Below are 72,089 nucleotides of genomic sequence, written 5' to 3' on the forward strand. Positions count from 1 at the left end.
CATTCTAAGACCACTAAATATCCATCTTATAGTCTTAAGAACTTCCTATTATCCTTAAGCTCGCATTGGTTCATTCACTACACGATGACATGAAATTTCCAAGGTGTAACACTCTTCCCCGCTTTTTGGAACATTCGTCCTTGAATGTTAAGCACTCGGTAATTCTATAAAAATTTCGCCAGAGTTTCCCCTGTAATATGGAATTACCATCATGTCACAATAGCCCACAATAATATGGCCTCACAGGGCCACGACACAGTAGCAATATAAGTTGGCCACACACGACCCCTATGCATAAAATAAAACATGTATACCTTATAATCTTGGTGTTTCATCTTGGATCTCTTCTGGGGGTTGGAATAAGTGTGGGTACCTGACTTCATACTCTCTTCTGCTTCCCAAGTCATTTCCTCTCGGTTGTCATTCCGCCATAAAACTTTAACTGGGGCTAATTCCTTATTTCGAAGTCTTCATACTTGCCTGTCTAATATGGCAATGGGCACTTCTTCATGGACTAGCTTTTCTGTCACTTGAGCATCATCTATTGGGACAATCCTCGTAGGGTCTCCAACACACTTGCGGAGCATTGAGACATGAAAAACTGAATAGACTGATTCAAGTTCTGGAGGCAAGTCCAATTCATAAGCTACTTGACCCGCCTTGCGGATAATCTTATAGGGTCAAATATATCGAGGACTTAACTTTCCTTTCTTGCCAAATCTCATCACACCTTTCATTGGTGATACCTTTAAGCATACACAATCATCAACTTGAAATTCTATGTCTCGTCGACGGTTGTCCGCATAAGAATTTTGGCGACTTTGGGCTGTCAATAATCGATCTCGGATCATCTTGAATTTTTTTACTGCTTGCTGAATCAACTCAGGGCCTATTAGTAGTACTTCTCCTATTTCAAACCATCCAATTGGGGATATGCACTTCCTTCCATATAGAGCTTCGTACGGAACCATTTGGATACTGGAATGGTTGCTATTGTTGTATGCAAACTCAATAAGAGGTAAGTGGTCATCCCAACTACCACCGAAATCTATTACACATGCTCTTAGCATATCTTCCAAGGTCTGAATGGCACGTTCAGCTTGCCCATCAGTCTGTGGATGAAATGTCGTGCTAAGCTTTACTTTAGTACCTAGACCTTCTCGGAAAGATTTCTAGAACTTGGCTATAAATTGGTTCTTCTATCTGTGATAATAGATATCGGAATACCATGGAGTCACACAATATCCTTGAGATACAACCTCGCATAATCTTCTGTTGAGTATGTGGTTCTAACAGGAAGAAGAGGAGCTGCTTTCGTGAGTCTGTCCACGATTACCCATATGGAATCATACTTACCTCGGGAACGAGGTAACCCAACAATAAAATCCATGTTGATCACTTCCCATTTCCATGTAGGGATTTCCATTGCTTGCAATAATCCACCTGGCGTTTGATGTTAGATTTTCACTTGCTAGCAATGTCACGACCCTACTAGGGGGCCGCGACGAGCACCCGGTGCTATTCCACCCGGGCGCCCCTCAACATACTTTCACATAACATCTAGGTGAGCCTCCTAGTAAAACATACATTTCCATCCATCAATCATACTAGTCCCTTTGGACAACAACCTCTTTATATCATCATAGGTATCTAGGCCACATCAATGTACATGGGCCGACGAGGCCAACAAAATGGTATACAAAATATAGGATGACAAGGCCAAACATATCTAACCACATACACATGTCTACGAGCCTCTAAGAAGTGTATAACATATCACATAAGCGGGAAAGGACCCCGCTATGCCCATAATTATGTACACAAAAGGATAAATACCCAAAAGCTATGGCTCCGAATGAAATGGAGCTCTGCTATGTAATCTCTGAGAAAGCAGCAATGGATGAAGCCTGTCTCCCTGAGCACCTGCGGGCATGACGCAGCGTCCACCAACAAAAGGACGTCAGTACGAAGAATGTACTGAGTATGTAAAGCATGATCAATATCGATGTAGAAGCATAATGAACAATCACGAGAAATAGCACAAGATGGGAAACAGTAATATCATCGTCATAGGCACTTACTTACCTTACATAGTAACTTTCCATTTCTAGTGCATATCGGTATACATACATCAATATCCGTATTCATTTCCATAGTCTTATCCTTATTCATATTCATATCATTTACATCCCATGTACATAGCATATTCGTACTCTTAATGATGTCATATACGTAGCACACACATATATATATATATATATAGATAACATGCCCGACGATGAAGTTTCGGTGTTTCATACATACTTGGCTAGCCAAGGCTCAAGGTCATACATACCTGGCCCTACCAAGGCATCAGGGTTATCCGTACAATCTGCAGAGGTGTGCGTGTGTTACATAATCATATACATAATCTATACATATTCATATACATATATTCTACCCGGCATCATAAGCTCGGGGTCTTATTATAGCCCTTAATAGGCACACATACATATAATAGCTCATAGTCATCTTTAGCATCATATTATTCTGATCATCATTACTATCATTATCACTGTCATCGTCATTATCATTACATCTACCTTATAGGCCTACTCGTCATATGAGGAACTTAGTACTATCGTAGCACATCAAGCATCGTGAGCTTACTAGCTCGGAAGATCAACCATTTGAAAAATCATGGACTCATAGAAGATTTAGACGTTAGGCAAAAGATCCATGCCTTATGAAAGAAGTGTTAGCCTTACATACCTTTCCGATCAACTATTCTATACTTGCACGCCTTCCTCCGAAGCTCACGTTTCTACCTTCATTAAAGTCATACTATCGTTAGAATCGACAACTAGCATATATGACTAAAGCTAGAGAAAATCGGACAGCATTTCCTTTATTTATACAACATCCCTCCATATCGCAATTCAGCTCCCGAACGTCAACAATACATTCACAACATCGTAACAATAGCCATTAATCACTCACATTACCCACATTATCTAGATTTCTCAATTCGCTCCCAATTCACCCATATTCATGGTCATATCACCCGACTTTTTCCATTCATATAAAATGCCCATTTTCATGATCTTAACATCATTTATAACACATTCATATCACAACATAACAAGAGTCACAATTCACTTCAAACTATTCCTCAAAACGTCACTATTCATCATTCATGACCCATTTTTCTATACTCATCTAATGTCCAAGCATTTTAACTCTCAAATACCTTAAACAACATATATATACCATAAATCTTACCTTAGATGTTGTAGGAACGAGCCTTGGTCGAAATACTCCACTTGAGCAAAAACCCTAGTTTTCCTTCAATAAGATTTTCTTGACTTGAATGATCTTAATGGGTTTACTTACACTTGATTCACTTGATTTGTGTTGTTGATGACTAATAATCCTTGAAATATTGTGGAATAAATGTAGAGAGATGTTTTAGAGAGAAGGGATGAAATGTGGAAATGAAATAATAAACTTGGCCCCTTATTTAATAACCCAAAATCTGATCTTAAGTGAACGACACAGTGGTCGTAAACTTGGTTTACTGTCCCTGTTCCAGTTTACGGACCATCCTTCGTGGTCGTATTTAATCATAACAGAACCAGAAACTTAGACTGAGACATGGTGATTTACGATCACGGTTTACGGGCCGTAAACCACTTTATGGTCCGTATTTCAGGTCGTATTTAACCATTTGATCATTTGGCAGAAAGTTAAAGTTTTGGAAGCCAAAATACGACATGGCAGTTTACGGGCCGTATACCACTTTACGGTCCGTATTTCATTTTACGTGCAACTGGCCAAAATGCAGATCTGCAACTTTCCACATTTTTAGAACCTATAATTATCCATTCTGGAGCATAACCTATCTCTTATTGCAATTGCCTTCGGAATCTTACTTAGGGTCGTCAAATGTTATTTCTTACCCATGAAAATATCAGATACTCGTACTCCTCACTAGTTCATTCACTTGCGTACCAACGGAAAATTTTCCGAGGTGTAACAAGCAATTTGGACATTGAGCTAAAAATTCGGCTAGGTCTCTCTTCATGCCATCCCACCAATATATCAACTTGAGATCATGCTACATCTTCGTTGCACCTGGGTGAATAGAATACCAAGAATAATGAGCTTCTTCTAGAGTTTGACGGCGCAATTCTGTAACATTCGGAACACATAGCCTGCCTTGGTATCTAAGAATTCCATCCGTAGAAGTTTCAAATGGAGACTTCTCTTTTTCATGAAGTGTGTCTCTATATAGGCTCAACTGAGGATCTTCATATTGACGCTCTTTTACTTCCATATTCAGGGATGAAACTGTGGGATTATTATTACCAATTCCTGCACTATCTGAATCAATTAGACGTACTCCAAGATTAGCTAGTTGGTGGAGCTCATGAATTAATTCTTTCTTCTCCGGAGGAACTTCACATAGGCTGCCCATCGATTGGTGGCTAAGCGCATCAGCTACTACATTTGCCTTTCCGAGGTGGTATAAAATACTCACATCATAATCTTTCAATAATTCTAACCACCGCCTCTGTCGCAGATTCAACTCCTTCTGTTTGAAAATGTATTGAAGACTCTAGTGATCTGTATAGATGTCAACATGCACACCATACAAGTAATGTCTCCACATCTTTAATGCCTAAATAGCTGCAGCCAATTCGAGATCATGAGTTGGGTAGTTCTTTTCATGTCTCCGCAGCTGCCTCGAAGCATAAGCAATGACTTTACCATGCTGCATTAACACACATCCTAGCCCAACACCGGAAGCATCACAATATACAACATAACCATCTAGCCCTTCTGGGAGTGTCAAGACTAGGGCTGAGGTCAATCTATCCTTCAAACCTTGGAAACTGCGTTCACAAGCATCATTCCACTGAAACTTAGCTGACTTTTGGGTTAGCTTCGTCAATGGGGCTGAAATAGAGGAAAATCCTTCTACGAACTTTCTATAGTACCCAGCCAATCCCAGAAAACTACGGATTTCTGTAGGTGTCGTAGGCCTTGGCCAAGTCTTCACGGCTTCAATTTTCTGAGTATCAACTTGAATGCCATCATTTGAAATAACATGACCTAAGAATGTCACAGAATTTAGCCAAAACTCGCACTTTGAAAATTTTGCATACAATTCTGGGGTTCGAAAAATTCCAAGAACAATACTTAAATGATCTGCATGTTCTGATTCTGTGCGAGAGTATACCAGAATATCGTCAATGAATACTATTACGAATAAATCCAAGATAGGCCTGAATACGTTATTCATCAAATTCATGAACACTGCCGGAGCATTGGTTAACCCAAACGACATCACCCAGAATTCATAATGGTCATATCTCGTTCTGAAAGCTGTTTTAGGAATATCTTTTTCCCTAACTGTCACTTGATGATAACCTGACCTCAAGTCTGTTTTGGAAAACCATTTGGCACCCTGTAATTGATCAAATAAATCATCAATCCTCGAAAGAGGATATTTGTTCTTTATCGTCACCTTATTCAACTGCCTATAATCGATGCACATTCGTAGGGAACCATCTTTCTTTCTTAAAAATAGGACTGGTGCTCCCCACGATGATGAACTGGGTCTAATAAACCCCTTTTCAAGCAAATCTTTAAACTGTGCCTTTAATTCTTTCAATTCTGCCGGAGCCATTTGGTAAGTAGGAATAGAAATAGGCTTGGTGTTAGGCAACATATCAATAGCAAAATCAGTCTCTCTTTCCGGGGGAAGGCCTGGAAGTTCATCTAGAAATACATTCGGAAATTCATTCACTACCAGAACGGATTGGAGAGTTGGCGACTTTGCTTCGGTGTCATGAACTCGGACTAAGTGATAAATGTAGCCCTTAGCTATCATCTTTCTTGCCTTAAGGTAGGAAATAAACCTACCTGTTGGAGATGTTATATTGCCCTTCCATTCAAGCATGGGCTCTCCCAAAAATTGAAATCGAACTACTTTCATTTGGCAATCAACATTAGCATAACATGAGGCCAACCAATCCATACCCATAATCATATCAAAATCTAACATTTCCAGCTCAACTAAATTAGCTTTAGTCTGGCGGTCGCATATCACAATTACACAATTTTTATACACTTGTCTAACTATCACGGGATCACCAACCGGAGTAGATACCTCAAAAGGTTTAATTGGATCAGGTTTCACCCCAATACGACCAGCAACATACAGAGTAATATAAGATAGGGTAGAACCCGGATCTATCAATGCATACATATCATGGGAAAATACGGATAATGTACCTGTAACCACATCTGGGGAGGACTTAAGATCCTGTCGTCCGGCTAAAGCATACATACGGGGCTGAGTGGCACCTGAAGTAGAAGCTCCCCCTCTGCCTCTACCTCGACCTGCTGGAATTTGGGGAGTCTGTCCTACCGGGCACACTGAAGAAGAACCAGCCGCTGATCCTGTGGGCTAAACCCCTACCTTTACCGCTCATTGACGGGCAATCTCGCATCATGTGCCCAACCTGGCCACAGGCATAACAAGCATCTGAGCCTTGGCGACACTGTCCGGAATGTAGTCTACCGCACTAGCTGCATCGCGGTACTGGGGGTCTCCTCTGGCTATAATCTTCCCCAAACTGAGGATCTGAGGCCCTCGAACTCAGACCCTGTCTTGAACGAAAGGAGCGATCAAATCTCCTACTTGCAAATCTTGGAGGCGCACTAGTCGCCGACTGGCCTGAATATCTAGGATATGTCTGCCTTGATCCCCCTCTATAATCACTTCCTGCCCCCATAGATCTGGCCCTCTTACTTTGCCCTCTATCAATATCACGGTCACCTCTTTTCGGATGTTATTGTCTTTCTAAATTCTGGGCATGAGCTTGAATGCGGGAATTATCCATCCCATCTTGTAACGAAGCCGTCAAACAATCCTTAAATAAATGTGGCCCTAAGCCACTCACAAACCTGTGCACTCTATCTCCTATATCGGCCACCATAGTCAGGGCATATCTAGCCAATGAATTAAACAAAAGGCTATACTCCTGGGCACTCATATTTACTTGTTTCAAATTTAAAAATCTATCCGCTCTAGCTCGGCGGACCTCGGGTGGAAAATAGCGGCGGATGAAGGCATCTACAAATTCTTGCCAAACAGGAGGAGGCGCATTCTCTTTTCTTGATGATAGCCAGTTATTGTACCATAATACCGCCACATCTCAGAGTATATAAGATACCAACTCCACAGATTCAGTTTCGGAGGCATGAATAATCTTCAACGTCCTCAACATTTCATCAATAAAACTTTGCGGGTCTTCATCCAGCTTTGACCCAAAAAACTCCGGAGGATTCAAACTCATAAAATCGCGGACCCTGGTACTAGTTGCCCGATCACTTGGACTCACATTCTGCCGGTGTGCCTGGGCGGCAACTAACTGCGTCAATAGATGAATAGCCTCGGTCACTTGTTGACCCGAAGCAACCAGTGGAGGAAGTGGAGGCATAGGAGCTGGAGCTGATGCCCCTTTCTATTCTCCTATAATAGGCGGAGCGGAGGAAGTATTAGATTGAGCCTCATTATGTGATTCGCCCTCTTCTATATTCATTGGCGGCTCTCTTTCTACTCGCATTTTCATCGTAGTCTTGCCCTTTTGGGCGGCAGTAGCTTTTCCCTTTGGCGGCATTTCTAAAAGCATAGCACACTATTAAGGAGGAGATACTCTTATAACACAGCTCTATCGAACGATCTCTTAAGATGGAAGATGGTCATTTTTCCTAAATGCCCTGTAGCCTCCTGTTTATTAGCGTGGCGCGCAACACACCATAAACAAGACTACTAGACACGACTCGTAGACACTTCCTAGGACTGAGCTGCTCTGATACCACTTTTGTCACGACCCTACTAGGGGGCCATGACGGGTACTCGGAGCTGACTACCGAGCACCACTCAAGCTGCTAGTTATCATACTTATTCTGCAATTTATCTATTGCTCCACACTTCTAGTCATAAGGAAAACCATTTACAATTTGAAACACATACGCATTTATGTACATAAGCCCTTCGGCTATCAAAAATATATATACATAAATACAATAAGGGCATCGTGAGACCATACTACCCACACATACGTACATATGAGCCTCTACTAGAGTGCTAGACATAGGGACGGGAAAGGACCCCGCCGTGCCCAAATATGTACACAAAAATAAATAACCAAATAGCACCTCCGGAATAATGGAGTGCTCCTATAAATTTGCTGGTAGCTCCTATGGATCTGCACCGTCTCCCTGTCTACCTGTGGGCATGAACACAATGTCCAAAGAAAACGGACGTCAGTATGAACATTGTATTTAGTATGTAAGGCATCAACAATAACAATACGCCAATGACATAAGGAAGCATCAAATGAGGAGCAACCTGTAACTGACTAGCAATTATAAAAGAAGTAATACATGCTGGCTTACTCTATAATCATCGTCATATCATGTATGCGTATATGTATAAGCTTCCCGACCATATAGGTACGGTGTGACAATCATTAGCCCGCGTCCAGGCCTCCCGCGTCTGGGGTACCATCTCATGCTGTCCACTAGTGGTGTCTGCCCATGCCATCTGGACATGGTGTATACGTTGCCCGCCTTTGCGGTGTCTGCCCATCCATGTAGGCACAGTGTAATATCATCATCACATATTTATCATGAATCATGCATAAGACCCAAGACAAACTGTATAGCTATCGAGGTGACATAAGGTCGTGAACCCTCGATTCCGTTATGGAGCATGCATAAGTATTCTGCCTCTCCTTGAAGGAATTTGCATATAAGGTGAGTGTATACAATGGACAACATCAATGGATGATGATAAGATTCATTAGCTTGGTAGAAACATAATATCATGGGCTATAGACTCTTTAGACTAAGACTCATCATCATCCTTATCATGCTCGTGACATATCTCTTATCTTATCTCATATGAAGCTCTTTACTAAGATTGACTCATAATTTTCGGGATGTAGGAAAGTCATGAAGAGATAGGGAATATTATGTCATAAGAATCATGCCTTATAAATAAGGGACTAGCCTTACATACCTTTTCGTTTAACTACTATATCGCTTGAACGTTCCTCTCCAATATTCACGTTTCTACCTTCAAGAGAGTTCATACTCATATTAGATAATCAATAACATAAGCGTGTTTGAACTAAAGCTATAGAAAATTTGGCCGCATCTCCTTTGTTTCTACTACTTTCTCCATATCACGTATCAACTTCCAAACGTCAATAATAACATTCATAATATCATCATCAATAACTTTTGTCAAATTCATCATTATCCAATCCCTACAATTTCCTCTTAAGGTCATCCATATTCATGATAATAATACAACATTACATTCATTCTCATCTAATGTTTCTTTCATGCTCTTAACATCATTCATAACGTAATTACAATCACAACATATCAAGAATCATGATTCATATTAATCTACTACTCACAATTTCCACTGATCTCATATTTTGTAACCCATTTTCCATCTTCTTCCATAATCCAAGTGTTTCAACTTTTCAATACCTTAAACAACATGGAATAATCATAAAACTCATGAACGGGTTTTGGTTAGGGTTGCTTCACTTGGAGAAAACCCTTGCTTCAATTCCAAAGGAAATTTCTAACTTCCATAACCCTAGCAAGCTTCCATATGTTTGATTTCCCTTGAATATTGGTGTTTGATCTTTGGTTTCCCTTGATTTTATGTTGAAGATGTGTATGGAATAGTCTATAAGTTTGGAGAGAAGTGGAGAAGTGGAAAGAATGAGAAAATAAAATGGGAACATGTATTTATACTTGCAACTTAATCAGTCCGTCGAGCATTATACGGACCATTTATACGGTCCGTATAACATTGTACGGTCCGTATACGTGTCCGTGGTTCACCACCATCAAAGACATTCTTCCTGTTGGGTTATACGGACCCTTATATGGTCCCTGTAAAGTTCCACGGTCTGTGTAAGGTGGTCGTGTAACTCACAGTTTTTCCGAAGTTGTCCTCGTTATTTCGTTTGATCTCTAATCCTTATACAACCTTCTTAACACTTGTTTAATACCTCATTAATGATCTAACCATCCCTATAACTCATCCTCAAGGCCTTACCAAACGATCCTTAATGCAATAATTTACAAAACCTTTCCTAAGCCCCACTTATACTCCACTTGTCCTTATCAATCCTTATTTCGTCTATTCATATAACTTCAAAATCTTAATGTATGCATTCTAAGACCACTAAATATCCGTATTATAGTCTTAAGAACTTCCTGTTATCCTTAAGCTGGCATTGGTTCATTCACTACACGATGACATGAAATTTCCAAGGTGTAACGTTACGACGCTTTTATTAGTTTCTTGAAATGGTTGTCCTCCTTTAGTTCCTGATCTCCATGCCCTTATACTATGGGCTCATTAGTCTTCTTTCCTATCCTCCCAATTCTCTATCGAACTCATTCATTAGTTCCATATCCTCATGTTCTTATGTATGTACTCAGTCATCAACTGATATCTAGTTACTGTCCTGGGACCTGTTGCCATTAAGATGGTCTTAACTCATGATTGCTACGGCTCCCTGCCAGTCTATGAGCACTCTTAATTGTTGTACTCTTTTGCCTTGCTCCTTATTTCTCTACTAGTAAAAAAATTCCCTTGTTCAGATATGGCACTCTTCCTTGCTTGCTTCTTGGTGCTATTTTAGATTATCCCTTTTTGTACTCATCGACCTTATATACATACCACATCATCTCCTTTTTAATTCCTTGGTCGAACTTTTTAATTCCTTATAATATCATCCTATTCATACCTGAACTTTTCCTACAATTTCCTCTCCTCAGTTTTAGCATAATTGCAATATAAACTCATAAACATGGAACTAACATAAAATCCTACTTAATCATAACTTCCTTTTGATATAAGTATGCTTTCTTCTTAATTCCTTGATTCTCTTGTACCGGTGATCATTTGAGACTTAAATTAGCCGATGTTCTTCTTTAACTCTCTATCGTTGTCCTTGCACCATTTTTGTTGGCCATTGCATCATGACGATTGTCTATATGGTTCTATAACATATACTCTTACATTTGATATGACCGGCGACTTGTGACTCCGCGAATTGCGAGGTACTTTCCAATCTTAGGTAGCACTGCTGTTTTACTATTCATAGGCACACCATCTCCCTTTCCTTTGGAGATCATTGAACTCCCTATACTTATTTCTCTTGCTAAAACTTTCATATCTTCTAGTGCTAAGATTTCCCTTTCTTGAGCTTCGAAATATTGTAGCTCATCTTAGAGCTGAATTTGTTCTTCCCCCCTTTTAAAGGATGTTTTCATATAGTGTTAACCGTCTTTGATAGTCATCTGGCCGACCTTAGCGATCCTTCAACTCCTCTATTCCATATAATGCCGGAGTTCTTTTCATCGCATGGTTTAACTTGTTTTCCTTTTTGCTAGTTGAGTTCTTATATCAAATCAAAATGCTTATACATATCGGATACAATCCAAACGCCTTCTTTATTGTCTTTTCACTTCTACCTCTCATGACTAGTAGTCCCCTAGGTTAATGAATTAATGGGGACATCGGAATTCATTAAGCCCCTTATGGAGTGTCCGACTATACCACGCTCTTTTAGCCCTAGTGTTACACCTTGGAAATTTCATGTCGTCGTGTAGTGAATGAACCAATGCAAGCTTAAGGGTAACAGGAAGTTCTTAAGACTATAAGATGAATATTTAGTGGTCCTAGGATGCATATGTTAAGATTTTGAAGTTATATAAATTGATGAAGTAAGGAATGATAAGGACAAGTGGAGTATGAGTGGTGTTTAGGAAGGTTTTGTAAATCATTGCGTTAAGAATTGTTTGGTAAGGCCTTGAGGGAGAGTTATAGGGATGTTTAGATCATTGATGAAGTACTAAACAAGTGTTAAGAAGGTTGTATAAGGATTGGAGGTCAAACGAAATGACAAGCACAACTTCGGAAAAACTGTGAGTTACACGACCACCTTATACGGACCGTGAAACTTTATACGGACTGTATAAGGGTCCGTATAACCCAACAGCAATAATGTTTTCCATGGCGGTGAACCACGGTCACTTATACGGACCGTATAAGTGGTCCGTATAATGCCCGACGGACTGATTAAGTTGCAACTATAAATACATGTTCCCGCTTTATTTTCTCATTCTTTCCACTTCTCTCCAAGCTTCTAGAATATTCCATACATCTCATTTTCAAGAATACAAGGGGAAATCAAAGGTTCATACCATAAATTCAAGTGAATAGAGTGCAAGGAAGCTCATTGGGGTTGCTAGAGTCAAGAAATTCCTTGGAAGTTAAAGCTAGGGTTTTTCTTCAAGTGGAGTATTACTGTCACGACCCGACTAGGGGCCATGAGGGGTACTCGGGGCTAACCACCGAGCACCACTCATTCTATTACTCGTCATACTCATTATACACTTGTTTAATATTCATGTGCTCATAATCATAGGAAAACCATTTTTCATTTGGAAACATAATTACTTTTATATACATAAGCCCTTCGGCTATCAAAATAATAATATAGATACAATAGTAACATCGTGAGACCATACTACCTACACATGCGTATCTATGAGCCTCTACTAGAGTACTAGACATCTGGACGGGACAAGACCCCGTTGTTCCCAAAATACATACATACATTTATATATATATATATATACATACATTTATATATATATATATATATATATATACATACACACACACACACACAAAAAAAAAGAATAAACCAAATAGCACCTCCGGAGTAATGGAGTGCTCATGTAAATCTGCTGAAAACTTCTACGAGTCTGGATCACCTCCCTGTCTACCTGTGGGCATGAACACAGCGTCCAAAGAAAACGGACGTCAGTACGAATATTGTACTGAGTATGTAAAGCATGAATGAAATGAACATAATAGAGAAATCATAAGTCATAAGGTGAAGATACAACCTGCGTAACTTTTAAGGGTGGATACATTTCATACATATATTGTCACACCCTAATAATGGTAGGGCATGACGGGCACCCAACTCTCATCAGATTCAAGCAAACCCTTAGACATTAGATCTATCAAAAACTGTCATTTCAAAAACTTTTAAAAACATGAAACTTTTCCAAATAGAAATCATTATCTTTACAACGATTATGAAAACTTTCAATCAAATAAGTACTTTAAACCAATTGAAATCATCTAAAATACATACTATTTTAAAATCCAAAAATGACTCAACTGACATCACTTTGTCGACATCTCGACAAACATACCACAGGACACTGTTTGCAGAAGTCTCTAAGAAGTGAACTGAACATTATGAGTCAGGACAGGGCCCTGACATACCCATAATCATACATATCGATACATTACTCAGCACAACTCCAGAATGAGGTGTAACTTACCAATCCCAGCTGACGTCCAAGCATCCTAGCTATACACTTAACCTGCCAAACAATCTGGGGCTGCGGGCATGAACGTAGCGTCCCCAGGCAAAAGGACGTCAGTACGGACAATGTAATGAGTATGTAAGGTGGTAACAAATCATAATCATAATTTGATTTAGGAGAGAAGAAAACACAATCTAACTCAATACTTGCAGCCTTCGCAGGAAGAAACATAAATGTGCACACAAAGTCTCAAAACAATCTTTAAGTAAATAATGCAATCCAACACACATGCCGCTTCCGACATGTTAACCGAATGGTCCCTTCGGACAGCCGCTTCCGGCTAGTATCACAATAGTCCCTTCGGACGGCCGTTTCCAGCATAATAATAATGGCCCCTTCGGGCAGCCGCTTCCGGCTTAATAATGATGGCCCCTTCGGGCAGCCGCTTCTGACTTAATAATGATGGCCCCTTCGAGCAGCTGCTTCCGGCTTAATAATGATGGCCCCTTCCGGCAGCCGCTTTCGGCTTAATAATGATGGCCCCTTCGGGCAGCCGCTTCCGGCTTAATAATGATGGCCCCTTCGGGCAGCCGCTTCCGTCTTAATATCACCATCACATCAACACAAACTCAATCCAAAAATATCAATTTCAATTCATATCATAAGTCGCTACTCAATTCATCACAATCCAGTTATTAGCCATAGTCTTTATAACAAGGTATCAAATTTGTATTTCACTAGACTTAGGAGGATATACTTCTAGGTTTGAGGGTAGAATTTTTATGAAATTCTTACTACTTATATTCTACTCAATTTCATCTTATTGCCTTACCCAAAGAATAAATGATCATATCAATACAAAGGGATGATACTATGGAATGTAGACATAAATCGTAAATGAAATAAAGTAGTAAAATCCCGCACCCCCTTCGGAGTGGTTTTGAAAATCAAACTTTATGTTTCCTTTAGTATAAAACTAATTTCCTCGAAATCATTAGTAAAACCATATACATAACTCAACTTGGCACCTCATGGGTGTTCCCTTGGGAACAGAATAGGAGTACAATATCAATAAGCCATCGCAAGAAACATTTAGACCTTACTCGTCTAAGAATGGAATTATATGGAGTACATATAGAATGAATAGCACCAAGAATCATGCCAAAGGAAGAAAGGTTTTCCTTACATACCTTTGCCGCTTTCCAACTAACCACAGCCCATCTTCGGGCATGCAAATATATCAACAATACCAATTTACCAACAATCAATCCAATATATATCCTTATAATCAATCCCTTAAACTTATCTTTATTTCTAACGAAATTTCGACAGCATTTCCTTTATAAACTCGACAACCCCAAGAATCCAATTCGGCTAAATTAACTACAACAAGAACCATCTCATATAAGCCTTTTTAAACTCAAAGTATCAACTCCCAAGGATATTGTTATACCCCGTATTTTTTGTACGTCGAATTTTTCGTAAGCTAATCGCCATAAGCTAAGGACAGAATTATTTTTTTTGGGATATGAAATAAGGACTTTTAACCCTCGATTTTAATTAGTGCACTATTTGTTATAATTCCAATTAGTATAGAAATATTAATGAAGATTAGGGATTAATTAACTATGATTAGATTATTAAGTGGAGATTAGTGATTAATTAAGATGAATTAAGTAGCTAATTACATAATTAAAGTGGGCCCCACCCGATTCTTTAATTAAAAAAAATATAAATCAAAACAATTAATTTGGTGAGTCATTATAGGGGGAGCACGTGTCATAGGGTTAGGCAACATATATATGTTCACAATTCATGACTAATGTTAGCTAGATTTTCATTTGCAATTCTAGTGAAGTTGAAAGAGGAAAAGTACATAGCCATGGCTGCCAAGCTCACGGCCATGGCAGCCACCTTTTAAAAAAAAAAAATCCAAGTTAGTTTGCACGTCCAAGGAGGTGATAGCAACATTTGGTATTGAATTGAGAAAGAGGAAATAAGTGCAATTGGTGCAAGCGAGTGTAGAATCGGCTCCAATTAAATTAAGGTAAGATCTTCTCATTTTATGGTATAATTGGATTAATGGTGTCGTTGATGGTGTGTTAAAAGTGAAGGAATTATGATAATTAAAGAGGTAGTTGTTATATGGAATTGTTGAGTTGAAAGATTAAAAGTGTGGTTTTATGTTCATGTGTTGTTGTCGTGTTGTTGGTGATGTAGCTTCTAAATTTGGAAGAAAGAAGTGTATAACGTATCGTATACAAAACGTATGTTGGTCTGTTTGGTGTATAATCTTAAATGTTAATGATTTGGATTGGAAAAGGATTAAGAAAGGTTATTGGGTTGTTTGGGTTGCTTATGGGCTGGATTGTAAGGATTTGATATGAATATTTCTATTATTGTTATTGTTGGTATTGCTATGATAACAGGAGATTAATTAGAAGTTCGGGTTAGGCGAGTTATATAGGGGAAATGCTGCCCGATTTCCGTTAAGTTCTTAACTAACCAAAACCCTAATCAAGGAAGTAGGAACTAAAGAATGATTCCTATAAGTGATTGGTTGTAGATTTATAAGCTAGAAAGTATAGTTTACTAATGATAGCGCTACTTTCATATTAAATAGGCTAAAGGGGAGACGAAGCGAACTTGATTACGATTAACTCATAACAGGTATGTAAAGCTAACCCTTCCTTCTTTTTGGCATGATCTTTATGAAACAAACAGACGACGTATATATGACTCCAAAGAAGCTCCTATTCTTAGAGCCACTAGGATGGCTAATGTTCTTGATTCCCCGAACTTTCTTCATTATGTCTTGATACGTGATTATGATTCCTGAAGTTCTATTTTGATATAATCCATTTTGACATTCGAATGATACTTGATATGACTATTGTCTTGATTTTTAAATGATGGTTCATTTTGATTATTCTATTGAGTCTTAGATACGATTTAGTTTGCATATGGTTGCTCACTACTCTGCTCGTGCATGCCTAAATATAATGATATGATGATGTAATGATATGATGATGTGATTATGGCGCCAAGGATGGCATATGATGACTTTATTCACCGAGTCCCATAATGGGACGGGTATGATATATGATAATGGCATGCATGATTTACATTTCATAAGGCAAGTGTAATGGTATCTTTGATTGACATACTTGTCTCCTGTAATCTTTAGTTTAGTGATGATCCTCTTTATTGTATTTCATGCTTTATATACTCAGTACATATCTCGTACTGACCTCCTTTCTTGGGGGGGGGGGGCTGCGTTTCATGCCCGCAGGTACAGATAGTCGGTTTGGCGACCCTCCAGCTTAGGACTTCTACTCAGCTGTCATGGAGAGCTCCACTGTACGGAGCCTAGACTTTTGGTACAGATCTTATGATGTATATATATATGTTTATCCAGGGGTACGGCGGGGCCCTGTCCCGTCATATTTCACTGGTGATACTCTTAGAGGTTTGTAGACATATGTGTGGGTTGTGTATAAGTTTGTTCAGCTATGTAACACCTCGTAGCTTCGGGCGAAAGTTTGACTCATAAGATGATAATATAATGGAACCAATATGAGGGGTATAGGAAGTGTTTTGAAAACCAATTAAGTCATAAAAAATGTCTTTGGGCAAAGAAAAGTGGGGAAGCCACTCTACGGGGCATGTTTGCATGTGAGTTTATAGAAGGTCTTACTTCCAACGACCATAACCCCTTTAGTAATTGAGAATTTGGGAAAACTTCCTTGACGAAAGTTGTAGCCCTTTGAAATAGCTTTCCAACGGTAGATTATGGGTCTTGAACGGAGCTATGCACAAAGAGTTATGGCCATTTTACGACAGACTGTTCGGCAGAATATCACCCTCTGTCACACTTTGCGGCGCAAGATGCGGTCCGCAAACACGACATGCGGCCCCGCAGTTCCGCCGCAAAGTGTGCCAGAGAGATTTTGTCTAGAATTTTCTGGACTACTTTAAATAAGACCCAACTCGACCAAAATCATATTTTTCATCATTCTTGGTCAAGAAAGCCTCTAAAATACTCTCTAACATTCATCCACAAGAAAATTCAAGGGAAATCCATGATCAATAACACCAAATCCATGAACCCAAGTGTATGAAACCTAGCCAAAGTTCATCTAATTCAAGAAAACCCAAGGGAAGTGAAGTAGGATTTTGGTGCTAGAGGAGTAACTCCACTCAAGACTTGTTCAACCACTATCTAAGGTAAGTTTCATGACTCTATAATGATGATTAAAGTGTTGATGAGTTCTTGGGAGAATAGTAAAAGGGTTTGATAAAGAGAATTATATGAACTGTGCTAGGGTTTTTGGATTGTTGACTTGGGATTGTTGTATTCATATGGGTGATGAAGAATGATGTTAATTACATCTAATTAAGATTGTAGAATCACTTAGAAGTAATAGAATGGAATTGGGTGAAGAAATCACCATTAATGGATACTGGAGAGCTTCATGCCCACTAAGTGTTTGATAAAATGCTTAGATGACCAAAGCATGAATATTATTGCTAATATAGAATCCCTTTGACTTGTATTGATATAGATCAAAGTTGAAAGGGTTGACGAACATTGTATTACGCTCAAAGGCTGAAATTAAGGTATGTGAGGCTAACTATCTACGTTAGGGAATATTCATGATTCTCCCTACGCCTCATTCTTCATACATGTCCGCAATTTGACTCAGAATATAGTTTAGCCCTAGTTTCATGATATGATATAGAACTGTTATCTTCTAGGGTTGCAGTTACATAATTCATTCATGGTTGTCACTTTGAAAATCATGAACTCAACACGTAATCTTTATAGACTTATGCATTGTTATCACATCAGTCTCAGTCAGTGTATAACCAGTTATTTGCATAAGTCCTATTATCAGAAACAGTTATCATGCTATCAGCTATAGCCAGTCTCAGTCTTGTAAATTGTTAATGTTGAACACCTGTATCTGTATTTTTGGGCCCTAGGCCACAGTTTATGCATACGTATTGCTTGGGCCAGAGGCCACAGTTTTTGTGCACATTATTTGGGCCCCAGGCCACAGTTATATTTACAGTTTTACAGGTGATTCTTCATCCAGAACAGGGAGTACTTCAGCTTCTTGCTTTCCTGTTTAGTTCAGTTTCAGTTTCAGTTCCAGTATTTTATTGCTTCAGTTGCTTTACATACCAGTACAATTCAAGTGTACTGATGTCCCTTTTTATTGTTTGGGGGCCTGCATCTCGCGATGCAGGTAACGATACACAGGTTGACGACTCAGCTAATTAGGAGTGCACGTATGAGCTACTGGTGAGCCCCACATTCGTTCGGGGCGTTGTCAGCTATCTAGTTATTTCAGTTTATAGACAGCTCTATCATTCAGTACTCTTAGAGGCTTCATAGACACAGTTCAGACAGTCAGATATTTATTATGTTTGCCTTGCTGGCAGTTGTTCAGTTGTTTTGGTTTAAGCCATGTCGGCTACGTTCAGATATTTCAGATTGTCTAAGTATTTCCGCATTATGATTTCAGTCAGACCTTTAGTATATCAGTATGTGTTTAGTATGTTTCCACGTTCAGTTATGTTTTTGATATCACATGTTGATTCAGCCAGCCAGTTGGTTCGCTCGGTCACATGCAGTTAGGCACCGGGTGCCGTGTTACGTCCAGGCCCAGGTTCGGGGCGTGACAAAGCCTGGTATCAGAGCCCTAGGTTCAAGTGTCTTAGGGAGTCTATGAAGCCGTGTCCAGTGGGGTCTCTTTTATATGTGTGAGGGCCCCACACATATAAACAGTTGACCACCAAGACATTCAGGATTTGTTCCACTTCTTTCATACTCTAGTTCGTGCAGATAGAGTAATGCTTTTAGGAATCCTTCTAACTCGTGCGAATTACGTATTTCAGAAATGGCTCCAAAGAGGAAGTACAACAAGAAAAATATGGCTACTAGCTAGAGGGCTACCGCTGACGCAGCAACAGAAGGGGGCACTCAGGCCCAGGCAACCGCCAGACCTAATGTCGCTGCTACGCCTCCCAATACTTATGATGCAGATGTTAGAGGAGCTATTCAGCTACTCACTCAAATTTTGGCAAATCAGGCCCAGCGACAGGAAACGGACCCTAGCTCAGGTGCTAGTAGTGGGTCAAACAGTTCTAGGACTCAGGAGTTTATGCGGATGAAGCCGCCAGTGTTCACAGGGTCAAAGAAGGAGGAAGACCCCCAGAATTTCATTGATGGACTCCAGAAAATATTTCGTGTGATGCATGCTACTGATACAGAGGCAGCAGAATTCGAAGCTTTCCAGCTGCAAGATGTGGCCCATATTTGGTATGAGACATGTGAACAGTCCCAAGGGGAGGATGCACCTTCTGCTACTTGGGACGAATTTGCAGACGCTTTTATTGAACATTTCATACCAATTGAGGTTAGAGAAGCCAAGGCTATAGAGTTTGAGAATCTAAGGCAAAAGGACATGACTGTTCAGGACTATTACCTCAAGTTCATGTCATTGTCCAGACATGCCCCTCACATGGTTCCTGATATGAGAGCCGTGGTTAGAAGATTTGTACTTGGGCTTAAACCCGAGTTGCACAGGGATGCCAACACAGCTGCTCAGAATGACAAGATGACTTTTTCCAAGATACTGGCATTCGTGCAAGGTAACGAGACAAGAATGAAGGAAGAAGAAGCCTTACAGAAGCAAAAAGATAGAGAGTTTAGCAAGAGGGCTAAGTCTGCTGGTAATTGCAGTCATGGGGGATCTCAAGGTGATGGCAACCGTCAGTTTTTTAAGAATAGGTCATCAAGACCTACTCCCTCAACAGTTAGTGCTCCATTTCAGAGGTCCAAGTTTAACCAGAAAGACCGGAACTTCGGAACGGCAGGCTCACATTCACAGGCCAACATGACCAACCGCGGTTTTCAACACCCTACTTGCAACACTTGTGGTAAGAAACATTCAGGAGTATGCCGTTTGGGCATGGATGGTTGTTTTGGGTGTGGTCAGCCGGGTCATTTTCTGCGGGATTGTCCATCCGCAAGACAGAATACCGGAGGTAACAGTAATATAGCTCAGTCCACAAATTCAGCAGCTCCTCGAAATTCCCAAGCCCAGCAGGGGCGCGGGGCAGCAAAGTCTGGTAATACGGGCGGTGGTCAGAATCATCTGTATGCACTGTCAGGTCATCAGGATACAGAGGCTCGTGGAGATGTTGTCACAGGTATGCTAACAGTCTTCACCTTCAATGTATTCGCTCTTATGGACCCAGGATCCACTCTATCTTATGTAACCCCGTATATTGCTAAGAAATTTGGGATAGAACCCGAAAGGTTGCAAGAACCTTTCGAAGTATCCACACCGGTTGGGGAATCAGTTATAGCTAGGCGTATCTATAGAGGTTGTCCAGTGTTAATCTACCATCGTAGCACCATAACAGACTTAATAGAATTGGAGATGGTAGATTTTGACGTAATTATAGGTATAGATTGGTTAGAGTCCTGTTATGCCTCTGTGGGTTGTAGAACCAAAACTGTGACATTTGATTTTCCCGATGAACTTATAGAATGGAAAGGTAATTCAGTAGCACCTAGGGGTAGATTTATTTCCTACCTTAGAGCCAGAAATATGATCTCCAAGGGGTATATTTATCACTTAGTTCGAGTCAGGGATGAAGATGCCCAGACTCCAGCTCTTCAGTCAGTACCAGTTGTCAGTGACTTTCCAGAAGTCTTTCTAGATGACCTACCCGGAGTCCCTCCCGATAGGGAAATTGATTTTGGAATTGACCTACTTCCCGGCACTAAGCTGATATCTATTCCACCGTATAGGATGGCCCCAGCAGAGTTAAAGGAGTTAAAAGTTCAGTTGAAGGATCTTCTTGATAAGGGATTTATAAGGCCAAGTGTCTCACCTTGGGGCGCACCGGTCTTGTTTGTCCGAAAGAAGGATGGATCCTTGCGTATGTGTATAGACTACCGTCAGTTGAACAAGGTCACCATTAAAAATAAGTATCCTCTTCCCAGAATAGACGACCTATTTGATCAACTTCAGGGTGCTCAGTGTTATTCCAAGATTGACCTCAGATCAGGCTACCATCAGTTAAAGGTTAAGGAAGTTGACATTCCAAAGACCGCTTTCAGAACCCGTTATGGTCATTTTGAATTTCTTGTCATGTCGTTTGGGTTGACGAATGCACCAGCAGCTTTCATGGATCTTATGAATAGAGTATTCAAGCCTTATCTTGATTTATTCGTCATTGTGTTTATTGATGACATATTGGTGTATTCCCGTAGTGAGACAGATCATGCAGAGCATCTCAGAATAGTGTTGCAGACTCTCAAGGATCGTGAGCTTTAGGCAAAATTCTCAAAGTGCGAGTTTTGGCTCAAATCAGTGGCCTTCCTAGGCCATATAATTTCAGGTGAAGGTGTTAAGGTGGACCTTCAGAAAATTGATGCTGTCAAGAACTGACCCAGACCCACCTCAGCATCAGACATCAGAAGTTTCTTGGGCCTAGCAGGTTATTATAGGCGTTTTGTTGAGGGATTTTCCTGTATCTCAGCTCCGCTGACTAAGCTGACTCAGAAGAAAGTCAAATTCCAATGGTTAGATGCTTGTGAGCGAAGCTTTGAAGAGTTGAAGAAGAAATTGACTTCTGCTCCAGTTTTGACGCTGCCAGAGGGAACTGAAGGGTTCGTGGTTTATTGTGATGCTTCGGGAGTTGGTCTCGGATGTGTCTTAATGCAGCATGGTAAGGTTATAGCTTATGCATCTTGTCAGCTCAAGGTTCACGAAAAGAATTATCCGACTCATGACCTAGAGTTGGCAGCTGTAGTTTTTGCACTTAAGATATGGCGTCATTATTTGTATGGAGTGCATGTTGATATTTTCACAGATCATAAAAGCCTATAGTATATCTTCAAGCAAAGGGAGCTGAATCTTAGGCAAAGGAGATGGCTCAAATTGCTTAAGGATTATGATGTGGATATTCTTTATCATCCGGGGAAAGCGAATGTTGTAGCTGATTCTCTTAGTCGGCGTTCCATGGGAAGTCTAGCCCACGTGGACGTAGATAAGAGAGTTATGACAAAGGAAGTTCACCATTTAGCTAATCTTGGAGTTCGACTTATGGACTCCGAGGATGGTGGTGTGGTTGTTCAGAATAGGTGTCTTTCCTCTTTAGTCGTGGAAGTCAAGGAGAAACAGTTTAATGATCCCTACTTGTTGCAGCTGAAAGAGGGGATTCACAAGCATAAGACAACGGCTTTCTGTCACGACCCAACCCCGTGGGCCGTGACTGGTGCCCTACTTGGACACCCAGACAGACAACAAATCAAATTGTCATATTATAGATTTTCTCAGATTTCATATTAATCGTTTTTGAAGAGATTTGAAGTCAAACATTATCTTAAGCGGTCGCGCAAGCGGAGATATCATATCAAAGTCAAAGGGGCGGCGGAATAGACATCGCTGAATATAAGCACATATACAGATATATGGGCCACCATGGCCGTCATAACAGACAGGACCGCATTAAGACACAAATCATGAACAAAACGAGCACACATAGGACCCACGACCCACATATATGACTACAGGCCTCTACAAACCAAAACGGAAACATATGACGGGACAGGGCCCCGCCGTACCCCAAATAGTCAAATATACAGAAATATATACATGACAGAGATATGTACCAAAATATGGGCTCCGAATCGAAGGGAGCACTCTGAAATAGCAGAATGTAGGGCCTACTCTGGCGAATCACCAACACCTGTACCTGCGGGCATGAAACGTAGCCCCCCGAAGAAAGGGGGTCAGTACGAAAGATGTACTGAGTATGTAAAGCATAGAGTACAGAAATCCAAACCATAACTGAAGCAAAGGTACAGAAAGGGGATACCGAATCAGTATATCAAAATTTGTATGGAAAACATATGTACATAATGCAATTAAAACCATGCATAAGGCTCAGGAACGTGGTCGCCACTCCGACGCTGGCGCCACACACAGCATACTCCAGAAGGTTTCAAATCTCCGTACAAACCCCGAACATAACATATCATCACAACATATCATATCGTCAAACGTATCATAAGCCATATCAAAGCATAACTCCATAAACGGTACCCGGCCCTATGGCGAGGTCTCGGGAACCGTAACACATCGTACTGCCGAATATGTCATAATACACACGATCACAAAATCGGCCCGGGAACCGCCGAACGATATCATAATAATGGGCACGAGCAGAGTAGCGCGGAAACTAATGCAATTTACATATCAAAACATTTATGAAACTTGATATAATCATATGACAACCCGTTGGGTATACTAGTCTGAACAACTGATCAATACGGAGTTTATCTCACAAAAATACTTCTGAAATCCTATTTATAGTTCAAAATACAAATCAGAATATCATGGAGCAATTAAAACATTATTCTATAATAGCCAAAGTCATAAGCAAAAGTCTCTTTCCGATATCATACAAAGATAAGTCTATTAGGGCAAACGAAGGAATTTCCCCTATAAATTCAACGTCCCCGAGAATCATCTCGGCCCAAAATATCAACAACAACAACCCAACAATACCAACAACATTAACAATCATCACAAAATACATTATAATATAAATAGTCTTATTTTCTACATAGTTCAACCACTTCCATCCCAACTTCACACTATCAAACTAATATCAACATTCTCCATATCCATTAACTAATTCAAGATTATTCAAACATATTTCAATACCATTCCAAACAATATTCATGGATTTAAGTATTCCCGCCAATTCCATATTCCATCCGAAACTTCTACAATTGCGACAACACTACTAAATCGCGTTGTTTTCTTCCAAATTCAATAACAATAACAACAATTCACACTCTAGAATCTTACTTTCACAATTACATAAAAACTATATAGAAATCATATAATTTCTCATAACAACCCACAACCAATTTCAATGCCAACTCAACTCGTTAAACATTCATTTACGTCATACATACCACAACGACGCAACTAACAAGCTAAATAAAATACAATTCACCACCCCTCCCCACTATACCACACACGGCCACACACCACTTCACACACACATACGACTATGCACACACACATCATAACTCCATAATTCTCATCTAATCCCAATCCTTACAACATATATACTTATTCCATAACATAAAAGAATAGAATTCTTACCTTTTTCTTCAAACTTCAACTTGCCGCAAACGTTGTCCTCTAGCTTAACTAATTATACCGCGTTGGAGAGCGTCCTGAGCTTAACAAGAATTTAATAAGAACAAAACTTTAGGATCCAAGCTAAAGACTAGGAATTTTTTTTTTTTTTTTGTTGAAGGGTTTGGCCGAGAGTCTCCTTGTGAGCTCTCAATGGTTTATTTTTTTGTTTCTTGAATCTTCTATTAAAAGATGACAAATGATCCCCTTATATTATTTTATCACATGGATAAATTAATATTTCCATGGGCTTGGGCTAGCATAGCCGGCCACCCCCACAAGATTTGGGCCTAATTTTCTCTTTTATTATATTTTTTTTGGAGCCCAATTCATTAGAAATCTTATTTTGTAATCCCTGAAACAAATTTCCAAAATTCCAATTTTGTCCTTGGCCTTCCCCGAAGTCTCCACATCAATATTTCTCATGAATATCACACATATTAACTAAAATGAAAATATTGCCTTATGACATACAAGTCACAATTATTTCAAAATTTCCAGATATGCGAAAACACGGGATATAACATTCTCCCCCCCTTTAGAACATTTGTCCTCGAATGTTAAATTAGTCTTATAGGGTCTTATAAGCATGGCGGGGGAGTGTCTCTTCATGAATAGCACACATAATTCATTGGTCAATCAATATAATAAACTTAAAAGTTTAGATTACCTGTAGGCGTAGGAAACAAGTAGGGATACTTCTTCTTCATCTCATCCTCCGCCTCCCAGGTCATTTCTTCCCGGTTGTTGTTATGCCACAGGACTTTAGCAGAAGGCACTTCTTTGGTGTGTAATCTCCTTACCTGCCGATCCAAAATAGCTATAGGCTGTTCTTCATAAGATAGGTCCTCCGTCACCTGAATATCATTTGCTGGGAATATTCTAGAAGGATCACCAACACATTTTTGGAGCATGGATACATGAAATACCGGGTGTACTGCCTCCAAATCAGATGGTAAGTCTAGCTCATAGGCGACCTCGCCTATCTTCCGAATGATCTGGTATGGACCGATATACCGCGGACTAAGCTTACCCTTTTTACCGAATCTCATTACACCCTTCATGGGCGACACCTTCAGAAATACCCAGTCGCTGATCTGGAACTCTAACGGTCGACGTCGTTTATCGGCATATGATATCTGTCGACTCTGGCCAGCCAATAACCGTTCTCAAATAAGTGTCACCTTATCAACTGCTTCCTGGATCACATCTGGCCTAATTAATTTAGTTTCGCCCACGTCAAACCAACCAATCGGAGATCTGCATTTTCTACCATATAGGGCTTCCTACGGTGCCATCTGAATGCTGGAATGGTAGCTATTATTATAAGAAAATTCAATAAGTGGCAAATGATCATCCCAGCTACCTCTGAAATTGATAACACAGGCCCGCAACATATCTTCTAATGTCTAAATAGTGCGCTCGGCCTGTCCGTCGGACTGATGATGAAATGTTGTACTAAGACTCACTTGAGTCCCCAATCCTTCCTGGAACGACCTCCAAAATTTAGTCGTAAACTAGGCACCCCTGTCAGTTATAATAGATACAGGGACTCCGTGAAGTCTTACTATTTCTCTGATATACAATCTAGCATAATCCTCAGCCGAATAAGTAGTCCGGACCGGGAGAAAATGGTCTGATTTCGTCAATCTGTCAATAATAACCCAATTAGAATCATACTTGCGTGGAGTGCGCGGCAATCCAACAACGAAATCCATATTAATCATCTCCCATTTCCAAGCTGGAATTTCCATTTCCTATAATAATCCGTCGGGCTTCTGATGTTCGATCTTAACTTGCTGACAATTTGGACATTGGCCAACGAACTCTGCAATATCCCTTTTTATACCGTCCCACCAGTATAAACATTTAAGATCGTGGTACATTTTTGTGGAACCAGGATGAACAGAATACCGAGCATTATGTGCTTCGCCCATGATTTGTCGTCGTAGCCCTGTAACGTCCGGTACACATAATCTACCTCCATATAATAATACCCTTTCAGGCGAAATTTCGAACGGAGTCTTTTCTTTATTAAAGGCCACATTTCTGTACTGTACCAGAACAGGATCTTCGAACTGACGCTGCTTTACCTCTTCCATAATTGACGATTCGGCAACTTCTCGAACAGAAACCCCAGTATCTCCAGAATCTGCCAAACGGACTCCGAGGCTGGCTAACTGATGAATTTCACGAACCAATTCTTTCTTATCAGGCTGCACATCAGTCAAACTGCCCATGGACTTGCGGCTAAGTGCATCAGCTACCACATTGGCTTTCCCAGGATGATACAAAATATCGACGTCATAATCTTTCCATAATTCAAGCCATCTTCTCTGCCGCAAATTCAGTTCTTTTTGCTTAAAAATATACTGGAGACTCTTATGGTCCGTATAAATATCAACGTGGACCCCATATAAGTAGTGCCGCCATATCTTCAAAGCATGAATCACCGCGGCTAATTCCAGATCATGAGTGGGATAATTTCTCTCGTGCGGTCTGAGCTGCCGGGAAGCATAGGCTATGACTCGACCGTGCTGCATCAACACACAACCTATCCCAATACCGGAGGCATCACAATAAACGACATACCCGTCTGACCCTTCTGGAAGAGCTAAAACTGGGACTGACTGGAGAGTGGGTGTCTCGGCCCTAGTATCGTGCACACGGACCAAATGATAGATATAACCTTTCTGAATCATCTTCTTAGCCTTGAGGTATGACATAAACTTACCCCTCGGCGATGTTGTACTCCCTGACCACTCTATAACTGGTTCCCCTGGGAACTGGAAACGGACTACCTTTTTTTGGCAGTCAACATTAGCATAACAGGAAGCTAACTAGTCCATGCCCATAATAACATCAAATTCCAGCATATCCAATTCTACCAAATCAACTTTAGTGCAACGATCATATATAATCACAGAACAATCTTTATATACCTGGCTCGCTATAATAAAATCCTCGACCGGTGTGGCTACTTCGAATGGCTCTATAGGTTTGGGTGTTATCCCAATTTTACTAGCAAAAAGCGGAGAGATATACGATAAAGTAGAGCCAGGGTCAATCAATGCATATACAGATCGGGAGAAAACCAGTAATGTACCTGTAACAACATTTGGCGAAGCCTTCTAGTCCTGGTGGCTAGCCAATGCATATATGCGGTTCGTGGGTCCGCTAGAATCTGAATCACCACCTCGGCCTCGACCGCGGCCCGCCGGTGCCGGCAAACCTCGCCCCGCAGGGCGCATAGCTGAGGGAGTAGAAGATGAACCCGCGGCTGACCCCGTCGGCTGAACTGTACTACCAGAACCACTCGTCATCGGACAATCACGCATAACATGGCCCTGACGGCCGCAAGAACAACAGGCTCCGGTAGCTCGATAGCACTCCCCTGGGTGCGATTTCCCACAATAAGAACAACGGGGCCTGGGTGGTCTGGACTAGCTGGGACCCCTGGCCGCCTAAGAACCTGATACCCTGGAACTCTGACCGGCCCCAGATGGTCCTGCACTGTCAACTCGTCTGCCGGCGGACTATGTACCCCGGCCTGACGGAGGAAGATATCTACCTGACTGCTGCGACTGAGGCTATCCACCTCGAAAATCTCCAGAATACCCCGCGGATCTGGCCCTCTTGGGCTGCCTCCTATCTCGATCCCTACCAGAAAAATATCCCCTATGCCGGTCCTCCATGCCCTGAGCATAGGCCTGTAATCGGGCGATGTCCATATCAGTCTGCGATGCCATTGCCATGCAGCTGTCAATAAAGTAGCGGTCTAATCCTATCACGTACCGGTGCATCCGGTCAGCCATATCCGCTACTATCGCAGGTGCATATCAACCCAGAGAATCAAACTCCAAATTATACTCACGAACACTCCGACACCCCTGCCGCAGCTGCAAATATCGATCAACCCGCGCCCGCCGTAACTCCGAGGGCAAAAAGTGGCGGAGAAAAGCGGCCACAAACTCATCCCAAGTAGCTGTGTTATATCCCGTAATTTCGAACACTCAGAAAATTCAAAATAATTTGTGGCTTGGGAGAAATGAGGCTATATTTTGATTCTAGCCAATATGCATATGTTACTCAGGAAAATATTGATGTGGAGATACGAGAGAAGGCCAAGGGCAAAATAGGAATTTTGGAAATTAGTTTCGGGAATTACAAAACAAGAATTCTAACCAATTGGGCTCAAAAATAAAAAGGAAAAATGAGGCCCAATTTGAGAGAGGTGGTCGGCCAACAATGGCCCAAGCCCATGGAATTTTAATTAATTTTCCATGTGATCATTATTATATAAGCCTAGATGCTTCAAGACTTATCAAGAAAACAAAAGAAAAATTGAGAGGAAAAAGAAAGAGGCAATTCGGCCTAGAGAGAGAGAGAAAAGAAAAGGAAAGAAAAAAATTCTTGGAGCTTGATTCTTGGTTCAAAAATCGATCTCTTTTGAAATTTCTACTAAGCTCAAGGTGCTCTTCAAGTTGGTATAATTATTTTGGCAAGAAAGTAGCTTTGGTGGAAGTGAAGAACTTGAAGAAAGGTAAGAATCAATTCATTTTCTTATGTTATGAAGTTTGGTTTATGTTGTAATATGTAGAAATGAATAGAATTTGTGAAAATATGGAAGTTTGCAAAGTGGGTGTGTTTGTTGGAAAGTGGTCGTGTGTGTGTGTTGATGTATTGATGTAATGAGTTGAATTTTTATGTTGTATTCTAGTTGTAGTTATGGTGAAAATTGTATTAGAAATGAAAGTTGAATGAATTCGACGGAAATTGGAAATATGGAATGTAGCCGTGTGGTGTTGTGTTGATGGTGGAAAAATGAATTAATTTTGTTTGGTATGTTAATTGTGTTGTTATGGTTTTGTGAAGTAGATGGAAGAATAATGGGTTAAGCTAACATGAAGAAATTGTTGTTAAGTTGTTGTCGGAAAGTATGTCGTTTTAGTATGATCTTATGAAATTAAGAAAATGAAGTGGTTAAGGTGCAAATGATGATTTATGTTGATGAACTTGGAAGATGGAAATGTGTTATGAACTTGTATGTTAAAGATTAGGAGAATTGGATAAATTATGGCTTTGATGGAAAGTTTGCATGTTTGTATATCTTGTGTATATCTCGTGTATATATTGTAGAAATGTTATGATATGATTCCGAATGGTATTGTAATGACTTTGATTAGAATAAATGAGAGAATGTTGGTATTGATTTGGGAGTGTGAAGTCGAAATGAGGATTATTGCATTATGTCGTAAAGTAGACTAATTGCGTATATTATGAATTATGATAATTGTTGATGTTGTTGATGTTGTTGTTGGGTTGTTGTTGGTTGTTTGGAGCCGAGTTGAATCTCGGGGAGGCTATATGTATAGGGGAGGTGCTGCCCAAATTCTTATAGACAAGTATCGGTTAAGGTTAGAAATTTTAAGTCTCATGAATAGTAACTGGTAAATGTGACCATTTGCAGTTTTTGGGCGAAACAGGAATCGAGTTTGGACGAGCGTAGGACGCAACCAAGGTATGTAAAGCCTACCCCTTCATTCTTAGGCATGTTCTAAACGTAATAGGCTCGGCCGCGAGCCATAGATACGACTCCGTCCCTCGGAATATGAGATTGAAATCCGCCCCAATTTCTTCAGTAAGATTGAGTCCATTTCCTTAAAACGTGTCTTCAAAGTGAGCTTTAAGTATGCAACTTTCCTAAACGGAGTCGGAATACTTCCAAATGATTATGGACGACCTCATAAGGTCTACTATCTGTAATTTACGAACGTCCCCTCGGGTTGGTCCGAGGTGGGCCCACAAGGCCCGATACTCTCGGTATACTTTTAACTACTTTGTTTTTGTCCGATTTTCTCAGACCACATCTAGATTAACATTCTAATCATGATATGACTATATTTTTCTATAAATCTTACGAAATGATTTTTGACATCTGAAAGTCTTATTCTGGTAATAATCTGTCGTGCCTTCCCAAATGATATATATGCGCGTATTATGAATACTGTTCGAATACTTTGATTCGACCTGCCATTTGGTCTATTTCAGTTCCATTGAGTCTGCATAGTGATTTGTATGTATGTGGTTTCTCATTAATCTGTTCGTGGATGCCTCAACGCTTCCTTCACTGCGCTCGGGCCAGGTTCTGTTACTCGTGCACATTCCTCTGCATTATTCACCGAGTCCCTCGTACTTGCGGGCCGGGACACGTTATCTGTATATGTTTATGTTATGATGATACGGGGTCGGTGGCCAGGATGGCACATGATGATTTTCCACCGAGACCCGCAGTAGAGGGCCGGGACACGTTATGAATACATGGTACATGATTATGACACGCATGATTTCACTCACCGAGTCCCTTATCAGAGGGCCGGGACATGTTATATGCTTATATGATGATTATATGATTTGGCATGCATCACCTATACTTTGGTACTATTTCTTTTTCCTGAGGTCTCGAATAAGGTACTCACCTTTTTGTACTACGGACCCTCACTATAACTCTGTCTGTTATATTTCTGAACCTCCGGTTCCGAGTGTGACTTTGCTAGTTATACCCTTGCATCTCCGGCTTTGACTGTGGTTTTGACAGCTATGTTTTTGTACTCCTGTTCTTGATCATGCTCATATTTGTTACATTTCTGCTTTACATACTCGGTACATTTTCCATACTGACCCCCGGTTCTTCGGGGGTTGCGTTACATGCCCGCAGGTACAGACGCACCCGGTGATACGCCGCCATTCTAGGGCACAGATTCTGCTATTTTGGAGAGCTCCTTTGATCCGGAGCGTGTACTTTTGGTATATATCTTCTGACATCTGTACATTTTGTACGTTTGGTAAATTCTGGGTACGGCGAGGCCCTGTCCCGTCATATGATTCTGGATGTCTGTTAGAGGCCTGTAGATATGTATGATTCGGGTAGGTACGTACGCTTTTGTGACTCTGTCCGCTATGTTAGCATCAACGGCTTATGTGTAAGCGTCAGTATGTTTATGTATGTGTATATTTTCGCGCGCGCCGTATTTGTATTGGTTTGAATCTGTGAGCACCTATCATAAATTCTCTGTCTGGTTCGCCAACTCTGTTAGGTAGGTACGTATGGGTACCCAGTTAGGGTACCAGTCGCGGCCCACGGGGTTGGGTCGTGACAAAAGTGGTATCAGAGCGCTTAGTCCTCGGAATGTCTACAGGCCGTGTCTAGTAGAGTCTTGTTTATCAGTGTGTTGTGCACTACATCTAGAAACAGGAAGCTACAGGGCATTTAGGATGTTACCCTTTCTTTGGATCTTAGATCGTGCGTTAGAGCTGTACTATCAGGATGTTTTCTTTTCTGACGAGATGTTATGTTTTCAGCGATGCCTCCAAAGAAGGCGACGGCCGCCCAGAAGGGCAAAGCGGTGCCAGAGACAAGGGAGACTAGCCGGGCCTAGAGAGTTACTAGAGCCCGCACCCAGACCATGCCCGACGTTGTGCCCCAGTCAGAGGGTTCTACTGTACCACTACCGGAGGGGCCGGAGGCAGTTCCACCAGTAGCCCCGGAAGCCTCAGCTCCCCAACCAGAAACTGAGAACAGGACTTTGAGGGAGGCCGTGCAGCTGTTGACGACGATAGTGGCAGGGCAGGCTCGCGGACGCGGGCGGAGAGGTGAGGATGATGATGATAGGCGTGATAGCCTGCGAGTCCGTGATTTTCTGACATGCGGTCCCCCAGAGTTTTTCGGGACCAAGCCCGAGGAGGACCCCCATGACTTCATTCGGGGGATGAGGCGCTCATTGGGACTGGTTAGAGCTTCGGAGACCGAGTCCGTTGAGCTAGCCTCGCACAGACTACGGGATGTGGCGGCTAATTGGTATGAGTCCTGGGAGCTGTCCAGGGGTGAGGGTGCTCCCCCAGCTACCTGGGATGAGTTTGTGGCCGCATTTCTTCGCCATTTTCTCCCTCCAGAGCTGCGACGGGCGAGAGTTGATAGGTTTTTGCAGCTAAAGCAAAGAGGCAGGAGTATTCGGGAGTATAATTTAGAGTTTGATTCCCTAGCCCGATATGCTCCTACTATCGTAGCCGATATGGAGGACAGAATGCACCGGTATGTGATGGGGCTAGACGATTACCTGGTTGATGGTTGTATGGCGATGGCGTCGCAGACTGATATGGACATCGCCCGGTTACAGGCTTATACGCAGGGCATGGAGGACCGGCGCAGTGTGCGACAGCCAGATAGCGATCATGATAGGAGACGGCCCAAAAGGGCTAGATTCGCGGGATATTCCGGAGATTCCCGAGGCGGATGGCCTCAGCAGCAGCAGTCCGGTAGATCCCTCCCTCCGTCAGGCCGGGGTACACAGTCTGCCGGCAGGCGTTTTGATAGCGCAGGTCCGTCTGGAGCAGGCCAGAGTTCTAGGGCCTTGGATTCGCAACAAAGTGGGGGGTTCAGTCATACGAGGCTATCTATGCCTAAGTGTCCTCAGTGCGGCAAGCACCACTCGGGAGAATGTCGTCGCGCCACCGGAGCCTATTTTTCGTGCGGCCGTCAGGGGCACGTTACGAGGGAGTGCCCGTACAAGGGTGGTTCAGGTTCCGCCCACCCTACTGGTGTTATGTCCCGTGTTTTCGTATAATTAGAAATCGAGAAATAATTAAGATTTGTGCCTTATGAGGAAATATTTTGATTTTAGTGGATATGACTATGTTGGTTATGAAATTATTGGTGCTAAGACATTGGGGAAGGCCGAGGGTAAATTTGGAATTTCGAAAATTAGTTTCGGGAATTACAAAACGGGATTTCTAATGAATTGGGCCAAGAAAAAATTGAACAAAAATTGAGGCCCAAAGATATAGGGTGGCCGGCCATAAGGCATGGTCCAAGCCCATTTTTGCAAGTCATGTGTTATGCATGTGGCTCTTAAATGTGGATATATATCAATGCTGCCTTAGGAATTATCAAGAAAAAAATCACAATTCAACTTTGAGCTAAAAATAGCTCTCGGCCGAACCCAGGAAAAGGAAAAAAAAATTCCCAAGCCTTTGATTCTAATCCAAAAATCTTGATTTTCACATATTTGTAGAGTACTCAAGACCCTCTTCAACGGGGTACAATTAGTTTGGCGAAAGGTGCACGTTTGCGACAAGTCGGAAATTCAAGAAAAGGTAAGAATTTTGCTATTCTTTTGTTATGGAATTTGTATGAATGTGATAAGGATTGAGAATAGATGAGAATCCCGTAGTTTTGATGTGTGTAGAAAATCGTGGGTGTGTGTATATAGGATGTTATGGCTGTGTGCCTTAAGAAGGAGAAAGAAATGTGAATTGATCTTGTTTAGTTTGTTTAGTGCGTCGTTGTGACATGTATGACGTGAATGATCGTTTAATGAATTGAATTGGTGTTGGAAAATGATTTCGGAACATTATGGGAAAGTGTATACGTTTGGTATATTTGTGTATATCATTGTATATCTATGATGCTAAAGACTTTAAATATGGCTTATGGTTGATGTTAATGCATTTGGAGTGAAACAATGAGAGTTAGAACGTTCGTCGTAATTTTTGATGTTTTGAATGAAATATGGAAAGTAATGAACTTTGGGGAAATTTTGTATATGGTTTGGAGCATAATTGGGGTGTGATTGAATAATTTTGAGTGATTGAATGAATACAATAATGTGGACATAGATTTGGAATTGTGAAGTTTGAATGAAAAGTTGCCAACTTATATAGTAAGGAAGAACATTGAAGCTAGAATGGTTTGATTATGGTTTATGTTGTTTGATGATGTTTGGGTTGTTGTTGTTGATGCATTTTGAGCCGAGCAATGTCTCGGGGGTGTTAGATTTATAGGGGAAATGCTGCCGAAATTTCGGTAGACAAAAATCAAGTTAATGGAAATTTTAAGACTAAGAATCTCTAATTGGTAACTTTGACCATTTGCAGATTCTGGACGAAACGGGATTTGATTTTAAGGAGAGCATAAGACGCCTATAAGGTATGTAAAGCTTCCCACTTCTTCGTTTGGCATGTCTTAGTATGTTCGGTGAATATTGGAACCTCCGGAGCATTTCTGCTCCTCGAAACCCGATCTACAAAACGACTACTGTTCATTCAATTCAATTGAAGCCTAAAGGCTCTATTTTGGCTAGAATGCAACCAAATGTTCGAAACCTATCGAAATGTGATTGGGTCACTTTGAAATCATTATGTATGATCTTTTGGCCTTTAAATGTTCGTAAATTATGTTCGCCACCTCAATTTGACTCGAGGTGGGCCCGCTAACCCCGAGACGCCCTATTTGTCCTATCAGGCTCTCTTTTTGGATGAACTTCGATATGAGATCTTCGACTTTGAGACTTCCCTCTATGAATTATGTTTTGACTATTATGATATGTTAAGTTTTGTTTTGAGCCATACGTACCACTTTGGAGACATTTTGTGAAATAAACCTTCGTATCAGCTAAGTATTCGATTATTTTGACTTATGAAATCATTATGTTTTGAAAGGCTATTTTGAAATATGATTTGCATTTGTTTGTTCACGACTCCGCTCGTGCCTCCTTATGACTTCGTTCGCCGGTTCCCGGGCCGGTTATGATTCGTGCGCCCAATGATAATTCGGCCGTATACTGTGTTACGGTTCCCGAGGCCTCGCCATAGGGCCGGGTTCCGTTTGGAGTTATGCTGTGATATGGATAGTGATGCGATACGCTCACTTATGTTTGTGTTCGGGGATGTACGGAGATTCGAAACCTTCTGGTGTTATGCTGTGTGTGGCGCCAGCGTCGGAGTGGCGACCACGTTCTTGAGCGTTTGCATGATTTCGTTTGCATTATGTATATGTATATGATTTGATACGGATTTTGACATGCTGATTTGTACTCCCTTTGATATCCGGTTTGCTTTCAGTTTTGGCCCATATTTCTATACTCCGTGCTTTACATACTCAGTACATATTTCGTACTGACCCCCTTTCTTCGGGGGCTGCGTTCATGCCCGCAGGTACAGATATTGGTGATCCTCCACTGTAGGCTTCACTCTCTGCTATTTCGGAGTACTCCTTCTTGACTCGGAGTCCACTTTTGGTACAGACTTTTTTTTTGCTATGTATATATTCTGTACATTTGTTTGATTTCGTTTTCTGGTCTTACAGCGGTCAGTTTGTTATGATGGCCCTAAATGGCCCTTATGCTTATATTTGCACTTATGACCGGCGATGTCTATTCCGCCGCTCCTTTCGGATTCGATATGATATTTTGATATGTGCGACCGCTTAAGACATATTTTGATATAAATTATGTTTGATATGACTTTTATGAAATTTTGAAATAAGTTTGGATTCGGTAAATGAATGTGCGATTTGGTCTGGGTACCCAGGTAGGGTGCCAGTCGCGGCCCACGGGGCTGGGTCGCGACAAAAGTGGTATCAGAGCAGTTTGTCCTCGGAATGTCTACAGGTCGTGTCTCGTAGAGTCTTGTTTATCGATGTGTTGTGCACCACATCTATAAACAGGAAGCTACAGGGCATTTAGGATGTTACTTTCTTTGGAATCTTAGATCGTGCGATAAAGCTGTGCTATTAGGGTGATTCTGATCTGACTCGCTATTGTGTTTGCAGTGATGCCTCCGAAGAAGGAAACGGCGGCCCAGAAGGGCAAAGCGAGGATGGGAGAGACTAGTCAGGCATAGCGAGCTACTCGGGCTCGTGTTTATGATTTGCCTGAGGTTGTGCCTCATTCTGAGGGGTCTGCTACACCCCGACTAGTACAGCCTGGAGCAGGACCTTCAGCAGCTCCAGAGGTCCGTGTACCCGCTCCCGAGACTCCAGCTCCTCAGCCAGGGGCGGAAGATAGGACCTTGAGGGAGGCTGTACAGTTGTTGACTACACTGGTGGCAGGACAGGCTCGCAGACGCGGGCGGAGGGACGATGATGATGATGACAGGCGGGACAGCCTGAGAGTTCGGGAGTTTTTATTATGTGGGCCTCCAGAGTTTTTCGGGTCTAAGCCCGACGAGGACCCCCATGACTTTATTCGGGGGATGCGGCGCTCACTGGACTTGGTCAGGGCTTCAGAGACCGAGTCGGTCGAGCTGGCTTCGCACAGGCTTCGAGATGTTGCCACTCACTGGTATGAGACTTGGGAGTTATCCAGGGGTGAGGGTGCTCCCCCAGCTACGTGGGACCAGTTTGTGACTGCTTTCACCCGCCACTTTCTACCCCAGAGTTGCGGCGGGCACGGGCCGACCGATTCTTACATTTGCAGCAGAGGGGTCGGAGTGTTCACGAGTATAATCTTGAGTTTGATTCTCTGGCCCGATATGCACCGGCCGTGGTAGCAGATATGTCCGATCGGATGCACAGATATGTTATGGGATTGGATCGGTATTTGATCGACGGCTGTATGGCAGTGTCATTGCAGACAGATATGGACATTGCCCGACTTCAGGCCTATGCGATGGGTATGGAGGACCGTCACAGGTCTGATCATTCTGATAGAGATCGGGACAGGAGGCCGCCCAAGAGGGCTAGGTCCGCAGGTTATTCCGGGGATTCTCGAGGCGGACAGCCTCAGCAGCAGCAGTCAGGCAGACAGCTACCTCCGTCCGGCCGGAGTACTCAGTCAGGCAGCCGGAGATTTGACAGTGCGGGACCGTCTGGGGCCGGTCAGAGCTCCAGAGCGGCAGGTTCACAGATGACTAGAGGTCCCAGCCAGACCAGACCACCCAGGCCCCGTTGTTCTCATTGCGGGAAGTCTCATCCTGGGGAGTGTTATCGAGCTACTGGAGCTTGTTTTTCGTGCGGTGGTCAGGGCCATTTTATGAGAGATTGTCCGTTGGCCAGCGGTTCTGGTAGTGTGGCTCAGCCGACAGGGTCAGCCGCCGGTTCATCATCTGCTCCATCTGTTGCACGCCCGGCAGGGCGAGGTATGCCAGCACCGGCAGGACGCGGTCGAGGCCGCGGTGGTACTTCAGGTTCTAGCGGTCCCTCGAACCGCATATATGCTTTGGCCAGCCGCCAGGATCAGGAGGCTTCGCCAAAAGTCGTCACAGGTACATTACTGGTTTTCTCCAGATCTGTATATGCATTGATTGACCCTGGTTCTACTTTATCATATATTTCCCCGCTCGTTGCTAGTAAAATTGGGATAGTGTCTGAGCCTATAGAGCCATTTGAGGTAGCTACGCCGGTTGGGGATTTTATTGTAGCGAGACAGATCTATAGGGATTGTTCTGTGACCATTTATGATCGTAGCACTAAGGCTGATTTGGTAGAGTTAGACATGCTTGAGTTTGACGTCATTATGGGTATGGACTGGTTGTCTTCTTGTTATGCTAATGTTGACTGCCAGAAAAAGGTAGTCCATTTTCAGTTTCTAGGGGAACCAGTTATAGAGTGGTTCGGATCCACAGCATCGCCGAGGGGTAAGTTTATTTCATACCTCAAGGCTAAGAAGATGATCCAGAAGGGTTATATCTATCATTTGGTTCGTGCGCACGATACTGCAGCGGAGATACCTACCCTTCAGTCTGTTCCGGTCGTCAGTGAGTTTCCAGATGTATTTCCTGACGAGCTTCCTGACTTCCGCCTGAGCGGGAGATTGATTTTACTATAGAGTTGATGCCGGATACGCAACCTATATCTATTCCCCCGTACAGGATGGCACCGGCTGAGTTGAAAGAGTTGAAGGAGCAGCTGAAAGATTTGTTGGATAAGGGCTTTATTAGACCCAGCACATCACCCTGGGGAGCGCCGGTATTATTTGTGAGAAAGGAAGATGGGTCACTGCGGATGTGTATTGATTATCGGCAATTAAATAAGGTGACTATAAAGAATAAATATCCCCTCCCCCGGATTGATGATTTATTTGATCAGCTGCAGGGTGCTAAATATTTTTCAAAGGTAGATCTGCGCTCAGGTTATCATCAGGTGCCAGTGCGGGAGTCAGATATCCCGAAGACTGCTTTCAGGACCCGGTACGGGCACTATGAGTTCAGAGTTATGTCCTTCGGGCTGACTAATGCTCCAGCGGTATTTATGGATCTGATGAATCGGGTATTTCGGCCTTTTCTGGACATGTTTGTTATTGTGTTTATTGATGATATTCTGATTTACTCGCGATCAGCCGAGGAGCATTCAGATCATTTGAGGACGGTACTTGGCATTCTCCGTCAGCAGAAGTTATATCCTAAATTCTCCAAATGTGAATTCTGGTTGAATTCTGTGGCATTCTTGGGCCATATTGTCGGTGCAGACGGTATTCGGGTCGATACGCAGAAGATTGAGGCTGTACAAAATTGGCCCAGGCCTACTACACCGACGGAGGTGCGCAGTTTTCTGGGATTGGCCGGATATTATCGCAGGTTCGTGGAGGATTTTTCTTCTATTGCAGCACCACTGACGAGGCTTACTCAGAAAGCAGCAAAATTTCAGTGGACCGATGCTTGCGAGCGCAGCTTTCAGATGCTGAAAGAGAGATTGGTTACGGCCCCAGTATTGGCTCTTCCAGAGGGATCAGACGGGTATGTTGTCTATTGTGACGCCTTTGGTATTGGGATAGGTTGTGTATTGATGCAGCACGGTCGAGTCATAGCCTATGCTTCCCGGCAGCTCAGACCGCACGAGAAGAACTATCCCACTCATGATCTTGAGTTGGCCGCAGTAATTCATGCTTTGAAGATTTGGCGGCATTATTTATATGGGGTCCATGTGGATATTTATACGGACCATAAGAGTCTCCAGTATATTTTTAAGCAGAAGGAGCTAAATTTGCGGCAGCGGAGATGGCTTGAGTTACTAAAGGATTACGACGTTGATATTTTGTACCATCCGGGGAAAGCCAATGTGGTAGCTGATGCGCTTAGCCGCAAGTCCGGAGGCAGTCTGGCTGGTGTGCCATCTGATAAGAGGGATTTGGTTCGTGATATTCATCAGCTGGCCAGCCTCGAAGTTCGTTTGGCGGATTCTGGAGATTCTGGGATTTCTGTTCGTCCAGTTGCTGAGTCATCTATTATTCAGGAGGTAAAGCAGCGCCAGTTTGAAGATCCTCTCCTGATTCAGTACAGAGATGTGGCCCTTAATAAAGCAAAGACTCAGTTTGAGATCTCGCCTGAAGGAGTATTATTATATGACGGCAGATTCTGTGTACCGGACGTTGCGGGCTTACGGCGGCAGATTATGGGCGAGGCCCATAATGCACGGTATTCTGTTCATCCTGGTTCCACTAAAATGTATCGGGATCTCAGGTGTTTGTATTGGTGGGACGACATGAAGAAAGATATTGCTGAGTTTGTTAGTCAGTGCCCGCACTGCCAGCAAGTTAAGATCGAGCATCAGAAGCCCGGTGGATTATTACAGGAGATGGAGATTCCAGCCTGGAAATGGGAGATGATTAATATGGATTTCGTTGTTGGGTTACCGCGCACTCCACGCAGGTACGACTCTATCTGGGTTATTGTTGAAAGGCTGACGAAATCAGCCCATTTCCTTCCGGTTTGGACTACTTATTCGGCTGAGGACTATGCCAGATTGTATATCAGAGAGATAGTCAGACTTCACGGAGTCCCTATATCTATTATTACTGACCGAGGTGCCCAGTTTACAACTAATTTCTGGAGGTCATTTCAGGAGGGATTAGGGACTCAGGTGAGCCTCAGTACAGCTTTTCACCCTCAGTCCGACGGGCAGGCCGAGCGTACTATTCAGACGCTCGAAGATATGTTGCGGGCCTGCGTTATTGATTTTCGGGGCAGCTGGGATGATCATTTGCCACTTATTGAGTTTGCTTATAATAACAGTTATCACTCCAGCATCCAGATGGCTCCGTACGAGGCCCTTTATGGCAGGAAATGCAGATCTCCTATTGGCTGGTTTGACGTTGGCGAGACTAAGCTGATTGGGCCAGATGTGATCCAGGAAGCTGTAGATAAGGTAAAGCTTATTCGGGAACGATTATTGACTGCTCAGAGTCGACAGAAAGCTTATGCCGATAGACGACGTCGACCGTTGGAGTTCCAGATTGGCGACTGGGTATTTTTGAAGGTGTCGCCCATGAAGGGTGTCATGAGATTTGGTAAGAAGGGTAAGTTGAGCCCGCGGTACATTGGGCCATATCAGATTGTTCGAAGAATAGGCGCAGTCGCCTACGAGCTGGACTTACCATCCGATTTGGAGGCCGTACACCCGGTATTTCATGTGTCTATGCTGCGGAAGTGTATTGGTGATCCTTCCAGGATATTCCCAGTGGATGACCTTCAGGTAACGGAGCAGTTGGCTTATGACGAGCAGCCTGTGTCTATTCTGGACCGACAGGTAAGGAGATTGAGCACTAAGGAAGTACCTTTTGTCAAAGTCCTGTGGCGCAATAAAAATCGGGAGGAGATGACTTGGGAAGCGGAGGACGAGATGAAGAAGAAATACCCCCATTTGTTCCCGACGTCCACAGGTAATCTAAACTTTTTAGTTTGTTGTGTTGATTGATAAAATGAATTATGTATGCCATTATTAAAAAGGGACACTCCCGCCATGATCATAAGACCTTATAAGGTCAATTTAACATTCGGGGACGAATGTTTTTAAGGGAGGGAGAATGTTATGTCCCGTGTTTTCGTATAATTGGAAATCGAGAAATAATTAAGATTTGTGCCTTATGAGGAAATATTTTGATTTTAGTGGATATGACTATGTTGGTTATGAAATTATTGGTGCTAAGACATTGGGGAAGGCCGAGCGTAAATTTGGAATTTCGGAAATTAGTTTCGGGAATTACAAAACGGGATTTCTAATGAATTGGGCCAAGAAAAAATTGAACAAAAATTGAGGCCCAAAGATATAGGGTGGCCGGCCATAAGGCATGGTCCAAGCCCATTTTTGCAAGTCATGTGTTATGCATGTGACTCTTAAATGTGGATATATATCAATGCTGCCTTAGGAATTATCAAGAAAAAAATCACAATTCAACTTTGAGCTAAAAATAGCTCTCGGCCGAACCCAAGAAAAGGAAAAAAAAATTCCCAAGCCTTTGATTCTAATCCAAAAATCTTGATTTTCACATATTTGTAGAGTACTCAAGACCCTCTTCAACGGGGTACAATTAGTTTGGCGAAAGGTGCGCGTTTGCGACAAGTCGGAAATTCAAGAAAAGGTAAGAATTTTGCTATTCTTTTGTTATGGAATTTGTATGAATGTGATAAGGATTTAGAATAGACGAGAATCCCATAGTTTTGATGTGTGTAGAAAACCGTGGGTGTGTGTATATAGGATGTTATGGACATAGATTTGGAATTGTGAAGTTTGAATGAAAAGTTGCCAACTTATATAGTAAGGAAGAACATTGTAGTTAGAATGGTTTGATTATGGTTTATGTTGTTTGATGATGTTTGGGTTGTTGTTGTTGATGCATTTTGAGCCGAGCTAAGTCTCGGGGGTGTTAGATTTATAGGGGAAATGCTGCCGAAATTTCGGTAGACAAAAATCAAGTTAATGGAAATTTTAAGCCTAAGAATCTCTAATTGGTAACTTTGACCATTTGCAGATTCTGGACGAAACGGGATTTGATTTTAAGGAGAGCATAAGACGCCTATAAGGTATGTAAAGCTTCCCACTTCTTCGTTTGGCATGTCTTAGTATGTTCGGTGAATATTGGAACCTCCGGAGCATTTCTGCTCCTCGAAACCCGATCTACAAAACGACTACTGTTCATTCAATTCAATTGAAGCCTAAAGGCTCTATTTTGGCTAGAATGCAACCAAATGTTCGAAACCTATCGAAATGTGATTGGGTCACTTTGAAATCATTATGTATGATATTTTGGCCTTTAAATGTTCGTAAATTATGTTCGCCACCTCAATTTGACTCGAGGTGGGCTCGCTAACCTCGAGACGCCCTATTTGTCCTATCGGGCTCTCTTTTTGGATGAACTTCGATATGAGATCTTCGACTTTGAGACTTCCCTATATGAATTATGGTTTGACTATTATGATATGTTAAGTTTTGTTTTGAGCCATACGTACCACTTTGGAAACATTTTGTGAAATAAACCTTCGTATCAGCTAAGTATTCGATTATTTTGACTTATGAAATCATTATGTTTTGAAAGGCTATTTTGAAATATGATTTGCATTTGTTTGCTCACGACTCCGCTCGTGCCTCCTTATGACTTCGTTCGCCGGTTCCCGGGCCGGTTATGATTCGTGCGCCCAATGATAATTCGGTCGTATGCTGTGTTACGGTTCCCGAGGCCTCGCCATAGGGCCGGGTTCCGTTTGGAGTTATGCTGTGATATGGATAGTGATGCGATATGCTCACTTATGTTTGTGTTCAGGGATGTATGGAGATTCGAAACCTTCTGGTGTTATGCTGTGTGTGGCGCCAGCGTCGGAGTGGCGACCACGTTCTTGAGCGTTTGCATGATTTCGTTTGCATTATGTATATGTATATGATTTGATACGGATTTTGACATACTGATTTGTACTCCCTTTGATATCCGGTTTGCTTTCCGTTTTGGCCCATATTTCTGTACTCCGTGCTTTACATTCTCAGTACATATTTCGTACTGACCCCCTTTCTTCGAGGGCTGCGTTCATGCCCGCAGGTACAGATATTGGTGATCCTCCACTGTAGGCTTCACTCTCTGCTATTTCGGAGTACTCCTTCTTGACTCGGAGTCCACTTTTGGTACAGACGTTTTTTTTGCTATGTATATATTCTGTACATTTGACTATTTGGGTACGGCGGGGCCCTGTCTTGCCATATGTCTTTGTTTTGTATTCGTAGAGGCCTGTAGTCATATACGTGGGGCGAGTGTCCTATGTATGTTTGTTTGATTTCGTTTTCTGGTCTTACAGCGGTCAGTTTGTTATGATGGCCCTAAATGGCCCTTATGCTTATATTTGCACTTATGACCGGCGATGTCTATTCCGCCGCTCCTTTCGGATTCGATATGATATTTTGATATGTGCGACCGCTTAAGACATATTTTGATATAAATTATGTTTGATATGACTTTTATGAAATTTTGAAATAAGTTTGGATTCGGTAAATGAATGTGCGATTTGGTCTGGGTACCCAGGTAGGGTGCCAGTCGCGGCCCACGGGGCTGGGTCGTGACAACTGGATCAGTTGCTGGCTCATCTTCTCCTTCAGTAGCCATGCGCCCCACGGAGCGAGATATGCCGGCACTAGGGAGTTGTGGCAGTGGTCGCGGCAGAGCTTCTAGTTCTGGCGGTCCTTTGAACCGCGTATATGCTTTGACCGGCCGGCAGGACCCAGGAGCGTCATCAAGCGCAGACCCAGGTATATTATTAATCTTTTCTTGAGATATATGCGTATGGTTGGATCTATGTTCTATTATGTTACGTGATCTTCTTCTTCTGGGTATTAGTAAAAGTAAGATAATTTTAAACCAGATAGAACCATTTGAGACAGCTATGAACATACAGATGGGAATGGACATTGAGGATTCGGAAGGATAAACTGATAATTGTATGGTTTAAACCAGGGTGCGACCCGCTACGTAAATTTTTCGAAAGTTTACTAAGACCCCAATCTGCCTTAAATGGCGTGACAAAGGTCGTGTGGGGCAGTCGACGCAATTATACTACCAATAACACACCAAAACATATGAAAGTTTCGAAGTTAAGCGTGCTGGAGCCAGGGTAATTCTGGGATGGGTGACCCCCCTGGGAAGTATACCCAATTTTCATAAATACTGCTATAAGAGGTAAGTGGGAACTCTGGGATAACCTAAAGGAAAGAAAATGAGTACGGACATTAGAAAGAGCAGACAAGCGGCACATAAAACTATTTGTGTGAAAACTTGGTGAACGGACCGGTAAATGAATAGTGGAACGTCGACAAGGGAAATTTTTGTAAATTACTGAAACATTAGTGGAAACGGTCTGATTCTAATCAAAAGAAATTTGTCTGCTATACTTCTACGCCCCTGATCTTGACAAGACTCTGTCTATTATGCTTCTGTACTACTGAATCTGATTATGTTTCTGTCTGATATGCCTTTGTACGTCCGATTCTGATTACAAATCTGTTTGATACATCTTAGTACATCTGAATCCGACCACGAATCTGTCTGACATACTCCCATATGTCTAATTTTGACTACGAATCTGTCCGTCATAGTTTCGTACGTTTGCCTCCGATTACGAATCTGTCCAATACGCTTCTATGCGTCCGACCCCAGTTATGAATCTGTTTGATAGGACGTGGTATTACGACTGAGGAGTGTGACAAGAGGTGAAAGACGTTGATGGCAATTGTAACATTGAAAGGAATTTTGAAGGAAAGAAAGGAACCTCCCCGAAGTGTTACGAGACCCCATAAGGTAAATTTAACATTCGAGGACGAATGTTCTAAAAGGGGGGAGGATGTTATATCCCGTAATTTCGAACACTCGGAAAATTCGAAATAATTTGTGGCTTGGGAGAAATAAGGCTATATTTTGATTCTAGCCAATATGCATATGTTACTCAGGAAAATATTGATCTGGAGATACGAGAGGAGGCCAAGGGCAAAATAGGAATTTTGGAAATTAGTTTTGGGAATTACAAAACAAGAATTCTATCCAATTGGGCTCAAAAATAAAAAGGAAAAATGAGGCCCAATTTGAGAGAGGTGGCCGGCCAACAATGGCCCAAGACCATGGAATTTTAATTAATTTTCCATGTGATCATTATTATATAAACCTAGAAGCTTCAAGACTTATCAAGAAAACAAAAGAAAAATTGAGAGGAAAAATAAAGAGGCAATTCGGCCTAGAGAGAGAGAAAAAGGAAAGAAAAAAAAATCTTGGAGCTTGATTCTTGGTTCAAAAATCCATCTCTTTTGAAATTTCTACTAAGCTCAAGGTGCTCTTCAAGTTGGTATAATTATTTTGGCAAGAAAGTAGCTTTGGTGGCAAGTGAAGAACTTGAAGAAAGGTAAGAATCAATTCATTTTCTTATGTTATGAAGTTTGGTTTATGTTGTAATATGTAGAAATGAATAGAATTTGTGAAAATATGGAAGTTTGCAAAGTGGGTGTGTTTGTTGGAAAGTGGTCGTATGTGTGTGTTGATGTATTGATGTAATGAGTTGAATTTTTATGTTGTATTCTAGTTGTAGTTATGGTGAAAATTGTATTAGAAATGAAAGTTGGATGAATTCGACGGAAATTGGAAATATGGAATGTAGCTGTGTGGTGTTGTGTTGATGGTGGAAAAATGAATTAATTTTGTTTGGTATGTTAATTGTGTTGTTATGGTTTTGTGAAGTAGATGGAAGAATAATGGGTTAAGCTAACATGAAGAAATTGTTGTTAAGTTGTTGTCGGAAAGTATGTCATTTTAGTATGATCTTATGAAATTAAGAAAATGAAGTGGTTAAGGTGCAAATGATGATTTATGTTGATGAACTTGGAAGATGGAAATGTGTTATGAACTTGTATGTTAAAGATTAGGAGAATTCGATAAATTATGGCTTTGATGGAAAGTTTGCATGTTTGTATATCTTGTGTATATCTCGTGTATATATTGTAGTTATGATATGATTCCGAATGGTATTGTAATGACTTTGATTAGAATAAATGAGAGAATGTTGGTATTGATTTGGGAGTGTAAAGTCGAAATGAGGATTATTGCATTATGTCGTAAAGTAGACTAATTGCGTATATTATGAATTATGATAATTGTTGATGTTGTTGATGTTGTTGTTGGGTTGTTGTTGGTTGTTTGGAGCCGAGTTGAATCTCGGGGAGGCTATATGTATAGGGGAGGTGCTGCCCAAATTCTTATAGACAAGTATCGGTTAAGGTTAGAAATTTTAAGTCTCATGAATAGTAACTGGTAAATGTGACCATTTGCAGTTTTTGGGCGAGACAGGAATCGAGTTTGGACGAGCGTAGGACGCAACCAAGGTATGTAAAGCCTACCCCTTCATTCTTAGGCATGTTCTAAACGTAATAGGCTCGGCCGCAAGCCTTAGATACGACTCCGTCCCTCGGAAGTCGAGATTGAAATCCGCCCCAATTTCTTCAGCAAGATTGAGTCCATTTCCTTATAACTTGTCTTCAAAGTGAGCTTTAAGTATGCAACTTTCCTAAACGGAGTCGGAATACTTCCAAATGATTATGGACGACCTCATAAGGTCTACTATCTGTAATTTACGAACGTCGCCTCGGGTTGGTCCGAGGTGGGCCCACAAGGCCCGATACTCTCGGTATAATTTTAACTACTTTGTTTTTGTCCGATTTTCTCAGACCACATCTAGATTAACATTCTAATCATGATATGACTATATTTTTCTATAAATCTTACGAAATGATTTTTGACATCTGAAAGTCTTATTCTGGTAATAATCTGTCGTGCCTTCCCAAATGATATATAGGTGCGTATTATGAATACTGTTCGAATACTTTGATTCGACCTGCCATTTGGTCTATTTCAGTTCCATTGAGTCTGCATAGTGATTTGTATGTATGTGGTTTCTCATTAATCTGTTCGTGGATGCCTCAACGCTTCCTTCACTGCGCTCGGGCCAGGTTCTGTTACTCGTGCACATTCCTCTGCATTATTCACCGAGTCCCTCGTACTTGCGGGCCGGGATATGTTATCTGTATATGTTTATGTTATGATGATACGGGGTTGGTGGCCAGGATGGCACATGATGATTTTCCACCGAGACCCACAGTAGAGGGCCGGGACACGTTATGTATACATGGTACATGATTATGACACGCATGATTTCACTCACCGAGTCCCTTATCAGAGGGCCGGGATATGTTATATGCTTATATGATGATTATATGATTTGTCATGCATCACCTATACTTTGGTACTATTTCTTTTTCCTGAGGTCTCGAATAAGGTACTCACCTTTTTGTACTGCGGACCCTCACTATAACTCTGTCTGTTATATTTCTGAACCTCCGGTTCCGAGTGTGACTTTGCTAGTTATACCCTTGCATCTCCGGCTTTGACTGTGGTTTTGACAGCTATGTTTTTGTACTCCTGTTCTTGATCATGCTCATATTTGTTACATTTCTGCTTTACATACTCGGTACATTTTCCGTACTGACCCCCGGTTCTTCGGGGGTTGCGTTACATGCCCGCAGGTACAGACACACCCGGTGATACGCCGCCATTCTAGGGCACAGATTCTGCTATTTTGGAGAGCTCCTTTGATCCGGAGCGTGTACTTTTGGTATATATCTTCTGACATCTGTACATTCTGTACGTTTTGTAAACTCTAGGTACGGCGGGGCCCTGTCCCGTCATATGATTCTGTATGTCTGTTAGAGGCCTGTAGATATGTATGATTCGGGTAGGTACGTACGCTTTTGTGACTCTGTCCGCTATGTTAGCCTCAACGGCTTATGTGTAAGCGTCAGTATGTTTATGTATGTGTATATTTTCGCGCGCGCCGTATTTGTATTGGTTTGAATCTGTGAGCACCAATCATAAATTCTCTATCTGGTTCGCCAACTCTGTTAGGTAGGTACCTATGGGTACCCAGTTAGGGTACCAGTCGCGGCCCACGGGGTTGGGTCGTGACAAGCTGGGGGAGCACTCTCACCTCTGGACAGCTCCCAGGACTCATACCAATTAGCCGCAACATCCCGTAACCTGTGCGAGGTTAACTCAACGGACTCGGTCTCTGAACCCCTGACCAGTCCCAATGAGTGCCGCATTCCCGGAATGAAGTCGTGGGGATCCTCCTCGGGCTTAGACCCGAAAAAACTCTAGGGGACTACATGTCAGAAAATCACAAACCCTCAGGCTATCACGCCTGTCATCATCATCGCCTCTCGGCCCGCGTCTGCGAGCCTGTCCCGCTACCAAAGTCGTCAACAACTGTACCGCCTCCCTCAACGTCCTATCCTCCGCCCCTGGCTGAGGAGCTGGAGGCTCGGGCGCTGGAGTCTCTGGAGCTAATGATGGGCCTGCTGCAGGCTCCTCCGGTGGTGGTGTAGCTGAACCCTCTGACTGGGGCACGACATCGGGCAAATCCTGAGCACGAGCCCGAGTAACTGTATGCACCTGGCTGGTCTCTCCTACCACCGCCTTGCCCTTCTGGGCAGCCGTCGCCTTCTTCGGAGGCATCACTGAAAAACTCAACAACTGATTAGAACAGAATCATCCTAATAGCACAGCTCTATCGCACGATCTAAGATTCAAAGAAAGGTAACACCCTAAATGTCCTGTAGCCTCCTGTTTATAGATGTGGTGCACAACACACCGATAAACAAGACTCTACGAGACACGACCTGTAGACATTCCGAGGACAAACCGCTCTGATACCACTTTTGTCACGAGCCAACCCCGTGGGCCGTGACTGGTGCCCTACTTGGACACCCAGACAGACAACAAATCAAATAGTCATATTATAGATTTTCTTAGATTTCATATTAATCATTTTTGAAGAGATTTGAAGTCAAACATTATCTTAAGCAGTCGCGCAAGCGGAGATATCAAATCAAAGTCAAAGGGGCGGCGGAATACACATCGCCGAATATAAGCACATATACAGATATATGGGCCACCATGGCTGTCATAACAGACAGGACCGCATTAAGACACAAATCATGAACAAAACGAGCACACATAGGACCCACGACCCACATATATGACTACAGGCCTCTACAAACCAAAACGGAAACATATGACGGGACAGGGCCCCGCCGTACCCCAAATAGTCAAATATACAGAAATATATACATGACAGAGATATGTACCAAAATATGGGCTCCGAATCGAAGGGAGCACTCTGAAATAGCAGAATGTGGGGCCTACTCTGGCGGATCACCAACGCCTGTACCTGCGGGCATGAAACGCAGCCCCCCGAAGAAAGGGGGTCAGTACGAAAGATGAACTGAGTATGTAAAGCATAGAGTACAGAAATCCAAACCATAACTGAAGCAAAGGTACAGAAAGGGGATACCGAATCAGTATATCAAAATCTGTACTGAAAACATATGTACATAATGCAATTAAAACCATGCATAAGGCTCAGGAACGTGGTCGCCACTCCGACGCTGGCGCCACACACAGCATACTCCAGAAGGTTTCAAATCTCCGTACAAACCCCGAACATAACATATCATCACAACATATCATATCGTCAAACGTATCATAAGCCATATCACAGCATAACTCCATAAACGGTACCCAGCCCTATGGCGAGGTCTCGGGAACCGTAACACATCATACTGCCGAATATGTCATAATATGCACGATCACAAAACTGGCCCGGGAACCGCCGAACGATATCATAATAATGGGCACGAGCAGAGTAGTGCGGAAACTAATGCAATTTACATATCAAAACATTTATGAAACTTGATATAATCATATGACAACCCGTTGGGTATACTAGTCTGAACAACTGATTAATATGGAGTTTATCTCACAAAAATACTTCTGAAATCGTATTTATAGTTCAAAATACAAATCAGAATATCATGGAGCAATTAAAACATTATTCTATAATAGCCAAAGTCATAAGCAAAAGTCTTTTTCTGATATCATACAAAGATAAGTCTATTAGGGCAAACGAAGGAGTTTCGGAGTTAGTGGGCCCACCTCGGGTCAAGTCGAGGTGGCATATGTGATTTACAAACATTAGACCCTATGAAGTCACCTATGAAAGTTTCAAGGGAATTCGGTTACGTTCATGACAATTATGGATATTTGAACATTTCTTTCCAACAAAACAAAGGTTCTAATTCAATTCTGCTGAATGAAATAACACCAAAAGTAAACTCAGATTTCTACGAACGGAATAATCCCCGAGGCTCAAATCCAAACCTAGTACATCTAGGACATGCCAAAAGAATGAAAGGGATAGCTTTACATACCTCACTTGCGCCTTACGCTCGTCTAAACTCAATCCTCGTTTCGTCAAAAATCTACAATTGGTCATAGTTGCCAAATATAAGTTTCAAGCTTTTAGAATTTTAATCTTAAATTCATATTGTCTACCGAAATTTCGGCAGCATTTCCCCTATAAATTCAACGTCCCCGAGAATCATCTCGGCCCAAAATATCAACAACAACAACCCAACAATACCAACAACATCAACAATCATCACAAAATACATTATAATATAAATAGTCTTCTTTTCTACATAGTTCAACCACTTCCATCCCAACTTCACACTATCAAACTAATATCAACATTCTCCATATCCATTAACTAATTCAAGATTATTCAAACGTATTTCAATACCATTCCAAACAATATTCATGGATTTAAGTATTCCCGCCAATTCCATATTCCATCCGAAACTTCTACAATTGCGACAACACTACTAAATCACGTTGTTTTCTTTCAAATTCAATAACAATAACAACAATTCACACTCTAGAATCTTACTTTAACAATTATATAAAAACTATATAGAAATCATATAATTTCTCATAACAACCCACAACCAATTTCAATGCCAACTCAACTCGTTAAACATTCATTTACGTCATACATACCACAACGACGCAACTAACAAGCTAAATAAAATACAATTCACCACCCCTTCCCCACTATACCACACACGGCCACACACCACTTCACACACACATACGACTATGCACACACACATCATAACTCCATAATTCTCATCTAATCCCAATCCTTACAACATATATACTTATTCCATAACACAAAAGAATAGAATTCTTACCTTTTTCTTCAAACTTCAACTTGCCGCAAACGTTGTCCTCTCGCTTAACTAATTATACCGCGTTGGAGAGCGTCCCGAGCTTAACAAGAATTTAAGAAGAACAAAACTTTAGGATCCAAGCTAAAGACTAGGAATTTTTTTTTTTTTTGTTGAAGGGTTCGGTCGAGAGTCTCCTTGTGAGCTCTCAATGGTTTATTTTTTTGTTTCTTGAATCTTCTATTAAAAGATGACAAATGATCCCCTTATATTATTTTATCACATGGATAAATTAATATTTCCATGGGCTTGGGCTAGCATAGCCGGCCACCCCCACAAGATTTGGGCCTCATTTTCTCTTTTATTATATTTTTTTTTGGAGCCCAATTCATTAGAAATCTTATTTTGTAATCCCCGAAATAAATTTTCAAAATTCCAATTTTGTCCTTGGCCTTCCCCGAAGTCTCCACATCAATATTTCTCATGAATATCACACATATTAACTAAAATGAAAATATTGCCTTATGACAAGTCACAATTATTTTAAAATTTCCAGATATGCGAAAACACGGGATATAACACTTTCGAACAAGGGGGAGATGATGGTACCTTGAGGTACCGAGGCAGATTATGTGTTCCAGGTGTAGATGGACTCAGAGAGCGAATCATGTCAGAAGCTCACAATTCCAGGTATTCCATTCACCCAGGTTCCACTAAGATGTATCATGATCTTAAGGAGATTTACTGGTGGAACGATATGAAGAGGAATGTGGCAGATTTTGTAGCTAGGTGTTCGAATTGTCAGCAAGTGAAAGCCGAACACCAGAGGCCTGGCGGCTTGGCTCAGAATATTGATATTCCTGTCTGGAAATGGGAAATGATCAATATGGATTTTGTATCAGGTCTACCTCGTTCAGCTAGGAGACATGATTCTATTTGGGTGATCGTTGACCGACTTACTAAGTCGGCGCACTTTTTGCCAGTCAAGACCACCGATTCAGCAGAAGATTATGCCAAGTTATATGTTAATGTGATTGTCAGATTGCATGGGACACCAGTGTCCATTATTTCAGATCGTGGTGCTCAGTTTACAGCGAACTTCTGGAAATCCTTTAAAAAAGGATTGGGTACCAAGGTGAACCTTAGCACAGCTTTTCATCCGCAAACAGATGGCCAAGCAGAGCGTACTATTCAGACTCTAGAGGACATGCTGAGAGCATGCGTCTTGGATTTCAAAGGTAATTGGGATGACCATTTACCTCTCATTGAGTTTTCTTATAATAACAGTTATCATGCTAGTATTGGGATGGCACCATTTGAGGATCTGTATGGGCGAAGGTGCAGATCACCAATCGGTTGGTTCGAAGTTGGTGAAGCAGAGTTGTTAGGACCAGATTTGGTTTATCAGGCTATGGAGAAAGTCAAGTTAATACAGGAGCGTTTGAAAACGGCTCAGAGTCGCCAGAAGTCTTACGCAGATGTGAGGCGAAGGGACTTAGAATTTTCAGTTGACGATTGGGTGTTCCTTAAAGTCTCAACTATGAAGGGTGTTATGCGATTTGGCAAGAAAGGGAAGCTCAGTCCCAGATATATTGGACCTTACAGAATTTTACGAAAGGTCGGTCTAGTAGCTTATGAACTTGATTGCCACAAGATCTGGCTGCTGTACATCCCGTGTTTCATGTGTCCATGTTGAGGAAGTGTGTGGGAGATCCGTCGTTGGTTGTTCATGCTGATACTATAACAGTTAAGGATGGTTTGACGTATGAGGAGATCCCCGTAGCCATTCTTGACCGTAAAGTTCGCAAGTTGAGAACTAAGGAAGTAGCCTCAGTGAAAATCCTGTGGAGGAGTCAAAAAGTTGAGGAAGCTACATGGGAAGCCGAGGAGGATATGAAATCCATGTACCCGCATTTGTTTCAGCCCGCAGGAGAGATTTATGATGAAGCACCATGATTTTGAGATATGAAAATCAAACTTTATGTTTCCTTTAGTATAAAACTAATTTCCTCGAAATCATTAGTAAAACCATATACATAACTCAACTTGGCACCTCATGGGTGTTCCCTTGGGAACAGAATAGGAGTACAATATCAATAAGCCATCGCAAGAAACATTTAGACCTTACTCGTCTAAGAATGGAATTATATGGAGTACATATAGAATGAATAGCACCAAGAATCATGCCAAAGGAAGAAAGGTTTTCCTTACATACCTTTGCCGCTTTCCAGCTAACCACAGCCCATCTTCGGGCATGCAAATATATCAACAATACCAATTTACCAACAATCAATCCAATATATATCCTTATAATCAATCCCTTAAACTTATCTTTATTTCTAACGAAATTTCGACAGCATTTCCTTTATAAACTCGACAACCCCAAGAATCCAATTCGGCTAAATTAACTACAACAAGAACCATCTCATATAAGCCTTTTTAAACTCAAAGTATCAACTCCCAAGGATATTGTTATACCCCGTATTTTTTGTACGTCGAATTTTTCGTAAGCTAATCGCCATAAGCTAAGGACAGAATTATTTTTTTTGGGATATGAAATAAGGACTTTTAACCCTCGATTTTAATTAGTGCACTGTTTGTTATAATTCCAATTAGTATAGAAATATTAATGAAGATTAGGGATTAATTAACTATGATTAGATTATTAAGTGGAGATTAGTGATTAATTAAGATGAATTAAGTAGCTAATTACATAATTAAAGTGGGCCCCACCCGATTCTTTAATTAAAAAAAATATAAATCAAAACAATTAATTTGGTGAGTCATTATAGGGGGAGCACGTGTCATAGGGTTAGGCAACATATATATGTTCACAATTCATGACTAATGTTAGCTAGAATTTCATTTGCAATTCTAGTGAAGTTGAAAGAGGAAAAGTACATAGCCATGGCTGCCAAGCTCACGGCCATGGCAGCCACCTTTTAAAAAAAAAAAAAATCCAAGTTAGTTTGCACGTCCAAGGAGGTGATAGCAACATTTGGTATTGAATTGAGAAAGAGGAAATAAGTGCAATTGGTGCAAGCGAGTGTAGAATCGGCTCCAATTAAATTAAGGTAAGATCTTCTCATTTTATGGTATAATTGGATTAATGGTGTCGTTGATGGTGTGTTAAAAGTGAAGGAATTATGATAATTAAAGATGTAGTTGTTATATGGAATTGTTGAGTTGAAAGATTAAAAGTGTGGTTTTATGTTCATGTGTTGTTGTCGTGTTGTTGGTGATGTAGCTTCTAAATTTGGAAGAAAGAAGTGTATAACGTATCGTATACAAAACGTATGTTGGTCTGTTTGGTGTATAATCTTAAATGTTAATGATTTGGATTGGAAAAGGATTAAGAAAGGTTATTGGGTTGTTTGGGTTGCTTATGGGCTGGATTGTAAGGATTTGATATGAATATTTCTATTATTGTTATTGTTGGTATTGCTGTGATAACAGGAGATTAATTAGAAGTTCGGGTTAGGCGAGTTATATAGGGGAAATGCTGCCCGATTTCCGTTAAGTTCTTAACTAACCAAAACCCTAATCAAGGAAGTAGGAACTAAAGAATGATTCCTATAAGTGATTGGTTGTAGATTTATAAGCTAGAAAGTATAGTTTACTAATGATAGCGCTACTTTCATATTAAATAGGCTAAAGGGGAGACAAAGCGAACTTGATTATGATTAACTCATAACAGGTATGTAAAGCTAACCCTTCCTTCTTTTTGGCATGATCTTTATGAAACAAACAGACGACGTATATATGACTCCAAAGAAGCTCCTATTCTTAGAGCCACTAGGATGGCTAATGTTCTTGATTCCCCGAACTTTCTTCATTATGTCTTGATACGTGATTATGATTCCTGAAGTTCTATTTTGATATAATCCATTTTGACATTCGAATGATACTTGATATGACTATTGTCTTGATTTTTAAATGATGGTTCATTTTGATTATTCTATTGAGTCTTAGATACGATTTAGTTTGCATATGGTTGCTCACTACTCTGCTCGTGCATGCCTAAATATAATGATATGATGATGTAATGATATGATGATGTGATTATGGCGCCAAGGATGGCATATGATGACTTTATTCACCGAGTCCCATAATGGGACGGGTATGATATATGATAATGGCATGCATGATTTACATTTCATAAGGCAAGTGTAATGGTATCTTTGATTGACATACTTGTCTCCTGTAATCTTTAGTTTAGTGATGATCCTCTTTATTGTATTTCATGCTTTATATACTCAGTACATATCTCGTACTGACCTCCTTTCTTGGGGGGGGGGGGGGGGCTGCGTTTCATGCCCGCAGGTACAGATAGTCGGTTTGGCGACCCTCCAGCTTAGGACTTCTACTCAGCTGTCATGGAGAGCTCCACTGTACGGAGCCTAGACTTTTGGTACAGATCTTATGATGTATATATATATGTTTATCCAGGGGTACGGCGGGGCCCTGTCCCGTCATATTTCACTGGTGATACTCTTAGAGGTGTGTAGACATATGTGTGGGTTGTGTATAAGTTTGTTCAGCTATGTAACACCTCGTAGCTTCGGGCGAAAGTTTGACTCATAAGATGATAATATAATGGAACCAATATGAGGGGTATAGGAAGTGTTTTGAAAACCAATTAAGTCATAAAAAATGTCTTTGGGCAAAGAAAAGTGGGGAAGCCACTCTACGGGGCATGTTTGCATGTGAGTTTATAGAAGGTCTTACTTCCAACGACCATAACCCCTTTAGTAATTGATAATTTGGGAAAACGTCCTTGACGAAAGTTGTAGCCCTTTGAAATAGCTTTCCAACGGTAGATTATGGGTCTTGAACGGAGCTATGCACAAAAAGTTATGGCCATTTTACGACAGACTGTTCGGCAGAATATCACCCTCTGTCACACTTTGCGGCGCAAGATGCGGTCCGCAAACACGACATGCGGCCCCGCAGTTCCGCCGCAAAGTGTGCCAGAGAGATTTTGTCTAGAATTTTCTGGACTACTTTAAATAAGACCCAACTCGACCAAAATCATATTTTTCATCATTCTTGGTCAAGAAAGCCTCTAAAATACTCTCTAACATTCATCCACAAGAAAATTCAAGGGAAATCCATGATCAATAACACCAAATCCATGAACCCAAGTGTATGAAACCTAGCCAAAGTTCATCTAATTCAAGAAAACCCAAGGGAAGTGAAGTAGGATTTTGGTGCTAGAGGAGTAACTCCACTCAAGACTTGTTCAACCACTATCTAAGGTAAGTTTCATGTCACGACCCAGCCCCGTGGGCCGCGACTGGCACCCTACCTGGGTGCCCAGACCAAATCGCATATTCATTTCCGAATCCAAACTTATTTCAGAATTTTCAAGAAGTTATATCAAACATAATTTATATCGAAAATATGTCTTAAGCGGTCATATCAAATCAAACTCAAACAAACCGGCGGAATAGACATCGCCGGTCAAAATACAAATATATACAAAAGGGCCATTTGGGGCCATCATATCAAACAGACCGCTTTAAGACCCGAAAGCAAAATCAGACAATGGACACATAGGACCCTCGCCCCACATATATGACTACAGGCCTCTACAAACTCAAACAAAAACATATGGCGAGACAGGGCCCCGCCGTACCCAAATAGTCAGATATACCAAATATATACAAAGCAAAAGAGTCCGTACCAAAAGTGGACTCCGGGTCGGATAAGAGTACTCCGGAATAGCAAGAAGTGAAGCCTACTGCGGAGGATCTCCGATATCTGCACCTGCGGGCATAAAACGCAGCCCCCGAAGAAAGGGGGTCAGTACGAAATATGTACTGAGTATGTAAAGCACGGAGTACAGAATTATAGATCAAAACCGAAAGCAAATCAAATGTCAAAGTGGGGTACAAACTGGTATGTCAAAATCTGTATCGAAATAATATACATGTATTTTATGCAAACAAAATCATGCAAACGCTTAAGAACGTGGTCGCCACTCCGACGCTGGCGCCACACACAGCATAACACCAGAAGGTTTCAAATCTCCGTACATCCCCGAACATAATCATAATCATCGGTGAGCGTATCGCATCACGAGCCATATCACAGCATAACTCCAAACGGAACCCGGCCCTATGGCGAAGCCTCGGGAACCGTAACACAGCATACGGCCGAATTGTCATAAGGCGCACGAATCAAAACCGGCCCGGGAACCGGTGAACGAAGTCATAATAAGGCACGAGCGGAGTCGTGAGCAAACAAATGCAAATCGTATTTCAAAATAGTGTTTCAAAACAAAGTAAACTCATAAATCATATCCTATTCCAAAATAGTCGAATACTTAGTCGACATAAGGTTTCATTTTGCAAAACGATTCCAAAATGGTCCATATAGTTCAAAACCTGGATTAGTGCATCGAATAGTTCAAACATACCCCGTGGAAGGATGTTCCAAAGATCAGAAGTGGTACGTTCAACTCTATTCTCAAAGATGGCCCGAAGGGCAAATCGGGCATTTTGGGGTAACGGACCCACCTCGAGTCGAAGTGAGGTGGCGAACATATTCTTTTTCGAGCAGTAATATGCCAAGGGTCATACATAATCATTTCTAGGTTACCCGACCACATTTCGATAGGTTTCGGACGAATAATGGCATTCTAGCCAAAAGGGAGCCTTTAGGCTTCAATCGAATTGAATGAATAGTAACTTTCCTGTGGATCGGGTTTCGAGGAGCAGAAATGCTCCGGAAGGTCTCATATTCAACTAACACACTAAGATATGCCAAATAAAGAATTGGGAAGCTTTACATACCTCACAGACGTCGTAAGCCCTTCCAAAAGTCCCGCCCCGTTTCGTCAAAAATCTGCAAATGGTCAAAGTTACCAATTGAGATTCTTAGGCTCAAAAATGCCTTTAACTCCATATTTGCCTACCGAAATTTCGGCAGCACTTCCCCTATAAATCTAACATCCCCGAGACTTAGCTCGGCTCAAAATACAACAACAACAACAACAGCCCACACATCAACAAACAACACAAACAACAATCAAGCCATTCTAGCTTCAAAATTCCACTTTGTTATCTAAATTGGCAACTTCCATTCAAACTTTCAAAACTCCAATTCTACATCTACATAATTGTATTCATTTCCACATTCAAACTTATACAATCACAACCTAACTACAATTCAAGCCATACCCGAAATTACACCAAAATCCATTATGTTCCATAATTCTTCAAAACAATCAAAAGTGCACGACGAACATTCTAACTCACGTCGTTTCATTCCGAATTCATTAACATCATTATAAGTTCATATCTAAAGTATCTAGCACCCTAAATATACAATGATATACATAATGATACCAAGGGTATACGCTTTCCGATAATATCCAAAACTCATTTTTCAACGCCAATTTCATTCACCAATTAATCATTTACGACATAAGGGTCACAACAACACATTATACCAACTTAAACAAGATCAATTCAAACCATTTCTTTCCTTCCATAACTCACGGCCAAACACACTACACACACACACCCACGACTTTCTATTTACGTTAAAATTACGGGATCTCCATCTACTTCCAATGCTTAACACATTCACATTAATTCTATAACATAAAAGGGCAAAATTCTTACCTTTCCTTGAAAACCCGACTTGTCGAAAACGTCGTCCTCGTGCCAAACTATTTATACCACGTCGGAGAGCGTCTTGAGTACTTCACAAATATGTAGAAACCAAGATTTTTGAATCACTACACAAGCTTGGAATTTTTCTCTTCTTTTCCTTTTTCACCTCGGCCGAACCCCTTTTTTGGTGAGTTCTTGATTTTTTTTCTAATTTTGTGATAAGTCAAGAGTAATCCATGTATATATCTACTTTAGGGGTCATGTGCATAGCACATGCCCCTTTAAAAATGGGCTTGGGCCACTACTATGGCCGCCCCCCCCCCCCCCCTTCAATTGTTTGGGCTTCATTTGAGTTGTAATTTCTTTGGCCCAATTCTTGAAATGCCCCGTTTTGTAATTCCCGAAACTAATTTACGAAGTTCCAAGTTTACCCTTGGCCTTTCCCGAGGTCTTAGCATTTAAAGATTTCACAACCAACATAGTCATATTCACAAAAATTAAATCATTTCCTTTTTAACACACAAATCGTAATTATTTCTCGATTTCCAATTATACGAAAACACGGGACATAACATTCTCCCCCCCTTAAGAACATTCGTCCCCGAATGTTAGATTAATCTTATAAGGTCTTATGATCAAGGCAGGAGTGTCCCTTTTTAATAATGACATACATAATTTATTTTATCAATCAACACAACAAACTGAAAAAAGAAATTAGATTACTTGTGGATGTCGGAAACAAGTGGGGATATTTCTTCTTCATCTCGTCCTCCGCCTCCCAAGTCATCTCCTCCCGATTATTGTTGCGCCACAGGACTTTGACGGAGGGCACTTCTTTAGTGCGTAGTCTCCGCACCTGTCGATCCAGAATAGATACAGGCTGCTCGTCATAAGATAACTGCTCCGTCACCTGAATGTCGTCAACTGGGAATATCCTGGCAGGATCACCAATGCATTTCCGCAACATAGACACATGAAACACCGGGTGTACGGCCTCCAAGTCGGATGGTAAGTCTAGCTCATAGGCGACCTCGCCTAACTTTCGCACGATCTGATACGGTCCAATGTACCGGGGGCTCAACTTACCCTTTCTACCGAATCTCATGACACCCTTCATGGGCGACACCTTCAGGAATACCCAGTCGCCAATCCGGAACTCTAACGGTCGACGTCGTCTATCTGCATAAGCTTTCTGTCGACTCTGAGCAGCCGATAATCATTCTCGAATAAGCTTTACCTTATCTACAGCCTCCTGGATCACGTCTGGGCCAATCAACTTAGTCTCGCCCACGTCAAACCAGCCAATAGGAGACCGGCATCTCCTGCCATAAAGGGCCTCGTACGGAGCCATCTGGATGCTGGAGTGATAACTGTTATTATAGGCAAACTCAATAAGCGGCAAATGATCATCCCAGCTGCCCCTGAAATCAATAACGCAGGCCCGCAACATATCTTCGAGCGTCTGAATAGTGCGCTCGGCCTGCCCGTCGGACTGGGGGTGAAAAGCTGTACTGAGACTCACCTGAGTCCCTAATCCCTCCTGAAATGACCTCCAGAAATTTGCTGTAAACTGGGTACCTCGGTCAGTAATAATAGATATAGGGACTCCGTGAAGTCTGACTATCTCTCTGATATACAATCTGGCATAGTCTTCAGCCGAATAAGTAGTCCGAACCGGAAGGAAATGGGCTGATTTCGTCAGCCTGTCAACAACAACCCAGATAGAGTCGTACCTGCGTGGAGTGCGCGGTAATCCGACAACAAAATCCATATTAATCATCTCCCATTTCCAGGCTGGAATTTCCATCTCCTGTAATAATCCACCGGGCCTCTGATGCTCGACCTTAACTTGTTGGCAGTTCGGGCACTGACTAACAAACTCAGCAATATCTTTCTTCGTGCCGTCCCACCAATACAAACACCTGAGGTCCCGATACATTTTAGTGGAACCAGGATGAACAGAATACCGTGCATTATGGGCCTCGCCCATGATCTGCCGCCGTAAGCCCGCAACGTCCGGTACCCAGAATCTGCCGTCATATAATAATACTCCGTCAGGCGAGATCTCAAACTGAGTCTTTGATTTACTAAGGGCCACATCTCTGTACTGAATCAAAAGAGGATCCTCAAACTGGCGCTGCTTTACCTCCTGAATAATAGATGACTCAGCAACTGGACGGACAGAAATCCCAGAATCTCCAGAATCCACCAAACGGACTCCGAGGCTGGCCAGCTGATGAATATCACGAACCAAATCTCTCTTATCAGGTGGAACATCAGCCAGACTGCCCACGGACTTGCGGCTAAGCGCGTCAGCTACCACATTGGCTTTCCCCGGATGGTACAGAATATCAACGTCGTAGTCCTTTAGTAACTCAAGCCATCGCCGCTGCCGCAAATTTAGTTCCTTCTGCCTAAAAATATACTGAAGACTCTTATGGTCCGTATAGATATCAACATGGACCCCATATAAATAATGCCGCCAAATCTTCAAAGCATGAATCACCGCGGCCAACTCAAGATCATGAGTGGGATAGTTCTTCTCGTGCGGTCTGAGCTGTCGGGAAGCATAGGCTATAACTCGACCGTGCTGCATCAATACACATCCTATCCCAATACCAGAGGCGTCACAATAGACAACATACCCGTCAGATCCCTCTGGAAGAGCCAAAACTGGTGTTGTAATCAATCTCTCCTTCAGCATCTGAAAGCTGCGCTCGCAGGCATCCGACCACTGGAATTTTGCTGCTTTCTGGGTAAGCTTCGTCAGTGGTGCTGAAATAGAAGAGAAATCCTCCACGAACCTGCGGTAATACCCAGCCAATCCAAGAAAACTACGCACCTCTGTCGGTGTAGTAGGCCTGGGCCAATTCTGCACAGCCTCAATCTTCTGCGTGTCAACCCGAATACCATCTGCGCCGACAATATGGCCCAAGAATGCCACAGAAGTCAACCAGAACTCACACTTAGAGAATTTAGCATATAATTTCTGCTGACGGAGGATGCCAAGTACCGTCCTCAAATGATCTGAATGCTCCTCGGCTGATCGCGAGTAAATCAGGATATCATCAATAAACACAATAACAAACATATCCAGGAAAGGCCGAAATACCCGGTTCATCAGATCCATAAATACTGCTGGAGCATTAGTCAGCCCGAAAGACATAACTCTGAACTCATAATGCCCGTACCGAGTCCTGAAAGCAGTCTTCGGGATATCTGACTCCCGTACTCGCACCTGATGATAACCGGAACGCAGATCTATCTTTGAAAAGTGTCTAGCACCCTGCAGCTGGTCAAACAAGTCATCAATCCGGGGGAGGGGATATTTATTCTTAACAGTCACCTTATTCAGCTGCCGGTAGTCAATACACATCCGCAACGACCCATCCTTCTTTCTGACAAACAATACCGGCGCTCCCCAGGGTGATGTGCTGGGCCTGATAAAACGCTTATCCAGCAAATCTTTCAGCTGCTCCTTCAACTCCTTCAACTCAGCTGGTGCCATCCTGTACGGAGGAATAGATATAGGCTGTGTATCCGGCATCAACTCAATAGAAAAATCAATCTCCCGCTCAGGCGGAAGGCCAGGAAGCTCGTCAGGAAAAACATCTGGAAACTCGCTGACGACCGGAACAGACTGAAGGGTAGGTACCTCCGCGGCAGTATCGTGCACACGAACCAAATGATAGATATAACCCTTCTGGATCATCTTCTTAGCCTTGAGGTATGAAATAAACTTACCCCTCGGCGATGCTGTAGATCCAAACCACTCTATGACTGGTTCTCCTGGAAACTGAAAACGGACTACCTTTTTCTGGCAGTCGACATTAGCATAACAGGAAGACAACCAGTCCATGCCCATAATGACGTCAAACTCCAGCATGTCTAACTCTATCAAGTCAGCCTTAGTGCTACGATCATAAATGGTCACAGAACAATCCTTATAAATCTGTCTTGCTACAATAAAATCCCCAATTGGCGTAGCTACCTCAAACGGTTCTATAGGCTCAGACACTATCCCAATCTTACTAGCAACGAGCGGGGAAATATACGATAAAGTAGAACCAGGGTCAATCAATGCATATACAGATCTGGAGAAAACCAGCAATGTACCTGTGACGACGTTTGGCGAAGCCTCCTGATCCTGGCGGCTGGCCAAAGCATATATGCGGTTCGAGGGACCGCTAGAACCTGAAGTGCCACCGCGGCCTCGACCGCGTCCTGCCGGTGCTAAAATACCTCGCCCTCCAGGGCGTGCAACTGATGGAGCAGAAGAAGAACCGGCGGCTGACCCTGTCTGCTGAGCAGCACTACCAGAACCGCTGGCCAATGGACAATCTCTCATAAAGTGGCCCTGACCGCCACAAGAAAAACAAGCTCCCGTCGCTCGGTAACACTCCCCGGGATGTGACTTCCCGCAATGTGGACAACGGGGTCTAGGTGGTCTGGCCTGACTGGGACCCCTGGATACCTGCGATCCTGCCGCTCTGGAGCTCTGACCGGCCCCAGACGGTCCCGTACTGTCGAATCTCCGGCTACCTGACTGAGTACCCCGGCCGGAAGGAGGAAAATATCTGTCAGACTGCTGCTGCTGTTGAGGCTGTCCGCCTCGAGAATCCCCTGAATAACCCACGGATCTAGCCCTCTTGGGCGGCCTCCTGTCTCGATCTCTGCCAGCAGGATCAGATCTGCGACGGTCCTCCATACCCATCGCATAGGCCTGAAGCCAGGAAATGTCCATGTCTGCCTGCAATGACACTGCCATACAACTATCAACCAAATACCGGTCCAATCCCATAACATATCTGTGCATCCGATCGGACATATCTGCTACCACGGCCGGTGCATATCGGGCCAGAGAATCAAACTCAAGGTTATACTCGCGAACACTCCGACCCCTCTGCTGCAGACGTAAGAATCGATCAGCCCGTGCCCGCCGTAACTCTGGGGGCAAAAAGTGGCGGGTGAATGCTGTCACAAACTGATCCCAAGTGGCTGGAGGGGCACCCTCTCCTCTAGACAGCGCCCAAGTCTCGTACCAGTGGGTAGCCACATCTCGAAGCCGGTGCGAAGCCAGCTCAACTGACTCGGTCTCTGAAGCCCTGACCAAGTCCAGTGAGCGTCGCATCCCCCGAATAAAGTCGTGGGGGTCCTCGTCGGGCTTAGACCCGAAGAACTCTGGAGGGCCACATAGCAGAAACTCCCGAACTCTCAGGCTGTCCCGCCTGTCATCATCATCATCATCCCTCCGCCCGCGTCTGCGAGCCTGCCCTGCTACCAGCGTAGTCAGCAACTGCACAGCCTCTCTCAGGGTCCGATCATCCGCCCCTGGCTGAGGAGCTGGAGTCTCAGGTGCGGGTACACGGACCTCTGGAGCTGTCGAAGGTCCTGCTCCAGGCTGTACTAGTGGAGGTGTAGCAGACCCCTCAGACTGTGGCACATCCTCAGGAAAATCATATACACGAGCCCGGGTAGCTCGCTGTGCCTGGCTAGTCTCCCCAATCCTCGCCTTGCCCTTCTGGGCTGCCGTTGCCTTCTTCGGAGGCATCACTGCAAACACGAAGGCGAGTTAGATCAAAATCATCCTAATAGCACAGCTCTATCGCACGATCTAAGATTTCAAAGAAAGTAACATCCTAAATGCCCTGTAGCTTCCCGTTTATAGATGTGGTGCACAACACATCGATAAACAAGACTCTACGAGACACGGCCTGTAGACATTCCGAGGACAAACCGCTCTGATACCACTTTTGTCACGACCCAGCCCCGTGGGCCGCGACTGGCACCCTACCTGGGTGCCCAGACCAAATCGCATATTCATTTCCGAATCCAAACTTATTTCAGAATTTTCAAGAAGTTATATCAAACATAATTTATATCGAAAATATGTCTTAAGCGGTCATATCAAATCAAACTCAAACAAACCGGCGGAATAGACATCGCCGGTCAAAATACAAATATATACAAAAGGGCCATTTGGGGCCATCATATCAAACAGACCGCTTTAAGACCCGAAAGCAAAATCAGACAATGGACACATAGGACCCTCGCCCCACATATATGACTACAGGCCTCTACAAACTCAAACAAAAACATATGGCGAGACAGGGCCCCGCCGTACCCAAATAGTCAGATATACCAAATATATACAAAGCAAAAGAGTCCGTACCAAAAGTGGACTCCGGGTCGGATAAGAGTACTCCGGAATAGCAAGAAGTGAAGCCTACTGCGGAGGATCTCCGATATCTGCACCTGCGGGCATAAAACGCAGCCCCCGAAGAAAGGGGGTCAGTACGAAATATGTACTGAGTATGTAAAGCACGGAGTACAGAATTATAGATCAAAACCGAAAGCAAATCAAATGTCAAAGTGGGGTACAAACTGGTATGTCAAAATCTGTATCGAAATAATATACATGTATTTTATGCAAACAAAATCATGCAAACGCTTAAGAACGTGGTCGCCACTCCGACGCTGGCGCCACACACAGCATAACACCAGAAGGTTTCAAATCTCCGTACATCCCCGAACATAATCATAATCATCGGTGAGCGTATCGCATCACGAGCCATATCACAGCATAACTCCAAACGGAACCCGGCCCTATGGCGAAGCCTCGGGAACCGTAACACAGCATACGGCCGAATTGTCATAAGGCGCACGAATCAAAACCGGCCCGGGAACCGGTGAACGAAGTCATAATAAGGCACGAGCGGAGTCGTGAGCAAACAAATGCAAATCGTATTTCAAAATAGTGTTTCAAAACAAAGTAAACTCATAAATCATATCCTATTCCAAAATAGTCGAATACTTAGTCGACATAAGGTTTCATTTTGCAAAACGATTCCAAAATGGTCCATATAGTTCAAAACCTGGATTAGTGCATCGAATAGTTCAAACATACCCCGTGGAAGGATGTTCCAAAGATCAGAAGTGGTACGTTCAACTCTATTCTCAAAGATGGCCCGAAGGGCAAATCGGGCATTTTGGGGTAACGGACCCACCTCGAGTCGAAGTGAGGTGGCGAACATATTCTTTTTCGAGCAGTAATATGCCAAGGGTCATACATAATCATTTCTAGGTTACCCGACCACATTTCGATAGGTTTCGGACGAATAATGGCATTCTAGCCAAAAGGGAGCCTTTAGGCTTCAATCGAATTGAATGAATAGTAACTTTCCTGTGGATCGGGTTTCGAGGAGCAGAAATGCTCCGGAAGGTCTCATATTCAACTAACACACTAAGATATGCCAAATAAAGAATTGGGAAGCTTTACATACCTCACAGACGTCGTAAGCCCTTCCAAAAGTCCCGCCCCGTTTCGTCAAAAATCTGCAAATGGTCAAAGTTACCAATTGAGATTCTTAGGCTCAAAAATGCCTTTAACTCCATATTTGCCTACCGAAATTTCGGCAGCACTTCCCCTATAAATCTAACATCCCCGAGACTTAGCTCGGCTCAAAATACAACAACAACAACAACAACAGCCCACACATCAACAAACAACACAAACAACAATCAAGCCATTCTAGCTTCAAAATTCCACTTTGTTATCTAAATTGGCAACTTCCATTCAAACTTTCAAAACTCCAATTCTACATCTACATAATTGTATTCATTTCCACATTCAAACTTATACAATCACAACCTAACTACAATTCAAGCCATACCCGAAATTACACCAAAATCCATTATGTTCCATAATTCTTCAAAACAATCAAAAGTGCACGACGAACATTCTAACTCACGTCGTTTCATTCCGAATTCATTAACATCATTATAAGTTCATATCTAAAGTATCTAGCACCCTAAATATACAATGATATACATAATGATACCAAGGGTATACGCTTTCCGATAATATCCAAAACTCATTTTTCAACGCCAATTTCATTCACCAATTAATCATTTACGACATAAGGGTCACAACAACACATTATACCAACTTAAACAAGATCAATTCAAACCATTTCTTTCCTTCCATAACTCACGGCCAAACACACTACACACACACACCCACGACTTTCTATTTACGTTAAAATTACGGGATCTCCATCTACTTCCAATGCTTAACACATTCACATTAATTCTATAACATAAAAGGGCAAAATTCTTACCTTTCCTTGAAAACCCGACTTGTCGAAAACGTCGTCCTCGTGCCAAACTATTTATACCACGTCGGAGAGCGTCTTGAGTACTTCACAAATATGTAGAAACCAAGATTTTTGAATCACTACACAAGCTTGGAATTTTTCTCTTCTTTTCCTTTTTCACCTCGGCCGAACCCCTTTTTTGGTGAGTTCTTGATTTTTTTTCTAATTTTGTGATAAGTCAAGAGTAATCCATGTATATATCTACTTTAGGGGTCATGTGCATAGCACATGCCCCTTTAAAAATGGGCTTGGGCCACTACTATGGCCGCCCCCCCCCCCCCCCCTTCAATTGTTTGGGCTTCATTTGAGTTGTAATTTCTTTGGCCCAATTCTTGAAATGCCCCGTTTTGTAATTCCCGAAACTAATTTACGAAGTTCCAAGTTTACCCTTGGCCTTTCCCGAGGTCTTAGCATTTAAAGATTTCACAACCAACATAGTCATATTCACAAAAATTAAATCATTTCCTTTTTAACACACAAATCGTAATTATTTCTCGATTTCCAATTATACGAAAACACGGGACATAACATTCTCCCCCCCTTAAGAACATTCGTCCCCGAATGTTAGATTAATCTTATAAGGTCTTATGATCAAGGCAGGAGTGTCCCTTTTTAATAATGACATACATAATTTATTTTATCAATCAACACAACAAACTGAAAAAAGAAATTAGATTACTTGTGGATGTCGGAAACAAGTGGGGATATTTCTTCTTCATCTCGTCCTCCGCCTCCCAAGTCATCTCCTCCCGATTATTGTTGCGCCACAGGACTTTGACGGAGGGCACTTCTTTAGTGCGTAGTCTCCGCACCTGTCGATCCAGAATAGATACAGGCTGCTCGTCATAAGATAACTGCTCCGTCACCTGAATGTCGTCAACTGGGAATATCCTGGCAGGATCACCAATGCATTTCCGCAACATAGACACATGAAACACCGGGTGTACGGCCTCCAAGTCGGATGGTAAGTCTAGCTCATAGGCGACCTCGCCTAACTTTCGCACGATCTGATACGGTCCAATGTACCGGGGGCTCAACTTACCCTTTCTACCGAATCTCATGACACCCTTCATGGGCGACACCTTCAGGAATACCCAGTCGCCAATCCGGAACTCTAACGGTCGACGTCGTCTATCTGCATAAGCTTTCTGTCGACTCTGAGCAGCCGATAATCATTCTCGAATAAGCTTTACCTTATCTACAGCCTCCTGGATCACGTCTGGGCCAATCAACTTAGTCTCGCCCACGTCAAACCAGCCAATAGGAGACCGGCATCTCCTGCCATAAAGGGCCTCGTACGGAGCCATCTGGATGCTGGAGTGATAACTGTTATTATAGGCAAACTCAATAAGCGGCAAATGATCATCCCAGCTGCCCCTGAAATCAATAACGCAGGCCCGCAACATATCTTCGAGCGTCTGAATAGTGCGCTCGGCCTGCCCGTCGGACTGGGGGTGAAAAGCTGTACTGAGACTCACCTGAGTCCCTAATCCCTCCTGAAATGACCTCCAGAAATTTGCTGTAAACTGGGTACCTCGGTCAGTAATAATAGATATAGGGACTCCGTGAAGTCTGACTATCTCTCTGATATACAATCTGGCATAGTCTTCAGCCGAATAAGTAGTCCGAACCGGAAGGAAATGGGCTGATTTCGTCAGCCTGTCAACAACAACCCAGATAGAGTCGTACCTGCGTGGAGTGCGCGGTAATCCGACAACAAAATCCATATTAATCATCTCCCATTTCCAGGCTGGAATTTCCATCTCCTGTAATAATCCACCGGGCCTCTGATGCTCGACCTTTGTAATTCCCGAAACTAATTTACGAAGTTCCAAGTTTACCCTTGGCCTTTCCCGAGGTCTTAGCATTTAAAGATTTCACAACCAACATAGTCATATTCACAAAAATTAAATCATTTCCTTTTTAACACACAAATCGTAATTATTTCTCGATTTCCAATTATACGAAAACACGGGACATAACATTTCATGACTCTATAATGATGATTAAAGTGTTGATGAGTTCTTGGGAGAATAGTAAAAGGGTTTGATAAAGAGAATTATATGAACTATGCTAGGGTTTTTGGATTGTTGACTTGGGATTGTTGTATTCATATGGGTGATGAAGAATGATGTTAATTACATCTAATTAAGATTGTAGAATCACTTAGAAGTAATAGAATGGAATTGGGTGAAGAAATCACCATTAATGGAGACTGGAGAGCTTCATGCCCTCTAAGTGTTTGATAAAATGCTTAGATGACCAAAGCATGAATATTATTGCTAATATAGAATCCCTTTGACTTGTATTGATATAGATCAAAGTTGAAAGGGTTGACGAACATTGTATTACGCTCAAAGGCTGAAATTAAGGTATGTGAGGCTAACTATCTACGTTAGGGAATATTCATGATTCTCCCTACGCCTCATTCTTCATACATGTCCGCAATTTGACTCAGAATATAGTTTAGCCCTAGTTTCATGATATGATATAGAACTGTTATCTTCTAGGGTTGCAGTTACATAATTCGTTCATGGTTGTCACTTTGAACATCATGAACTCAACACGTAATCTTTATAGACTTATGCATTGTTATCACATCAGTCTCAGTCAGTGTATAACCAGTTATTTGCATAAGTCCTATAATCAGAAACAGTTATCATGCTATCAGCTATAGCCAGTCTCAGTCTTGTAAATTGTTAATGTTGAACACCTGTATCTGTATTTTTGGGCCCTAGGCCACAGTTTATGCATACGTATTGCTTGGGCCAGAGGCCACAGTTTTTGTGCAGATTATTTGGGCCCCAGGCCACAGTTATATTTATAGTTTTACAGTTGATTCTTCATCCAGAACAGGGAGTACTTCAGCTTCTTACTTTCCTGTTTAGTTCAGTTTCAGTTTCAGTTTCAGTTTCAGTTTCAGTTCCAGTATTTTATTGCTTCAGTTGCTTTACATACTAGTACAATTCAAGTGTACTGATGTCCCTTTTTATTGTTTGGGGGCCTGCATCTCGCGATGCAGGTAACGATACACAGGTTGACGACTCAGCTAATTAGGAGTGCACGTATCAGCTACTGGTGAGCCCCACATTCCTTCGGGGCGTTGTCAGCTATCCAGTTATTTCAGTTTATAGACATCTCTATCATTCAGTACTCTTAGAGGCTTCATAGACACAGTTATGACAGTCAGATATTTATTATGTTTGCCTTGCTGGCAGTTGTTCAGTTGTTTTGGTTTAAGCCATGTCGGCTATGTTCAGATATTTCAGATTGTCTAAGTATTTCCGCATTATGATTTCAGTCAGACCTTTAGTATATTAGTATGTGTTTAGTATGTTTCCACATTCAGTTATGTTTTTGATATCACATGTTGATTCAGCCAGCCAGTTGGTTCGCTCGGTCACATGCAGTTAGGCCCCGGGTGCCGTGTTACGTCCAGGCCCAGGTTCGGGGCGTGACAAGCTATGTCTATAAGATGTGATATGGATATTGATACGTAGTGGTGTCACACCCTAATTTCCCTAGGGTGTGATGGGCACCCGACCCTTACTTAGGGCCGAGCGAACCCTCTGACCCTTAATACACACATAACCTCTTTGGACCTTTAAATCAAATAAACATTAAATACATAATAAAGCTTTCAGAAATATTCTTTTTCTTTGTCCTCAAATCTAACAAAATCTGTAATCGTATGGAATTAATCACATAACACAGAATGACACATCGGCTGATGGAGCCGCTTACAGAACTGACAACCAATACCTACGACTCTGTCTGCAAAGTCTCTAACTTCGGACAAGACATCATAGCATAATACTCTGACCCGGCAACACCCCAGGGCAAATGGAGCTTGCCAATCCCGCTGGAACATCTTCTACTCATCTGGGTGTACCTGCGCGGCATGAAACGCAGCCCCCGAAGAAAGGGGGTCAGTACGGAATATGTACTGAGCATGTAAGGCATGGAATACAGAAAAGAGAATCATAGCTGAAACCTAGATTTACCAGAACCAAATATAAACTTTTTAAAACATCAAAGCACTTGCCTTCTTGAAGTGAAAATCATGTATGTCATCATAAATCATAAATGAAAATCATGTATGCCATCATCATATATCATATATCATATAACGTGCCCCGGCCCTCTAGTGAGGGATGCGGTGAGTAAATTCATGCATGTCATTACCATATATCATATATGCATATACCGTGCCCCGACCCTCCCTTGAGGGACGCGATAAAGGAGATCATGTATGTCAACATCATGTATCATATTTGCATATAACATGCCCCGGCCCTCCATTGAGGGACGCGGTGAATGAAATCATGTATTATATATGCATGTAACGTGCCCCGGCCCTCTTTTGCGGGACGCGGTGAATATGTCATCCTGGCCACCACCCCGTCATCATATCATAGTGTCATCATATCATATCATATATAACATGCCCCGGCCCGCAAGTGAGAGGGACGCGGTGAACAATGCAGAGAAGTACGCACGAGAACATACCCTAGCCCTGGACGTAATGGAGGACATACTGAGACTTGCACGAACAGAGTAGTGCGAAACCATATGCACATAAATTAAGACTCGATAGATACGTACACTTACCGACATTTGAAGGATCATAAACATGTTTCGGGTCAATCCGAGTTAGTATGAGAAAGTTACGCACATTTTTACCACAGAACTTTTACGAACGTTTCAAAGCAAATCCAAGACCTTTTACGAAAGTTAGGGACATTAAAACTTATAGAACTCATTTAGAAACCGAATTCTTTATGCTCATCTCGTTATTCAATCATATAATAAGTTCAACCACATCGAGCGTACTCATATCAAAAGTGAATAAGAATCATAGACAAACTCGGAAACATATCAAACGGAGCTTCGGAATCATGGATACATATCAAAACCATATGAAGTAGCTTATTCATTTATTAATCATACAATAGACTCAACCATATGAAACATGCTCATGACAGAAGAGAATAGGCAT

The sequence above is a fragment of the Lycium barbarum genome, chromosome 10, assembly GCF_019175385.1.
Source record: "Lycium barbarum isolate Lr01 chromosome 10, ASM1917538v2, whole genome shotgun sequence".
Classification (NCBI taxonomy): Eukaryota; Viridiplantae; Streptophyta; class Magnoliopsida; order Solanales; family Solanaceae; genus Lycium; species Lycium barbarum.